General features: G+C 44.7%; 4 protein-coding genes and 1 long non-coding RNA gene across 5 annotated transcripts; 1 reads left to right on the forward strand and 4 right to left on the reverse strand.

Moving 5' to 3' along the window:
- Positions 1 to 803: 803 nt before the first annotated feature.
- Positions 804 to 22,720, reverse strand: ASRGL1 (asparaginase and isoaspartyl peptidase 1). The gene is made up of 7 exons (XM_019414664.2): positions 22,585 to 22,720; positions 21,255 to 21,455; positions 12,190 to 12,332; positions 11,196 to 11,353; positions 3,523 to 3,641; positions 2,782 to 2,892; positions 804 to 2,097 (listed from the first exon to the last, which is right to left on the reverse strand). Exons 2-7 carry the CDS (start codon positions 21,442 to 21,444, stop codon positions 1,892 to 1,894), a joined length of 927 nt encoding a protein of 308 aa, XP_019270209.2. The 5' UTR covers positions 21,445 to 21,455; positions 22,585 to 22,720; the 3' UTR covers positions 804 to 1,891.
- Positions 22,721 to 22,821: 101 nt separating this feature from the next.
- LOC109246577 (uncharacterized) lies at positions 22,822 to 32,491 on the forward strand. Its single transcript, XR_002071404.2, has 3 exons — positions 22,822 to 23,069; positions 24,776 to 26,084; positions 32,374 to 32,491. It is a non-coding gene; the product is annotated as an uncharacterized LOC109246577 (long non-coding RNA).
- SCGB2A2 (secretoglobin family 2A member 2) lies at positions 29,971 to 33,290 on the reverse strand. Its single transcript, XM_019414665.2, has 3 exons — positions 33,149 to 33,290; positions 32,578 to 32,765; positions 29,971 to 30,182 (listed from the first exon to the last, which is right to left on the reverse strand). The coding sequence occupies exons 1-3, from the start codon at positions 33,201 to 33,203 to the stop codon at positions 30,144 to 30,146; spliced, it is 282 nt and encodes a 93-aa protein (XP_019270210.2). The 5' UTR covers positions 33,204 to 33,290; the 3' UTR covers positions 29,971 to 30,143.
- An 8,266-nt stretch (positions 33,291 to 41,556) lies between these two features.
- On the reverse strand, positions 41,557 to 43,064 carry LOC109246571 (ubiquitin-conjugating enzyme E2 N-like). The gene has a single exon (XM_019414656.2). It carries the CDS (start codon positions 42,984 to 42,986, stop codon positions 42,528 to 42,530), a length of 459 nt encoding a protein of 152 aa, XP_019270201.2. The 5' UTR covers positions 42,987 to 43,064; the 3' UTR covers positions 41,557 to 42,527.
- Positions 43,065 to 49,987: 6,923 nt separating this feature from the next.
- On the reverse strand, positions 49,988 to 53,381 carry LOC109247029 (secretoglobin family 1D member 2-like). The gene is made up of 3 exons (XM_019415369.2): positions 53,233 to 53,381; positions 51,294 to 51,481; positions 49,988 to 50,115 (listed from the first exon to the last, which is right to left on the reverse strand). Exons 1-3 carry the CDS (start codon positions 53,285 to 53,287, stop codon positions 50,086 to 50,088), a joined length of 273 nt encoding a protein of 90 aa, XP_019270914.2. The 5' UTR covers positions 53,288 to 53,381; the 3' UTR covers positions 49,988 to 50,085.
- Between the last annotated feature and the right edge of the window lie 17,312 nt (positions 53,382 to 70,693).

Below are 70,693 nucleotides of genomic sequence, written 5' to 3' on the forward strand. Positions count from 1 at the left end.
CACTTCCCCTGTGCTGTCTTGAATAACTTGCATTGGTGGGCGGGGCCGCAGTCAGACCCGATGTCTGCCCCCAGCCCACCTTTGGGGCCACAGTCAGACTGGTGTGTGCCTTCTTTTCCCCTCTCCTAGGGGCGTGGGGTGGCGTGGCCCGTCTGGGCTACTTGCACACTGCCAGGCTTGTGGTGCTGGGGATCTGGCGTATTAGCTGGGGCGGATCGGCAAGGTGCACGGGTTGGGAGGGGCAGGCTCAGCTCGCTTTTCCTTCAGAGATCCGCTTCCGGAGGGGCCCCTCTTCCATGGGCCTCTCATCTGCGCTTGGCTCCAGAGACTCCGTTCTGCTAGTCTTCTGGTGGTTTTCTGGGTTATTTAGGCAGGTGTAGGTGGAATATAAGTGATCAGCAGGTCGTGCGGTGAGCCCAGCATCCTCCTATGCCGCCATCTTCCCAGGATCCCCCTCTTTTAATTTTTAAATTTTATTTTTTAAAATTTACATCCGAATTAGTTAGCATATAGTGCAACAATGATTTCAGGAGATTCCTTAGTGCCCCTGACCCAGTTAGCCCACCCCTGCCAGTAACCCTGTTTGTTCTCCATATTTATGAGTCTCTTCCCACCGGGAGCTGGAAGCTGGCGGCTGTCTGGCAAACCGTGAGAATGCTGATCATTAGCCCTGCTGATCCCCGTGAGCGGCGGTCGGGTCTCTCCCTTACCTGTTCAGAAAAGGCTCCTTTCCTCTGAACACCCTCCAACATGCCCAATATGGACATTCTGGTCTCTGTCAACAGTGACTCCTAACCACACTGTTATTCTTTCAAAATAGATTTTATTAGTGGCACATGGAATTTTAAGTTAAGCAGTTTCTTTCCAGAGAGAAGACCTGACAAGACTAAAAAATTATCACAGCAGAAATACCATTTCCAGTGTAAAGAGAGATTAACAGAAGTAGCCTCCACTGAGGAAATTACTGTTTTCCCCGTGCCGACCACGTTGTGCACACGCCCGCCAGACAGCGCGAGGACGCAGGAGGCCCCCATGCAGCCCTGTGGGCTGGGCGCCCCCGACATGGCCGAGGCGGGGAGGTCCGGGGCCCCGTTACCCAGCACGAGGACCCGGAGGGCCTCCAGCGGGCGGAGGCTGGTGGCAAATGCCAGGTGGGCGGACTCCCGTGGGAGTCCCGGAGGGCCCTCAGGCTGGCAGGAGCTCCGCAGAGCGCCCACCCCCCCCCCCCAGACCCCTCACCTCCAGGGGGCACTTTTGAAGTGTCTGCAAACAGCTCTACATTAGTAAGTCAGAGGAGACCCGAACTTTCTTAGAAAACTCAGTTTATCCTCTTCCAGGTTCTTTCCCCTGACATTCTTCTGACTCAAAGTGAACTCCGCAGCATTCTGCGGTTCTCTGGGACTTGGCCCACGAGCTCTGCTGCTTCTGTGTACTTTCAGATATGCCGCTGGGTCCTTTCCTTCCCGCCTCGCCCTTCACTGGGTCCCGTGGAGAGCCTGCAACCGTGGGAACCCCGGGAGCATCTGGCTGGGCCCCCCCGCTCCGCTGGGGGTCTCCCACTACCAGACAACGCTCCCTGCACGCAGGCGGCTGCTGTCCCATCAGATGATGTCATTTCTTTCTAACCTAAGACGCTGGGGCCGATTCAGGAGGAAGACTCAGGACTTGGTCATGTGGACTAGTCTTACTTTGACCTTAATAGGGGGATTTCTCTGAGCACTTTCAGATCTGCCCCTCAACCAAACACTCAGATACTCATTGATCAAGGCGACAAAACAGTGACAGACTGCAGAATTTTCCATTTCTAGATCTAATTAATTAAGCTAAATCTCCACACCAGGAAGCTGGACTTTCCTTCCAGGATAGCACCTAGAATACAATCTTCACGGCCCTAGGGCAGGTCAGTGACATTGGTCTCATCAAGGTCAATTCCAGAGTGCAGCTGGCAGTCCTTGGCGGCCGCCCAGGGCATGGAGGCAGAGGTCCACTTCACTGCCCAGTCTCCTGCTTTGCTGACCAAGATGACGCCGCCTAAACCCTTCAGCTTTGACTTCATATAACCCAACGACATGTCGGCAGCCTCTTCCAGTGTTTTTCCTGAAAACAAGGAGAGGCTGTGAAACAACCTTTCAATAAAAAGAAATCTGATGGGAAAATCATTTGTAGTATGAAAAACCAAAGTGAGTTAACAAAGATTCTGGGCAAATGATTTCTTTTTTCTTTTTTTTAAATGCTTATTTATCGCGAGAGCGAGTGAGCGAGTGTGGGAGCACATGTGCCTGTGCGAGTGGGAGAGGGGCAGAGACAGAGGGAGAGAGAGAATCCCAAGCAGGCTCCATGCTGTCAGCATGCAGCCCGACGTGGGGCTCAATCTCACGAACCGTGCGCTCATGACCTGAGCCAAAATCAAGAGTTGGATGCTCAACCGACTGAGCCACCCAGGTGCCCCCAAACGATTTCTATGTGAATGCTTCTTAGAAGGGTCCTCACCGTAAAAGACCCTCTGTGCACTGAGGCAGAACCTGACTTCAGCCTAAGCAGACCTGCTTTTCTCCCACACCCAGGCTCAAAGTCTCTCTACTGCCCAAGATGCCCAACGCAGACAATATTCTAAACGCACTTCTTTCCAAATCCTAACAGAAGGTGGGAAGAAGTCAAAGTAGGTAACAGCCTGAAAGGAACATCTAAAGCAAATTAAAAAGGGTTTCATCTACTTTCCCTCCTATTTACGAAGACCTTCCGTTCACTCGTCTTCAGACAGTATGCATTTGTTCTATGTACCTTGTTCTACGTGGAAGAGAGTGAGTCTGGCCAGATTCACCTTCAGGATGCTCTCCCCGTGCCCCGTTGTTGAAATGGCACCAATGTTATTGTCAGCATAACCTCCAGATCCTGCCCCAAAAAAGTGACAACAGTGAAGAAAGTCAAACACAGATCAAGTCTAAGGCTACGTAAATACTGAATCCCAAAGAGTGCCAAAGTGTGGACAAAGGTCAGTAGCTGTGACGCTTTAGTGTGAACAAAGCGCCAGGTGATGACCCTGAAACCAGGGGGATGAAGGGAGCCCCGGGAGGGAGGGCAGGACTGACCCTTCCTGGAACAGCTCCCCGAGGGCACGCGGGTGGTCTGCACAGGGCGAGGCATATACAGCCACGCCTACCCCCGCCCCTCACCCCGCTTCCAGAATGAGGCCATGTGCTTCGGTGTCCACGCAAACACTTCCACTCGTAACGTCGCTGTATCAGCAACGTGTGGCTTTCATGCCACTCAGATCCAGTAACTGCCCACTGAAATTCTCAGCTTTTTCTGTTTGTTAATTTGAGCCCAGGACTGGGAAGAGGGTTCGTGTATGTAACCCTCTGGGACGAAGTCTGCAGATCCCGAAAACGGGGCTAGAGGGAAGAGGCCCTCGGGGGCTCATGGGGGACAACTGGAGCCTCCCCCGTCTCCCTCTCCAAGTCCTCCCCAAAGCCAGGTGGGTGACTGTGGATGGGAAGGGGCAGAGCCATCGGTGAGGCCCACCTATGCATGGCGTGTCCCCAACCCGGCCGACCATTTTATTCACGATGCCCCCCGTCGAGGTCGCGTAGGCCACGTTTCCGTTGCAGTCCAAGGCCACGGCGCCCACGGTTCCTAGGTTTCTGCCAAAAATAGAGAAGTGACAGGCTGAGACGAGAAACACTCCCACAGGTAACAACGTAACTTAACAGCACTTACATTCCCACATTACAGGTTAATGGCAAACGGGCCACACTTTGATCCCAATATTCCTGACTCACGGAAATGGCAAAGAAAGCCCGTTTGCTTTTTATTCTGCAGGTCGGGTAGATTACTAGACACTCTTCTAGACCTCGGCTTCAAGAGCACATCTGATCCCAGCACCTCTGACCTCTAGCTGTGACTTACTTGCTAAGTTTTCTTCTCTGGGTCTCATTTTCCCCACCTATAAAATGGGGACAAAGCAACTGGGTGCTGGGGCACCAGGGTGGCTCAGTCGATTGAGCGTCTGACTCTTGATTTCGGCTCAGGTCATCATCCCAGGGTCATGGGATCGAGCCCCTCATCTGGCTCTGCGCTGAGCATGGAGCCTGCTTGGGATTCTCTCTCCCTCAGCCCTTCTCCCTTGCTCAGGATTCTCTCTCCCTCTGCCCTTCTCCCCTGCTCAGGATTCTCTCTCTCTCCCTCTGCCCTTCTCCCCTGCTCAGGATTCTCTCTCTCTCCCTCTGCCCTTCTCCCCTGCTCATGCGCATGCTCCCTCAAAACAAAAGGCGCATCTCAAACTTCAGTGTGCATGAAAACCCCTTGGATCCCCGGGCCCACCCCAGAGATCCCGAGTTGGTGGGTACAGGGCGGGACCGAAGACCCTGCATTTCTCACAACCTCCCAGGTGAGGCTGATGCTGCCCGTCAGACCCCACTTTGCCTCTTTCATGGCACTTGCTGCAAAGACGAGATAGGTTATTGTTTTCTCTAACATTTTATTATACATTTTCAAGTAAAAAAGTGAGAAGAATGTAATACAGTACAATCACAGCTCTATACCTGCCACCCAGGTTCTATAATGAACTGTACTTGAGGCACAAAGTGCCGGGCACAGCAGGGAGCTGAATCGACCACGTCCCTTCTCCTGTGCAGCTTGCGTTTGGGGGGCAGAGGGCAGCAGAGCAATACAAATTTGCTTTATGGAACGACAGGAAAAACTACCACGAGTCCAGAAGCATGGAGACACCTCGACACAGGGCCTCTCTGAAGGAGGTGAGGGCAAGCTGTGCCGATCGCTGGGGAGAACGCTCCTGAAGCAGCAACATGATTGCTAAACTCATGGAATCTGGAGGGCACTGTGGCTGGAGAGAATAAAGTGAGGGAGAGTGAGGAGGGACGGCCAGCAGCCAGACCATGAAGGCTCTGATGGGCGGGGTGACCGTGCACCCCGGTTACCTACGACAGTCCTGACTTATGCCTTTTGTCCCTGCTTGTTTCACCTTCGCTCTCAAAATCAAGTTCCAATTTGAATACTAAATCACCTGGTTCTCCTACGCAAAGGCCGTCGTCAGGGCTTTCACTCGGGAGGCGGGGAGACACTGGAGCACTTGAGCCAAGGCTCATCTTGTCACAAGAGGAGTTAAGCTTTAAAAATACTATTCTCACCACGACGCGCGTCCACCAGGGTGGCTAAAATGAGGAAGACTTGGTACCAGGTGTGGCCAGGACGTGCAGGGCTGGGATGCCCCGTCATTCCTGCTGGAAACGTAAACTGGTGCCCACACCCCTTTGGAAAACCATCTGGTGGAATCCACTGAAGCTGACTTAGCAACAACGCTCCAGCGTTTCTACAGTCTTCCGGCAGAAATGTGGAGTGTTCACCAAAAGAGGACACCCAGATGTTCGCAGCAGGACGGTTCGTAGTAATGGAAAACGGAAAACGACACAAATGTCCAGCAGAGGTGGAGTAAATGAGTGGGGACACAGCCACGAAACAGAATGATGCCGGCGGGGGGTGGGGGGGGGCGGTAAGCTGCCGCTGCAAACAATACATGGATGAATCCGAGAAACCGGACGATGAAGAAAAGGAATGGCGATACGCTGTTTCCTGATCTGGGGGCCGATTGCATGGGTGTGTCCACCCTGTGAAAACTCACTAGGGGTACATAAGATTTATGCACGTCTGGGGTGCCTGGTGGCTCAGTCGGTGCAGTGTCCGACTTCGGCTCAGGTCATGATCTCATAGTTCGTGGGTGTGAGCCCCGCGTCGGGCTCTCTGCTGTCAGCTCAGAGCCCGGAGCTTGCTTTGGATTCTGTGTCTCCCTCTCTCTCTGCCCCTCCCTGGCTCGTGCACTCTCTCTCTCAAAAAGAAAAAAAAAATTAAAAAATTACATGAGTTATTAAAAAAGATTTATGCACCTCTGTATGTATGCCACATTTGTACACAAAGTCTCTCTTAACACGATTATTCTAGCAAATGTATGTTGGCAGAGGGAGATGAGACTGGAACTAGAGAGTGGTCAGGGGGTTTGAAGAGTCGGTGGTCTGTGTGAGGGTGGTGCTGTGGTGTGGGAGAAGCAGGCTGGGCTGGAAACATTTTTTTAACAGAGAAGACAGCCTTAACACTGAGGAGGAGGGACGCCAACGGCAAGGAAGAAAAAATGATCACAGGACACAGGCACATTCACAGAAACGAATGAACCACAGACAAATGCCAAATGCTCAAACTTGTTAATAGTCCAGGAACAGCAAATTAAAGCAACAAGTTTAGGGCGACTGGGTGGCTCAGTCGGTTGAGCATCCGGCTTTGGCTCAGGTCATGATCTCACAGTTGGTGGGTTCGAGCCCCGCGTGGGGCTCTGTGCTGACAGCTCAGAGGCTGGAGCCTGTTTCAGATTCTGTGTCTCCCTCTCTCTCTCTCACCTTCCCCTGCTCGTGCTCGGTCACTCACTCTCTCAAAAATGGATGAACAAACATTAAAAATACCCTACTAAATAAAAAAAAAATTAAAGTGACAAGGTTACCCTTCTCATGTCAGAGGAAGAGAGGCAGTCCCAGTCTCAGCTGGTGGCAGACCCACGTTGAGGCAAGATTACAAATACAAATGGAGGTCCATACCCCATGTTTACTTCTTGGAAGTTGTAAATACATTCTATTCTCTTAGAGCGATGCATAGGCTTTTAAAAATATTGTAAAGCTATGGCTCTTATGTGGCTGAAATTTGGCAAACTACCAGCGGTGACTTAATTTCATTATGATCATGCCCATCTGGGTTCTCCGTTGATGGCTGGCCCGGTAAGTGATTGAGTGTCTACTCCACAAGACTGGCTCTCCTGCTTTGCTTTCAGTTTGGGAAGCCGCCGCTCTTGTAGCTGTATGTCCGTACAACATTCTGTTCTGTTGACCGACTGCCAGATAAGACAGATCTTTTTGAGTCGGTGTAGTTCTTGGCAGGTTTTTAGTTAATTTTAATTTGGCGAAGCTTCACTCTGCTGAGGCAGTAGCAGCTGGAATGACCGACAAAATTCCTCAAGCAATCCTTGGATTTGGAAGTGCCTCCTGATTCGAACACTGGCACGCTCACATGCTCGAGGGCAGCATGTGGTAAAATGCTGTAACAGAAGACTCTACTAAATGTTTTAATCTGATCAAATAAATCACAATCGCTTGCTGTAGTCGTTTCTGTCACCTTAAACAGGAATCTAGATCCACGCAGGGTACCTTCGGCGTATTATACAAAATCTTAAAGCACAAGTATGTTCTTTGTACGCAAATCTCTCTTCAAATGATACTCTGATACGTAATAAACAGAAAAACAGCCTCTATGGGAGCTGGTCTGGGGGTTATTTGTACACGAATCTTCTCCTTCAAGTCGCACAAGTATTTTTGCTTCCTTCTTTCGGTTTCCTTTTATTGGAATGTCATTTTTCTCGCTTACTTCACATCCAGTTTGATTTTGTTTCCCTAAACTTCACGTTTTCAATCCTTTTAGATGTAAAATAGCCAAAAAGATTTTTAAAGGTTTTATTAAGCTTATCAATAGAAATGAACAGTTCCTACTAAGTGACTATAGAGAGCATAAATTCAAAATTAATTTCACTGTTAAAGTCCATAATTTTCTCCTTGAGGATCTTGTGTGGTTTCACGGAACTCTTTTTATCAATGTGATTCTCGGATCGGACCCTCTCCTGTCCCACAACATTGATGCTGTCGGCACAGCAGGGGCACACCTTCTAGAAAGAGATTTAAACTGTGAGCCTACCTGTCACATGGAATACTTCTGGATTCTTGGCCAAACTTCACGGTATCTTTTATTTTGCTTTTGACAGTCTCTAAAAAAAATTTTTTTTTTAATGTTTATTTGTTCTTGAGAGAGAGAGAGAGAGAGAGACAGAATGTGAGCAGGGGAGGGGCAGAGAGAGAGGGAGACACAGAATCCGAAGCAGGCTCCAGGCTCCGAGCCATCAGCCCAGAGCCTGACTCGGGGCTCGAACTCACCGACCGCGAGATCGTGACCTGGATGAAGTCGGACGCTTAACCGACTGCGCCACCCAGGCGCCCCGAGAGTCTTTTAAATTCACGACCAAGATGGAAAGTTTTCCACTTCTTCTCTTAATCCAAAACACCTACTTCAAAAAGCAGGTATAAAGCCAATAAAATGTCCACTGACTTTGACTTGTTTTTCTTCGCTGGCTCGCATAGTGATACATATAAATGTTAGCTGCTCCAGAGGTCTTCTGACCATGGTACATTCTAGCTGAACAGAGTATTTTGTTAAAAAAAATTTATGTATTTGATTTCATCTCTTATTACCCATTAAATTAATCCGTCTGAGCTCAGAGGCTGGAGCCTGCTTTGGATTCTGCATCCCTCTCTCACTCTGCCCCTCCCTCGCTCATGCTCTGTCTCTCTCTCTCAAGAATACAAAAACAAAAAAACTAAAAAAAAAAATACAAAAAAAATCTGTCTGAATTCTCTATCCTAGACAGTGACCATATTAGTTTCGTTATTTTTTGTCTTAATTACATGTTCGGTGTTTTATCAACTTTTGAAATAATTTTTACTAAGCCCGGAAATTTTCTACTGGGTTCTGTCAACACTGTGCTGACAGAGTGCCATGCAAAGCATCATCCGCCCTCGCTAAATATCGGACACGCGGTATTACTCTTCCAAGAACCTCACGTCCATGCTCCATGTCGTCTTTTCCTTTTTCCGCTCTCATCTATCGCCTGTTTCCTCCAATCCTAGCAATTGCGTCCTTTCGGTGTGTGAATCTTCATGATGAGCAATGACGTCATCTTCCTTTAGTCCAGAATGTGCACTGCTGGGATTTCATCTGAACTACTCAAATGGAGGATGTAGCAAGAATGCTATGCTCGTTAATTTTCACTGTTTTGATGGGTAATTCAATCTTCACTGAACCAAGAAGCTGGAATGTCCTGCTTATGAACTTTCAGTGGATTGTCCTGGAAGGAGGCCGCTTACTTTACTGTTTTGTTTTTTAAAATGCACACGGAGTGTGTCCTGGAAGATTGTTTTCCTTTTTTTTCCTTTCAGCTTTTTGTTTTCCTTTGTGAGTTCCACTTTTGTATTCTTTTTCGTATCAAAATCTTGACTTAACACGCATTTTCAATTGTCTAGGGATTAAAAAAGATGCGATTGTCTTGAAAGTGTACAAAATTAGGATGTATTTTCATCAAACACGAAGAGCAAATAAAACCGAATCAATATAAATGAACTGCAGATACACTTTCAAGTGTATCTTGAAATATGCCAAATTATCTATTTATAGTAAATATCAACATTAAAGTCAGACATGAATTACACTTAGCAAATACAAGATTTTGAAACAAAACTACTCAAATGTTGAAAATGTTAACATATTATAAAAATAAAACCATTCCGAATTCTAACATTCAGCGTCCATTCAGCTGCCAACATAAAGAGCTGGTTCCTCACGCAGGTTCTGTCCAGACCCTCACTGTCCAACGCGGCAGGTGCGAGCTACCTGTGCCCCTGGCCTCTGGAAGCGTGGGCAGCCCCCAGGGAGATGGGCCGCAGGCACAGCATATGGGGCAGGTTTTGAAGATTTAGTATGAAAGAAGAATGTAAAATATCTCAAATAATTTCTTATATTGATTACAGGCTGATATGGCACTTTGGATATACTGGGTTAAACAATATTAAGTTCACCTGTTTCTTTTTAGGATTTTTAATGTGGCTTCAAACGTAGCTCTTGTCTTTCTACTGGACCGTGCTGGTCTAGGCCTACATACCCGCGAATTTGAGAGTCACGGCAATCGGTCCTCACGTGTGAGTCTCACAGACATTGTACTAATTCACGAATCGTGAATCCCGCCAGAACCGCAGCATAAAACATGTAAGGAGGTCGGAAACTGAATATCTGGCACTATTGGGAAACAATACTTTGTTGCTTAAGAATTTATTTGACAAGCTATTCATTTGTCTTTTTCTCTTACCTAAGTCCTTCTGCTGCTCCATTCTTCCCCCACTCCGAAGCAGTGTCCATTTCTGGTATCAGCAGTGGCACAGTCCACAAATCTTTAGATTTAGGTGCTCTTTGGTTCCAAGACACAGAGCAAGATGCAGAGAAGCATTTCCCTGGGGGCTGAATGGTGTTAATCACAAGAGTGGATGATGAGGGTTATGGGTCATGCAGGCCACTGCTGAGTGACAGAGGCGCCCCAGGTGACTGTAATAAGCCAACTGTTTTGTGTATTTGTGACATGGGGGTCCTCTGAAGTGTAGAACCCGGGGCAGGGTCTCTCTTGCTTACATCTAGGGGCAATGATGGCTGGTGGAGAGGTGTGCTATTGCAGAATTTTTGGAAAGCGATGTGGCAACATGTATTAAAACACCCACGGACCATCAATAAAGCAACCCCATTCCTGTGACTCCAGCTTACAGGTACGTACAACCTTATCAACAGCTACCAATATATGGCCAATCGTGTAAAATAGATTCTTAAGCTGGGGACACATCAGGATTACCTGGACACTTTTTCCTAACACACCTGCCTGGCCTCTTCACTTCTGACCTCTTGGGTTAGATTCTTTGCGGAGGCGGGCCAGACGTGCGTACTGTGAAAAAGCTCCCTAGGCGATATTAAAGTATACCGCTGGTTAAAAATGATAAATCTTCAAGAGTACGCAGGGTTAATAGATTATATCCCATTATAAACTGCCAGGCCATATTCAAATTTTACTTTTCAAATGTTGCTTTGAATAAGGGGGCTTTTATTTGGGATTTTGAAATCTAATATAGAAAACCGTAATTCAGAACATACGACTAATTCAAACTTGTAAGAGCTGTCCTGATTTCTCTGTACTAGGACAGAGTGTTTAAGTAACTTCAGAGGATAGATCGTACAGAGCCTGCCCGGTCTGCTTTCAATAAGAGACTGATCAGGAAGCATCCGGGAGTTAACACATTAACACAAGGCACTCTTCCATTCAGTCATCTTGGAGAAGGAGGTCTCGGCCTAATTTGAGTGGTTATTCACAGAAGTAATAAATGAGGTCAAGTTTAAGAGTCAGAAGAGCAGTGTTTCCATTCTGTACTATGAATTATTTTGTACAAACACTGAAACTACCAAGTGATTCTTGACTTATTTAAGAACTGTAGGTGATCAGAGATTTGTCAAACTTCCACAGTCGAGTAACTCCCCAGACTGTGAGCCGCAGATACACTTACTTTTCACAGTCTGGCTTTGGAGCACCTTTCTCATGCTTCTCTTTCTCTAGGCGTCTTATGTTTCTCTCTGTCACCAGCTGCTCTTTAGGAACTGTGGGAATCCCCATGGCTGTCGCAAATTTTGCTGCACCTTGGTCAGTCAGAAAGCAATGAGTGGTCTTCAGCCAGAAAGAAATGGGAAATGGTTAGATTTCTGAAACAGTTAAAATCTTCTTAACTGCTTCAATTGTATGGCTATAATTAGTTCTCTCTGGGTACAAAACCTCAAAAGTGCAAATTCCACTGGCTTGCTTCTCTAAATGCTGAGCAGCCTGGCGCTCTCGAGATTTTGTATTTTCAAAAAAACCCCCAAATGATGGAATATTACTAGGATCTTAAGTTTAGAGAACAGAATTCATTTTTATTTAACACATGCTATTTTTTTTTGAATTTTTAAAAAAAATGTTTATTTATTTTTGAGACAATGCGAGAGACAGGGTGCAAGCAGTGGAAGGGCAGACAGAGGGAGACACAGAATCCGAAGCAGGCTCCAGGCTCTGAGTTGTCAGCACAGAGCCCGACGCGGGGCTTGAATTTACGGACTGTGAGATCATGACCTGAGCCAAAGTCGGACGCTTAACTGACTGAGCGACCCAGGCGCCCCAATTTAACGCATGCTATTAAACAAGGTCTGTTCCGTTTGTATGTGTTAAGTCATATGCATTGAGAGAAAACTGAAGAAAATACAGGAAGACAACATGAAGACAGTAATTACTGTCAAGGGATTACTAGTCAAACTACACTGTCAACAGAGTTGGAGTCTTGGCTTATTTGACAAATTTAAATAGATTGCTTCTGTTCTTTTATATGACTTTAGGAGAACAGTGCTTGCAAGCATTTCCCTAGAGTAGGAAATTTTAGTCACTGAAGTACTAAAGTACTTAAAAAGTCCTATTTAGTCACTGAAGTATGGCGGTAGCAATTTCTTGCAAAAAAGGATGCTTCAGTCACATACCTTTTCCATAACAAGCCGTGCAAGTTTAATGGGATTTGCTATGCCCTGGACTGCAGAGACAGCTCCTGCAGACAGGTCTTTTCCATTCATGATACTAGCATCCATTTCCACGTCACCATTTACATTCAAGACAGATCCACAACCTAAAACCAAAGAGAAGTTGAAAAGCAAGAATTAAGAACTTAGAAATGGCTCCCAGGTTTCTTCTATGCTGCTGACTTTGTTTATTTTTTATTTTTTAAAATGTTTTATTTTTGAGAGAGAGAGGGTAAAAACGGGGAAGGGGCAGAGGGAGAAGGGGACAGAGGATCCAAAGTGGGCTCTGTGCTGACAGCAACAAGCCTGACACGTGGCTTGAACTTATGAACCGTGAGATCATGACCTGAGCCGAAGTCGGATGCTCAACCGACTGAGCCACCCAGGCGTCCCTAAGCTGCCAACTTCAATTCATCTTCTACTTGCTGCCAGAGAAGCATGTTTGAAAACACAAATCTGGCTTGGTGCCCCATTACCTACAAAATAAAAAGGACGAAACCCTGATCTGGTCTCTGATCTCCTTTGCTGGTTTTATCTCCCCTCCTTGGCTAATTTTACTGAAACACTAGGTTTCCCTGAAAGTATCGTAAGTTCTCACTACTCTGGGCTCTTGTGCATGCTCTTCTCCTTACCACCAGCATGCTTTCTCCAACTTTTTTTTGCCTAGATAATGCCTATGAGTCTAGCTATGCTTAACCTCTTGTGCCTGTTTCCTCATCTGTAAAATGGGATAAGAACAAAGCTCAAGAATATTTAAAGGATTACAAAACTATCCAGTACCTAAAAGGTAAAATTCACAATGTCTGGTATCCAATAAGAAATTTCTAGGCACACAGGGAAGTAAGAAAATATGACCCATAATAGGGAGGAAAAAGAACCCACTTAATGGTAATGGATCATAAATGACATAAATGACAGAATTAGTAGACAAAGATGTTAATAAAACAGTTGTTATAACTATATTCTATATGTACCAGGACATGGAGGAAAACATAAAAAGGACCCAAACAGAACTTCTAGAGATGAAAAAAAAAGTCTGAAGTGGAAAATACACTGGATGGGATTAAAACAAAGTAAGACACAACAGCAGAAAATAGTAATGACTATGAAGAGATAGCAATAGAAACTATCCAAAATGAAAAAGAAGAAAGGATAAAAACCCACCAAACAGAGGATCAATGAGCTTGTGGACAATTTCAAGCAACCCACTCTATGTATATAATTGGAGTCCCTAAAAGGAGAGGGGAGACAGAGGGACAAGAAAATATTTAAGAAAAAAAAATATACAAAAATATCAAATTTGATTAATACTATAAATTCACAGATCTGAGCAGCTCAATAAACTCCAAGCAAAAGAAACATGAAGAAAACTACATGCAGGCACATTATGATCAAACACCTTGGTCTAATCAGATAGAAAATCTTAAAAAAAAATTTTTTTTTTTCATGTTTACTTATTTTTGAGAAAGAGAGAGAGAGAGACAGAGCATGGGCAGGGGAGGGGCAGAGAGAGAGAGGGAGACACAGAATCTGAAGCAGGCTCCAGGCTCTGAGCTGCCAGCACAGAGCCTGACATGGGGCTGGAACTCACAAACGGCGAGACCATGACCTGAGCCAAGGTTGGACACTTAACCAACTGAGCCACCCAAGAGCCCGGAGATAGAAACTCTTAGAAGTAGATAGAGCGAGACACATTCGGAAGTGAGAAAAAGATGAGAATGAGAATACATTTCTTGTCAGAAATGATGCAAACCAGAAGACAGTGGAGCAACATCTTTAAAGTCCTGAAATTAAAAGCAACAACCCCCCCCCCCCAAAAAAAACCTGTCAAGTTGGAATTTAATACCTAGTGAAAGTATCTTTCAAAAACTGAAAACAAAGACTTTTTCAGATACACAACAGCTGAAAGAATTCACCCGTAGAAGACGTGCAATACAGGAAATGTTAAAGCAAGTCTTTCAGGAAAAAGGAAAAGGACAGTGGACAACAGTCATGATCCACACCAAGGAAGGAAAAGCACTGGAAATGGCTAGTATGTGGCTAAGCAGAAATACTTTTCCCCTTTATTTTAACAATATCTTTAAAATATAACCATTTAAAGGAAAAATAATAACAACGTATTAGGCAATTTATAACATACACAGAAGTAAAATACATGACAATGATGGCACGAAGGCTAGCAGAGGGAAAACAAGTATGCCGTTATAAGGTTCTTACATTATGCGTGAAGTATGGTATTACTTGAAGGCAAACTGTGACAAATGAGAGATGTATAGTATAAACTCTAAAACACCCTTAAAAAACTATCTAGCTACTAGGCCAACAAAAGAAGACAGAATCATAAACAACACTCAATTGTCCCAAAAGATGACAGAAGAGGAAAAAAAGGAACAATGAATGGATTGGACAAATAAAAAACATATAACAAGATTGACAGATTTATACCTGATCGTATCAATAATCACATTAAATGTAAATGGTGTAAACACCCTGATAAAAAGAAGAGATGGTCAAATTGCATAAAAAGGTAAGATACAACTATGTCCTCCTGAAAAAAATCCACTTTAAATATAAAGATACAAATAGGTTAAAAGTAAAAGAACAGAAAAAGCTATGCAATGCTAAAACGAATTAAATGAAAGTGTGAGCAGCTAGATTAGTATCAGGCAAAGTAGACTCTAGGACAAGGAATGTTAAATAATAATGACATTACATAGTGATGAAGGGATCAGTTCACACAGAAGACAGCAGTCTGTGTACCTAACAACAATTTCTAAGCATATGAAGCAAAACTGATGAAGTCAAAGGAGAAGAGAAATCGCGAAATCCACAATTACAATTAAAGACCTCCTCATCCCTCTCTCAAGAATCAACAGAAATAGAAAATCAAGGTGTAGAAGATCCAAATAACGTTATCAACCAACTTGACCTTACTGAAATTTATATAACTTTCAATAAACAATAGCAGAGTACATATTCTTATAAATGCAAATGGAATATTTACCAAGACAGACCATATTCTGGGCCAAAAACCAAACCTTACAAAGTTCAAAAGAATGTACATTACACAAAATATGCTTTGATTGTCCCATGATTAAAATAAAAATGAGAAGGATATTTGGAAAATCCACAAATACATTGAAATTATCACACTTGTAAATAAACCATGCTTCAATGAGGAAGTCACAAGGGAAATTATAACATGTTTTGAACAGAATGAAAATGAAGAGACATGTGAAAACTTGTAGGATGCAATCAGAGCAGGACTTAGAGGAAAATTTAAAGCATTAAGTGCTTGTATTAGAAAAGACTGGTCTCAAGTTATGATCTAAAAAGAACAGTAAATTATTTCCAAAGTAAGCTGAAGAAAGGAAATAACAGAGATAAATCATTTAAATTCCGAAGAGAAAAAGAATAAGAGAAAAAACAATTCAAAATCTGCAAACCCTCCTAAAACCACAAGCTACTGTTCTTTGAAAAAGAAACCAAACAAAAGAAAAACTTGATAAACTCTAGCTAGACTGACCAAGAAGAAAAGACAGAAATTCAAATAATCAAGAATGACAGAGAGGACCTCTCTACAAACCTTACAGACGTTAAAAAATAAAGACATATTGCAAACAACTCTTAAGCCTATAAATTCAACATCTTATTCAAAATAGCAATATTCCTTGAAAAACATAAAAAGCTCAAAGAAGAAACATAACTTGAATAGTCCCACACCTAATGAAGAAATTGATTTCTTAGCAAAAAACTTTCCATTAAAGCAAAACAAAAAGCCAAAAGAAATTCCAGGCCCAGATGGCTTCACTACCAAACTTTTACAAAGAAATAATACTGATTTTATACAAACTCTTCAAGCAAAACAGAAGAGGAGGGGTACTTTCCAATTCATCATTTGAAGCCAACATTACCCTCCTATCAAAGCCAGATGGATGTTAGAAGAAAATAAAACCACAGATCACTATCTTTCTTGGACATAGATGCAAAATCCTTAAGAAAACACTATCAAATCTAATCAAGCAATAAATAAAAAAGATAACACATAATGACAGAGGGGTGTTAACCCTAGGGATGCAAGCCTGGTTCAAAATTCGAAAACCAATCAATCGATATCCACCATATCAACAGACAAAAGAAAAACCATATGGTCATTTCAATAATGCAGAAAGAGGATGTGATAAGCTTCAACATTCATACCTGATAGAAAGTCTTGGGAAACTAAGAATAAGGAAACCTCCCCAACCTGATAAAGGGAACCCATAAAATCCTACAACCAACGTTCTATTTAATGGTGAAAGACTTTCCCTTTAAAATTGGGACTAGCACAGGATGTTTGCTCTCACCACTCCTATTCAACCTAATATTGGATGGTCTAGCCAGAGGAATATGCAAGGAAAATAAATAAAAGTCATAAAGCCTGTAAAAGAAGAAACAAAATGGTCTCTATTTGCAGATGACATTTACTATAAAGCAATGGTAATCAAGAAAGTGTGGTATTGGTGAAGAACAAATAGATCAATGGGCCAGAACAGAGAGCCCAGAAACAGACCCACATACATATATGGTAAAATAATCTGTGACAAAGGAGCTGTGACATCGTGATTTATAACAAACACATGTTTTGGTCTTTGCCCATGGTTCCCGGCTCTCAGCTCCCAGAACCCTTGGAATTTCCTAGGGGTTGAGTGCCATGGGAGCATCTTTTATTACGACTTTTGGTCTTTCGTCCTCAGTTCCATAAATCACTTCAGTGTCACAAAGGTGAAATGGATATCTTGTCGCATGACAAACTGCTTTCACCCATAACTCAGTTTATGTTAATGAGGTGACTTTTAGAAACCCCCTAAAGATGGGGGGGGGGGCTGGTTGCCAAGGGAACCAACCATAGCTGGAGGGTTAGAACTTTCAGTCCAGTCCCCGATTTCCAGGGAGGGGAGAAAGACTAGAGGCTGAATCGGTCACCAGTGGCCAAGAACTTAATTAACCATGTCTATGTAATGGAGGTGGCATGAAAACCCAAAAGGATATGGTCTGAACAGTTTCCAGGTTAGAACCAGAATGCTTCCATGTGCCACTGTACTAGGCCCCAAACTCCAAGGAGACAGAAGTTCCTTTGTTGGGCACCTGTCTCTGTACCCCTTCATCTTGCTTTTGATTTGTATCTTTTGTAATAAACTGGTGATCTAATGAGTAAACTGGTTTCTTGAGTTCTCTGAGCCTCTCTGGCAACTGATTGAACCCAAGGAGGGGGTCGTGGGAACCTCTGATTTATAGCCAGTAGGTCAGAAGCACAAGGAACAACCTGAATTTACACTTGGCGTCTGAAGTGGAGCACAGTCTGGTGGGACTGAGCCCTCGACCTGTGGAATCTGATGCTATGTCTAGGTAGATAGTGTCAGAAATGAGCTGAATTGTAGGATACCCAGCTGGTGTAGGAAAAGTGCTTGGTGTGGGAAAACTCATACACACTGGAATTGGGTTCAGAGTCTTCAGACAAAGGCAATCCAATGCAGCAAAAAAGATAAGTCTTTGAACAATAGTGCTGGGCACTCATATGCAAAAAAGCCGAATCTAGACATAGACCTTACACCCTTCATGAAAACCATTCAAAATGGGTCACAGATCTAAATGTAAAATGCAGAACTATAAAACTCCTAGAAGATAACACAGGAGAAGGTTTAGATGACCTTGGGTTTGGCTTTTTAGATACCACACCAAAATCGCCATCCATGAAAGAAAAGAAATTAAGCTGGACTTCATTAAAACAAAAAATTTCTGCCATATGAAGGACACTATCAAGAGAATGAGAAGACAAGCCATAGACTGGGAAAAAAGTATTTGTAAAAGGCACATCTCATAAAGACCTGTTATCCAAAATACACAAAGAACTCTTAAAACTCAATAATAAGAAAACAAACACCCTGATTAAAAAATCAGACAAGGATCTTAACAGACACCTCACCAAAGAAAATCTACAGATGGCAAGTATGAAAAAAACTCAACTGTATTTTCATATATTAGCAACACATACTGCTAACTGTAATCTTAAAAAGTAGCATTTACAGGGGCACCTGGGTGGTTCAGCCAGTTGAGCAGTTGAGCGGCCGACCGACTCTTGATTTTGGCTCAGGTCATGATCTCATAGTTCATAAGATCTGCATGGGGCTCTGCACTGACAGCACTGACCCTGCCTGAGATTCTCTCTCACCCTCTACCCCTTTCCCCCGCTTGATGAAAGAAATAAAAGATTTACTTTTTTTATTTTTATTTTTTAAATGTTTAATTTACTTTGAGAGACAGCATGAAAGTGTGGGGCAGGGGGGCAGAGAAAGAGGGAGAGAGAATCCCAAGGAGCGTTCTCACTCTCAGCATGGAGCCTGCCTCGGGGCTTGATCTCACGAAGTGTTAGATCATGACCTGACCTGAAACCAAGAGTCAGATGCTTAACTGACTGAACCACTCAGGTGCCACAGAAATCAAAGATTTAAATAAATGGAAGTTTATACTGTGGTTTGGAAGTATTGGATTGAAAGGCTCAGTCTTGTTAAGATTTCAGTTTGTCCTAAACTGATCTATAGAGTCAACACAGTCCTACCGAAAATCCTAGCAAGTTTTTTTTTTTTTTTTTTTTTTTGGTAAAAACTTGACAAGGTAATTCTCAAATTTGTGGGAAAGACAAAGGGACGAGAATAGTCCAAACAATCTCTCTCTCTCTCTCTCTCTGTCTCTCTCTCTCTCTCTCACACACACACACACACACACACACACACGACTCTTACTACCTGATTTTAAGACTTAATATAAAACTATAGTAATCAAGACAGTGTCGTATTGGTGAAAGGCTACACATACAGACCAAGGGAATAGAATCCACCAATAGACCCATACATAGAAAGTCAACTGATTTTGACAAGGGAGGAAGGGCAATTCTATGGAGAAAGGTTGATTTTTCAACAACTGGTACTGGAACAATCATGCAGAAACAACCTTGACATAGAACTCATACCTTATCCCAAAAAATTATTAAAAATGGACCTGAGGCCTAAATATAAAACCTAAAACTATAGAATTTCTAGAAGACACGTAAGAGAAAACATTTGTGACCCTGGGTTAGGCAGATATTTCTTAAGGTATGACACAAAAAGCACAACCCATTAAAAAATGGGACTCCTCCAGGGGCGCCTAGGTGGCTCAACTGGTTGAGTGTCCAACTTTGGCTCAAGTCACGATCTTGGAGTTTGTGGGTTCGAGCCCTGCATCGGGCTCTGCGCTGACAGCTCAGAGTCTGGAGTCTGCTTCGGATTCTGTGTCTCCCTCTCTCTCTGCCTCTCCCTTGCTCACGCTCTCTCTCAAAAATAAATAAACATTAAAAAAAATTATTAAAAAAAATGGGATTCCTACAAAATAAGGAACTTCTGTTCTTTGAAAGACACTGCTAAGAGAAAGAAAAGACGAACCACAGACTGGAAGAAAATATTTGCAAATCACATATCTAATAAAAGACCAGCATCTAGACTATATAAAGAACTCTTAAAACTCAATAATAATAAAAAACACAATAAAGAAATTCACAAAATACTTGAAAAGATGTTAAAATAAACATCGTTTGCCAGAAATTACCACCAGAACGAGGTCCCACCACACCTCTACGACAATGGCTAAAATAAAAAATACTGACACCACCAAGTGCTTGTGGGGATGTGGGGTCATTAGAGCCTTCATACGCTGCCGGCGGGAATGGAAGTGGGAGTCACTCTGGAAAACAGTTTGGCAGTTTCAAATAGTTAAATATATACTTGCCACATGACCAACTTCAATATTAACCCAAGAGAAACAAAAACTTACATTCACACAAAAACCTGTATGTAACTGTTTATAGCGATTTGTAATGGCCCCAAATCGACCATGTCCTTCAGCTGGTGAATGACTGACACTGTGGTATATCCATACAATGGAATACTACTCAACAGTAAAAACAGATGGACTATTCACACTTGTGTCAACGCGGATGGCCCTCCAACGCATTATGCTAAATGAAGAATCCAGACTCCAAAAGCTACGTGTTGTCAGACTCAAAAGGCCACGTATTGCATGATTCTACTCTCTTTTCCCTTAATGTGCTGCAGAGCAGACACCTGGGACAGTGGAAGCAAGTCACTTAGAATGGCAGGCTCTGGTACAGGGCAAAGAGATGAGAACTAGCCACTCCAATTCTGAATTCATACTTCCCAGTTCATGCAGATGACTGATCCCAGTAGTTTAGAGAGGGTGGGAGACCAGAAGACCTGTTCCAACACAGTCCTTTGTGAATAAGTGGGTGTTCTGTCAGCCAGAGGGCCCTGACTGCTAACTGTATGTAATTTAACAAGCCTCCCTCTGAAACAGCAAGCCACTCCTCCTGCTGGCAAGGAGTAGCATCTGGTAAATTCTGGCTCAACCAACAGAGCCATAACGATGCACTTATGCCTCATCTATGGTCAGGCAGACTTCAGAAATTTTGTGTAAGTGTTCAAGAGCGCAGAAGCAAGGGGATGAACAAGACTCAGGAAGTATTTGATGACTAACTGGTTCAGATTTCCTGAAATTCTTTTCTTTGACAGATGTTGGGCAGGTGGGTATCATCCCCCAAAGTATTTTAATCCCTAGATTTCAGGTTCTCTATTTTACTTTTATGTATGTATGTATGTTTATTTATTTTTGAGAGAGAGAGAGAGTCAGAGTATGAGCGGGAGAGAGGCAGACACAGAATCTGAAGCAGGCTCCAGGCTCTGAGTTGTCAGCACAGAGCCCGATGCGGCACTGGAACCCACAAACCTGGAGACCACGACCTCAGTGAAGTTGGACGCTTAACTGACTGAGCCACCCAGGCAACCCTGAATTTAAAAAATTCTTAAAGCAACTTGGTCAACTTAAAATATGAAGTTATACTGAAAAGCTTCTTAGATTGACACTTCAGATTCGATGTATTTAGGGGGGAGAAGATTAACTTGATTTGGCATCATTTACTAACTGCAGTGCAAGTTTACCTGCGTTGAACTCAGGATCATCTTCCAGGACGGTCACAGCTCCTTCCACAGCGTCAACTGCGCTCCCTCCGTCCTTCAGGATTTTGTAACCCTCGGTAGCAGCTCTGATGATGCCCTGACGCACCCGCTCTTTCCTGTCCTTAGAGATATTACTGGCTCCGCCACCGTGGACCACGATGACGGGATTCATGTCGACAGATCCTAGGGATCAGGAAAATGAAAGTGTCATTTTGAACAGGCCCAAGAAAACTACCCTGGATGTAAGCTCCTGGGGGAGATTCCACTGGAGACTATGTCCAGTTTCTACCTCTGGAAGGGAAGCAAGGTTTACAGCCTCAAGCAATTTCCTGGACCGAGAGAATGGGGGATGGGGGCGGGGGACAGAGACAACTTGCTTTGAACTTTACACAAAATGTCCAGAGTGCCCCATGGTCTCCCTCCCCCTTCCCCTCCAACCCGCACCTCCAACACCTTCAGGCTTCGGGCCAGGGCTTTGGGACCCCCTCCCACAGGCTGCCATCTGGCCTCAGGAGAACTCCAGCCCCGTGACCTGTGCCGGGGGCCTAGCCTCCAGGGCCAGAGCTCCAGCCCTACCAATGGGCTCTTTCCGGTCTCGGTTTCCCCTGGGATGGTCCCTTTTCCGGGACTGTAAGTCCTGCATATCTGCAGACAGGCACCACACTGTGGGCCATGTAGGGATAGCCCGGGGCACAGGTGGGGCCTCTGGGAAAGACACCGGGCTGTCAGGGTCCAACCAGTTTCAAAGCAAAGTTACTAGAGCAGCCAAATCTTGCTGGATATCAGAAGCCATCTTGGGACTGTTAGAGCTTAGGACTGGGAGACTGCTGGCAGCCATGATCGCCAGACAGGCCTCAAAGAAAAAGGGTCTGAGGGCAACCACAATTCCAACCTCCTCATCACTACTGCAGTGGGGGGGAAACGCTGGTCTCAGGATAATTCCTGGTGGGGTAAGACAGGCCCTATCTAACAGGTCTGGAGGGCTGCGGACCCAGGGCAGGTGCGCTGGTGTGAACTGCGCATGCCCTTGCCAGCGAAACTGAGCATCCAGGCTCCCCGGGGCCATCCCTGGTCCAGGCCGTGTAGGGACAAACTGGGCTACAGGCACGGACTTCTAGGGGATACACCGCGTTGCTGAAGCCCAGTCCTCCCAGCCCCCCCCCCCCCCCAAAAGAGATGCGCCACATCTCACTGGAATCCCTTAGCCTTGACATTCCCGTGTGGTGCCAACTCGTCGGTCCCACCTGCCACGTCCCGGACCCCGGCACCGCGCAGGGCGCTTTCCCGGACTCCGGCAGGGCCGTCGACTTACCGAGGACACCGCGGGCGGCGGACGCAGACGCAGGGGCTTCAGGCTGGGCCGAGCCGCCCGGCCGGCCTCCGAACCTGCGCGGCCCACCGCCTCCGCGAGCTCTTCCGGGAGACCGCTGGGTTCGCAACCGCTCCGCCACAACGGCCCCGCGCTTGCGCACGAGGGCGGGGCCGGCGCGCCGCGCAATTACCGTAAAGCCCCGACCCGGGGCCGCCGCGCAAGCGCCTGGCAACTGTGCCCTCGTCTGGGCTCCCGGCAGGACCCCAGCAGGGTGGCTCCCGGCTCGGGTACCACGCTCGCCCTCCACCCACCTGAGCTTCCTGGTGCGCTTCGGGGAACCTCCTCTAACTCCTTTGGGGCTGGAGGCGGGGTGTTGGTGGCAAAATGCGCGAAGTGAGGTGCCAAGGTTTTGCCACCGGAGATTGAAAAGCAGTGCTGCGCGCGCGGAGATCCTTCCTCTCGGCCCGAGGTGTTTCTCAGGCTTGGTAGTTATTCGTTTCAGTTGAAATCTCTTCTTTTTCATCGTCTTTCTTTTTAACCTTTCGTAAAGAACAGAAAGAAAATAAACTATAATTGGTCCGGTTCCGTGCCAGGGGCGCACCGAAGCGTCTGAAACCCCCAGCGAACTCCCTCGGAGCTTCCAGGAGCCCAGTGCTACATTCCTTGCTTAAACCACCCGTGCCCTTATCTTTTTGCGGTTGTTGACACATTTTCTCCAGCCTGCCCCAGAGAGTTCCTTTAAGGCTCTGACCAATCCCCCCACCACCCCCCCATTCCTAATACCAGCGTCCTTCCAATAGGAGTTTACATTTTTTAAACTTTAAATTACTTAATTAACACGGGGCTGCTGTTATGCCATTATTTATTATTATTATTATGTTTATTATGTTTATTATGTTTATCATTCCCTTACCTCCACTTCCCCAGGAAAGAAGAGTGATTAGTTCTGTGTCTTCCATCATTAGAAGTTCCTTAGTAAGGCATCTGGGTGGCTCAGTTAGTTAAGCCTGCAACTCTTGATTTTGGCTCAGGTCATCATCTCACGGTTGGTGGACAGGCTCGCGTTGAACTCCGTGCTGGCAGTGCTGAGCCTGCTTGGGATTCTCTCTCTCTCCCCTTGTCTCTGCCCCTCCCCAGATTGTTCTCTCTCTCTCTCTCTAAAATAAATAAACTAAAAAAAAAAAAAAAAAGATTGAAAAACAGTGTAGAGGAAATGAATGCACAAGGCAGAGCTGTGTCAAAAGCAATTTGCTACTATTGAAGATTAGGAATACAAGCTCCCTGGCTTGTATTTTCTGGCTGGCTCAGTTGGGAAGCATGCGGCCCTTGATCCTGGGGTCGTGAGTTCGAGGCCCATGTTGGGTGCGGAGCTTACATTAAAAAAAACCAAAAAACACAATACAAGCTTTTCTTAAAAATTACAGCAGATTCAGCCACCCCTATAGCAAAGTTACTGTCAAACACTCACATTCTGATTTTATGTTCCTCAGAGGAAGAGAAAGAGGTGACGTTGTCACTGGCTGAAAGGAACTGCACGTGGCTGCGGACAGGTGGGTAGGCAGGCACCAGAGACAAAAGCCCGAGGTAAAGGTTTGGTGTGATGCTCTGATTCCCAGAGCTGAAGAAGGCCAGCCTCTGCTCCAGGGTCCGTTTTATTTTTTTTTTTATTTTTTATTTTTTTTTTTCAACGTTTATTTATTTTTGGGACAGAGAGAGACAGAGCATGAACGGGGGAGGGACAGAGAGAGAGGGAGACACAGAATCAGAAACAGGCTCCAGGCTCTGAGCCATCAGCCCAGAGCCTGACGCGGGGCTCGAACTCACGGACCGTGAGATCGTGACCTGGCTGAAGTCGGACGCTTAACCGACTGCGCCACCCAGGCGCCCCCCAGGGTCCGTTTTAATTCAGAGCTTGCTATAGCCGAGGAATCAGCTACCATTGCTTGTGTTTGGCAGGGACTCAATGACAGGCAGGGAGAAAATGTCAGGTGTGCTCTGACTGGAAGTTATTGGTGGGGGGAAGCTGGAGGCGGGCTGGCCGGAAGTAGGCATCCTATTTGATTGCTTAGGGGAACATGTTTGGCCCTCTCTGGTTGGTCTTAAGTTGGCAGTGGGGACAAAGACCGGGGAAGCTGGTATTTATTGACCAAGTCCTGACCGTATTCATTCCCTTTTTTTCCCCTGGTTATAGACCTTGAATCCACAGCCATTGGCATGGACCCATAAACCCAATCTGGGCAATCATGATACTCCATGATTGTTTGGCAACAGTAATTGGCTCAAAAGGTGACCGTGTGATCCAAGCAGGGCCAAACTATGTAACTTCTCTAGAACTGAAGTTTGGACATTAGAAGAAAGAAGTTTTGTCCACTGCAGCCGCTAAATAGAGAGACTGTCGATTTGGGGCTGCTGGCGGTCATCTTTTCCACCACGTGGAGAGTCTGTGTACAGAGTGAAGTTTGTGTAGTAAAGGACTAACCTTACCCAAAGAAAGATGTGGCCTTTGCCCTTTGCTCCTGGGAGAAGCTCTTTAAACCCCTGGCAAGTCCTACCTGACAAGAGTGTGTCTGTGTACCCTGGGGACTTGGGCCTCACCAGGTGGCCTAACAATGTGATGATAAGATGGAAACTGGGACACAGAGAGGGAGAAGACCATGGGAAGGTGGAGGCAGAGATTAGAGTGATGCGTCTGCAAGCCAGAAAACCCAAGGATTGTCAGCAGTGTCCAGCAGCTAGGGAGAGGCAAGGGAGGGTCCGGCCTAGAGTTTTCAGGGAGAGCCTGGCCCGACCAACATCTCCATCTTGGACTTCTAACTTCCACAACTGTGAGGCAATATACCTCATTTTTTAAGGTTCCCTGGGTGGTTTTATGGAGGCGCTCCTTACAATCACAACAAGAACTGCAGGGTTGGACTAGTTACCACATAAGCTCCAGTTAGAATGTGTCTGTGAACCATCAAGCAAGTGGCCCTGGGCCCAGTGAGTGCCCCAGGCACTCCTAGTCGATAGCGGCACTATCGATAACAGGCTTTGACCATCACAAAGCAGACTGAAAGGAAAAGGCCTCACTGAGGACGTAATGTTTCAGCCCATATCTGAAGGAGGTGAGGGAGAGAGTGTGAAGTGTCTGAAAAACGAGCATTCCTGGTGGAAGCACTTTCTAGAGTCTGGTCAGACAGTTCTCTTAGTTTTTCCATAAACACGTACGGTCTTCAGTTATTTCAGGGAACACATTCCAGAAAATAACACACTTAGGTTCTGTTGCCCAACGTGCGGAGCAGCTATCACAAGACCCTGGACGATGCGCGTTCGCTTTTTAACCTTCCATTCACTCCTCATCCCCATGCGATCTGGCTTCTGGACATGTGATGTTGCAACGTTTAAGACCGAAGCAACTAAGTAAAACCAGCTGTCTTCTATTGAGCCCGACATGGGGAGACGCGGAAAAATCCAAAGATTTTTCTCACCGAGAGAGAGACGTCTGAGTAAAGACCAAAGAGGTGAGAGAAACTGAAAAGAGAGTAAAACAGGATTTATGGATTGCTGCACACTGCATATTCGTATGTGTTAAAAATGCAATTAAAAGTAATTCTTTAGGGGCACCTGGGTGGCGCAGGTGGTTAAACATCTGACTCTTGGTTTTGACTCAGGTCATTATCTCACCATTTGTGAGTTTGAGCCCCATGACGGGCTCCGCACTGACAGCGCGGGGCCTGCTTGGGATTCTTTCTTTGCCTCTCCCTCTGCCCCTCCCCTGCTCACTTGGACTCTCTCTTCTCTCTCTCTCTCACAATAAGTAAATAAACTTAAAACAAAAAGTCAGTTTTTCGGGTTGTGTATTTTTGGAAAATACACTGTTCAGAGATAGTGCAAAGTGGCAATCTATTCCATTTGGTTGCAGAGGTCATTTTAGAGTCTCTGATCTTTTTCCTTTACCTCCAAAATGCATATATATCTTCAATTTTTTACTTACTTTTTACGATCTCAGTGGGTTAAAACATGGTGGTTTATTATTAGTGCAGCTCAGTACAAGGCACTTGGCCAGGACGGGGAAGATGCTGTGTGCTCCCACAGCGAACCAAAGAATGGGTGCACTGTCTGTGGAGAATTGAAAAAAAAATTTAATGTTTTTTTATTTATTTTGAGGGAGAGAGAGACACAGTAAAAGTAGGGAAGGGGCAGAGAGAGGAGAGAGAAACCCCAGGCAGGCTCCAGGCTGTAAGCACCGAGCCCGATGTGGGGCTACAACTCACGAAATCGTGAGATCATGACCTGAGCTGAGATCAACAGTCAGACGCGTAACCGACTGAGCTACCCAGGTGCCCCTGCGAATTTAAAACTGACTCTGGGGTGCCTAGGTGGCTCAGTTGGTTACGCGTCTGACTCTTGATCTTGGCTCAAGTCATGATTTCATGGTTTCGTGAGTTCAAGCCCCGCGTGGGGCTCTGCACTGACGGTGCGGAGCCTGTGTGGGATTCTCTCTCTCTCCTTCTTTGTCTGCCCCTCTCCCACTTGCGTAAGCATGCTCTCTCTAAAAATAAATAAATAAACTGAAAAAATATGACCATGAAATGGAATAAAAGTCAACTGCTTTTAGTGATCACCATGAGGTAGTGTTTCTAGACAATGTCATAGACAACTTGCTCCACCTTGCTGGACGTTCTAAATAATTGTTACATTGACCTAGAGCAGGGTGCTCCCAGTGGCTTGTCCATGATGCACCATGACCACATCCAGTCATTCAGGAACCCAGACTTCTCCCATTGAGTGGCTCCAGTGTCTCTAAGGGACATGGGGCTTTACTGGATCTCTGCATTCAGTGGCAGACATTCTGGAAGTGTCAAGACTATGGGGACATTGAGAAGAGCAGTGGTTCTCAGGGGTTGGGGAGAGGAAGGAACGAACAGGCAGAGCTCAGATGGTTTTAAGGGCAATGAAATTCTTCTGTACTGTAATGGGGGGGGGTGCACATCACATACATTTCACAAAAGGCATAGAGTGTACGACACCAAGAATGAACCCGAATGTACACCATGGACTTTGGGTGATAAGGACGTGTCCATAGAGGCCCATCAGTTGTAACCAACGTACCATCTGGTGGGGATGTTGACTGTAGGAGAGGCTGTGCATATGCATGAGTAGGAGATCTATGGGAACTCTGTGTGCATTCGGCTCAACTTTGCTGTGAATCTCAAACTCCTCTCAGAAAAAGCTCTATTAAAGACCAAAAAAAAGGAGGAAAGTACATTGTTGAGAATATTCTCTTCGGCACCACAAAAACCAAATAATCTTATTTATTTATCTATCTATCTATCTATTTATTTATTTATTTATTTATTTGAGAGAGACAGAAAATGCAAGTAAGCAAGGGTAGAAAGAGAGAGAATCCCAGGATGGGGCGGGGTGGGGGGTGTGGGGGGGTGGAGAGAGAAGCAGGGCACACCCAAACAGAACTTGAACCCACGGACCGTGAGATGATGACCTGAGCCAAAGTCAGATGCCTAATGACTGAACCACCTAGGCACCCACAAATAATCCCATTTGTCAATGGGCAGAAGATATCCAGATGGCCAACAGATACATGAAAAGATGCTCAACATCGTTCATCATCAGGGAAAGAATGAAGAGTCTGTGCTCATCACAATACGTTTTTGCCTCAGGAATGCAGTTTTTAACTTTGTCCTTGGAAATAACTTCAGAGTTACACAAATGGTGTAATGGTGTAATGCAGGAGGAGAACATCCATATACCTTTACCCTTAAGCACATTCGTCGATGTACTACTGGATTTATTTTTCTATACAATCTTCTTTTTTCTTTTTCCTGTTCTAGTTCTAGATTTAGTACTATCTTTTCCAACGATTAATCATCGGGCATCCTTCCTCTTCCCGTTCTGCTGCCCCAGTCCTTCAATCATCTTCATTATCAATTCTTGCATGAAATTTGCTCTGTTCCCTGGGTAGACTCATTCATGAAATGGGCCAGGGTCCTTCTGGACAGAAGCAAATTTCTGCATATCTATGTGTCCATCTCCAGTTCCTATGGCCAAATGTCTTCCTTTTCCTCTCCTCTTATGGTCCAAAACAGAAAGAGAGGGTGGACTGAGGTTCCCAGTATTGAGAGGCAGAGAGAGGGGTGGGCTTTCTTCCCCACTGAGGACACACCCAAAGCACTGAGAACTGAGTATGGCCCATGAGTTCTTAATAAATGTGTGTGTGTGTGTGTGTGTGTGTGTGTGTGTGTGTGTGTAATGGGGGGATCTTTTAAGATGTGGAAATGGACAAGGGTCCATTAGCCTGGGCCTAATGGAGTCACTGACCTTGAGGTGTGTGGGAGAAGGTAGATGGCAGGGATCCATTATGACTTTTGTAGGTCTTAGGTCCTTTTGGCCAGTTTCCATAAAAACCGTATTAAATACCATACCTTACAACTGCACTGGTATAAAGAGGAGTATGCTCCACTCTGGTTCATGGGTCTATATTCATTATGATGACAGTCACTTTTGGTTAATTGTTTTAAAGAAATTCTAACATTTTGGTGGGGGGGCCTGGGTGACTCAGTCAGTTAAGTGTCTGACTCTTGATTCAGCTCAGGTCATGATCTCAGGGTTGGTGGGATTGAGCCCGACATCAGGCTCTGTGTTGACAGCTCCAAACCTGCTTGGGCTTCTCTCTCTCTCCCTTTCTCTGCCCTTCTCCTGCTCGTGCTCTCTCTCTCTTCAAATAAATAAATAAACATTACAAGAAAAATAAATTCTATGGGGCGCCTGGGTGGCTCAGTCAGTCAGGCATCTGACTTCAGCTGAGGTCATGATCTCATGGTTCATGGGTTGGAGCCCCCGGTCAGGCTCTGTGCTGACAGCTGGGAGCCTGTGGCCTGCTTCAGATTCTTTGTCTCCCTCTCTCTCTGCCCCTCCTCTGCTCATGCCCCCCCCCTCTCTCTCACTGTCTCTCAAAAATTAAAATTAAAAAAATTAAATAAATAAAATCAAGCCAGGATTCACCCCTGCTTTGGATAAGTCACATCTCTCCCTGGCTCTACTCCTGACCCCACTCACTCGGGTCAGGTGCAGAGGGCTGAGAGGAGGGCCTTGCCGCACCAGTGGATCAGGGGTACTGCATGCAGCCCGATCAGCAGAGCCTAGGTCTTGAGGACTTCAGAGATAGTCCCAGGGAAAATGGGGGCCACGAGGATGGAAAAGCACATTTCCGGAGTGAGGACCCCTGTTGTGCTACACGTGGGAAGGAACAGAGCGTTTTTCAGGTTCCTCAGTCCTTCACCCATGTGCTCTCCAAGGAACAGTTCCCTATGAGCGTGTGTGTGGGCGTGAGCTCAGGCACGGGAGGCTCTCCACAGCCTCCATTTTGATCACATCACATGAAAAGAATTTTCCATTTGCAGATGCTTTATTGAAATGAAAATGTATTTGAGGTTTCAACAGTTGTCTTGCAGTTTATAGATGAAAAGAGAAAGAAGGAAGAAAAGTCGTGGTTTATATTCACCGGCTGTCAGTTGCTGACCATTCTCTGTAGTCCTCGGGGTCTCCGGTCTTGGGGAAAGTTAAAAAATGGCACACCACATACTGGAATACATTATTTGCTGGAAAACAAACACAGAGACATCACTCCGATGTTCAGCTCTCTGTTCCAAAGTCGAGAGTTGAAAAACGCGCATTTCTTCTTGGCTTCTAGGATTTGTCCACACACATCTGGTATCCAAGAAGGATTGTGCTCGAGTCAAGATCAGAGTGATCTCGTCTCTCATGGTAACGATCAGGAGACTTTACTGATGCCAAACAGGTGCTGGTGTTTCCAGATCTCTTCCCCATCAGGGATCCCTATATTTATCAGGGTGTATTTATTTCAACAAAGAATCGTTAAGTCTCAGCCCAAATACAAGAAAATGGGTAGTTTTTGAGTTCTGGCGTGGCTTTACGTGTTAGAAATACCGAAAACGGTCTGACACCGAGACCTTTACCTTTGACACCTACAAAACAGTGGAGATGTGCACTCCAAGCGATCGGTCTAATCGACATTTTCAAAGAAAACATTCCAGGGGCACCTGGGTGGCTCAGTCAGTTAAGCGTCCGACTTAGGCTCAGGTCATGATCTCACGGTTCGGTTCGTGGTTTCGAGCCCCATGGGCTCTGAGCTGCCGTCTCGGAGCTTGGAGCCTGCTTCAGATTCTGTGTCTCCCTCTCTCTCTGCCCTCCCTCCCCTGCTCACACTCTGTCTCTCTCTCTCTCTCTCTCTCTCTCTCTCTCTCTCTCTCCGAAGTGAATAAACTTCAAAACAAACATCAACATAAAACCCCAACCCATTATCCTTGATTGAAGGGAATTTCACTTTTTAAAGTGGTTAGTTATGCTAAATACACATAAGATGAAATTGACCATTTTCATCATTGTAAGTATAGAGTTCTGCAGCGTTAAGTCTATGTATGTTGTGGTGTAACCAATCTCCAGAACATTTTCGTCTTGCTATTGTTGAACTCTATACCCACTGAACAACCCCCATTTTCCATACCAGCCCAACCCCTAGAAGCCACCATTCTACCCTCTGTTTCTAGGAGACTGGCTACTCTAGAAAACTGATATGAATGAACTCATGCAACATATTTGTCTTTTTTTTTGCTGGCTTATTTCCTTTGTCATAAGGTCCTCAAGGTTCATCCATGTTGGCTCTTCTGAGTGATAAACACTTTTAGCTTTAGCTTTGGCAGTATTTCTAAATTGTCTACCCTGGAATGTTTCCATAGGAGTATCAAGATAGGGAATACATTATGGAGATCGAAACACTGCTTGTTGTTTTCAACAATTCCATCCCCCAAGGCAGATTCATACCCATGATCTGTCCTTGTCATCTATGGGGTCTTTAATTAATAGTCAAGGAATCCCATCATTTATACTGACAAATTTTGATTGCTTGAAAGCACGCTTTAAATTCTTTTAGTAAGAGGTACAGAATCCTCTTCATAATGGGTTCTTCTGGACTCTATTAAAACATTCTCATGAACATTTTATTATTTGTTCCTACGAAGAAGGGGATCATTGTTGCTGGTCACTTCTACAAGTAAGGGACTTCTTGAGAATCAGATGTGTTTTACCTTGATAGAAAATGAGTGTGGAGATGCCTGGCTTGCTCAGCGGGGAGAGCCTGTGGCTCTTGATCTCAGTGTTGTGAGTTCGAGCCCACGTTGGGTGGAGAGTGTACTTAATAAAAAGCAAGAAAAAAAATTTCAAAATAAAGAAAAAAAATGAGGGGTGCCTGCGTGGCTCAGTCGGTTAAGCATCCGACTTTGACTCAGGTCATGATCTCGTGGTTCATGAGTTCGAGCCCCACGTTGGGCTCTGTGCTGACAGCTCAGAGCCTGGAGCCTGCTTTGTATTCTGTGTGTGTCTCTCTCTGATCCTTCCCCCACTCGCACTCTGTCTCTCTGTCTCTTTCTCAAAAATAAATAAAGAATAAAAAAAAAAAAAGAAAAATATTGTGGCTCCTGGGTGGCTCAGTTGGCAGGTCATGATCTCCCAGTTCCTGAGATTGAGGCACGTCTGTCTCTGCACTGATAGGGCAGAGCCTGCTTAAGATTCTCTCTCTCTCCCTGTGTCCGCTCCTCCTCTATGCGTGCTCTCTCCCCCTGCCCCTTAAAGTAAATAAATGAACTTAAAAAAAGACAAAAAGAGAAAGTTTGTGTGTGGACGTGTGAGTGTGTACTAGGATACTGAAGGGTAGTTCAGCCTTTATGTGAATATTGTCCCTCATTTGCCTTTTTCATTTATCATTCACTAAAGATTCCAAGAAGCGCAGAGGCAAATCGGCACTGGGACCTTGGCTGGCTTTCTTGATGTCAGAGTACTCACATGCAGCCACAATTACATTCACTGAAATAAAATAAAGCACGTTGAACACCTGCTTTGGCATCATTAGTGACAAACGTAGAGCCTACTAGTCCCTGCCCCGTGGTTTGAAAGCACATCAGAAGAAACTGTAATTACCATCATCTCTGCATAGTTGTGCAGAGTTTCGTTTGACTGGTTGAGAAAACACTGCTTCAAATCAGCCAAGGCCTCTTTTTTATCAGTAGTCTGAGCAAAATCCTGAAGAAAATTTTGGTATTCACTAACGCTCACTTCAGGACTGATTGCTTTGTTAACCACTTCCTCTAGAAATGGGCATCCAGAACCTGAAAGAAAACACATAAAAGCGATCTCAGTTCCGTAGCCCTGAAGCCCCTTTTTGGGAGCGCCTAGGATGTTGGTCATCCAATCTGCGTCCCAGTAGACTCATACTTTCAGAAAGATGATGGTGAATGGTCTTGAGTTCTCAGTTCTCAGAGAGTAAACTCAGGACCTAGGGTTTCCTTAAGCCTGAAAATATCTGTGCTCCCTTTCCACCCCTGCACTACCTCCACAGCCCAGAGAAGCCAACACTACATAACCATGAAAAACAAAGACACTGAAGAAATGAGGTGGAGCCTGTTGGCCTGAATTTGGGGAACAGGAGGTCTTCCAGAGGGCCCTGACACCACCTTTAGCCCCGAACCTGTCCTTGCTGCACAGAACTCACCAGCCAAGCAGTAAAGGGGGAGGGCAATCAGCACAAGGACTCTCAGCAGCTTCATGGTTGAGGGCAGCTGGCGTTAGCCGGTCAGTCCGACGTGGCAGGGAAGAAAGAACTCACTTGGGAGCTGAGCACCTAGAACTCCTCCTTTTATTCTCCCGGCCATCACCTTAAGCCCTCCCCGAAGTGAGGGACTGAGTCACACAGTAAACGTGGCACTGGGCCAGGAAATGACAGCAAGAATCAGCCCAGCCAGCCTGTGCCCTGTTTGTAGAAACCAAGGAGACAGCTTGTTGGACTCAAAACTATTTTGGAACTGCCATAATGATAACACGGCTTTAGATGAAATCAATGCAAAAGTGCTTGCTAGCTAATGAAACGACGACAGAGTGCGCCTGTGTGGTCATCCTTGTTGTTTTATTACTGTTGCGGTCTTTATTAGTCTCCTTCCACCTGTCCTCCTTCTTCAACAGATGGAAAGCTTCATATCCTGTGTTCCTGTGGGCTCACCACGCAGCTGGGCTCGGTGCAATACCAGACAGCTCCTCGGGAGGGCAGACTTCCCGTGTCCATAGACACTTTTGACAAGGGCCTGGACCTTTAGCAAATCCTAACAATGTCTAACTTTCTCTAAAGGCTGTTTGTACAAAGACTATCTCAATTCATTAACTAAATTTCATAAATTCATTCTATTCTCAATCTATGAATAATCTTTCTTTTAGTTGTTTGGGATTTTTTTTTTTTTTCCCCATTGGTTCAAAGGATGAAGAAAGCAAAGCACCTGATCGCTCAGCAGAGGCAGTGCTGAATGGAGGAATGGTGGTAAGGACTGGGCTCAAGCAGATGTGGATTTATTGTATTTTTTCAGTGTTTATTTTTGAGAAAGGGAGAGAGGGATTGAGAGAGAGAGAGAGAGCGAGCTCGCATGAGCGGGAGGAGGGGCAGGGGGAGAGGGGGCAGAGGAACCTAGCAGGCTCTGAGCTGACAGCAGCCAGCCCAACATGACACGGGGCTCAAACTCACAAACTGTGACACCATGACCTGAGCTGAAGTTGGACGCCCAACTGACTGAGCCACCCAGGCGCCCCAAGATGTGGATTTAAATCTTGGATGCAGGACCTAGTCATGAAGTGTCTTAGGGCAAGTTAAATTGCTGGTTATTTCAAGCTTCTTTTGCCTCATTTCTAAAATGCGCATAAATCAGACCACACCTGGTTTTGCAAGGATAACAGACACTCTGTAAAGAACTTACTGCGGGGCTTAGAACAAGGTAATCATGCATAAATGGGAGGTACCATCCATCCATCCATCCATCCATCCACGCAAGCATCCATCCATCCAAACATCCATTGTTTTGTATGGAAACCAATTTGACAATAAATTTTTATATATTAAAAAAAAACAACAATAAAAAAACCCCAAAACATCCATTGTTCAAAGGTAACCATGAGCTTCCCCCATGAGTGGATTCTGTGCTGCATGCCCCAGATTCAGCTGTCAGACCAGGACCTTGCTCCTGTGGAGCTTACCTCTTACAAGGGAGGCAACAAAAAGCCCCTAACTGGGGCGCCTGGATGGCTTAGTCGGTCAAGTGCCTGACTTAGGCTGAGGGCACGATCTCACAGTTCATGGGTTTGAGCCCTGCGTCAGGCTCAAAAAATGTTCACAAAACCATAAATAAAAAGCCCATAACTGAATGAGTGACTTCAGAAAGTGATTTGTAGGGAACAACAAAACAGCCATGAGGGGCAGCATCCTGTACAGAGGGCCAGGCCAGCTATAGCTAGATGAGTGGACAATGATTATCAAGGGGAAGATCTTGGGATGGGTGTTCTAGGCAGAGAGCACAGCAGGTACAGAGGTTCTCTCTAGAGCAGTTGGTACTGGGCAAGAGAATGACAGTGAGGGTGGTGTGCCTCTTGGTGTCAAGAGAGAGACAGGACAGCCTCATAGTCTAGAAAAGCCATATCAGTTTATGTGGAGATGATATGAAGGTGAAAGGAACAAGAGAAACTAGGTTGGCTCAAGTAAAAAAAAAAAAAAAAAGAAAGAAAGAAAGAAAAGAAACTTGATGAGTGAGCCAGACAGATGAGTTGATTATTTGTGAATGCCGTGTTTGCTGTTTAGATGATCTGGGACTCGTTTCTTCCCATCGTTCAGCCTGAACATAAGTTGCCAAGAAAAATACTCCTTTAGGCACAGGCTAGCAATAGGGAAGAAGGTTATGTTCTTCTGTGTGTACTTTCTCGCCCAGTTGACCATTGCTGCCAATCTCCATTCCAAACGACAATGTTCAAATGAAGGACTTTACTGATGAAATGGGAGACATTTTGGTTAGGACAAAATGGGGACTCTCCCTGGTGCCCCAGTTGTTAGGGACTTGCCCTGTTACCTGCTGGGATGCCGGTCTCTTCAGAGGTTTCATACCCAGCTCAGCGAGGCTACAATCCCACCTCGCGTGCTTGGTGCCCACAAGAAAGAGGTGTATTTTTTTGTTTTACCTCGATGTTTCCTCCACAGCAGATGATGATCATTCTTAGGTGAATCAAATAACAATAACTCAGCCCACAAACGACTCATTTGCGAGCCAGTGGTTACAAGGAGAAATAGAAGAAACCACAATGCTTGGGTAGGCAGCCTGACTTTTTTTCTCTTCCCCGAAGGAGCTTTCACTCAAGTCCCCAAGTGAAGTTCAGAAATTAGCCTTCAGCTTCGGTGTTTGGGTGACACTTACTGATCACCTATTATGACAAACCATGGTATGTGGGTGAATTTGCACAGGTACCTATTTCACTGTGAATACCTTGTGTTGTGGGAGAGAGAGAGAAAGTACGTGGCACGACACAATTATGTTTGGCCTGTCCTTGGGCTCATGCAAGACCTGAGATGTACTCACACCAAGTTGATCATTTGAGGCTTTGGCATCCTTAATAAAAGTGACAACAGTCTGTGAGAGCCATTTTATCCCCAGTGATTCCCGCATTGGCACCAAAGCCTAGGAAGGAGTTATTTTGACATTTAGATGGTCTTTAGGCATTTTTAAATTGTAGGTTTCTGATACTGATACACTTGACAGTATTTAGGGACATGATAACCCATATGTTTTTGCCCATTGATTCTGTAACACTGGTTCTGCCCCTCCCCTCCAAGGCTGCTGGGACATTAACCTCCGGCATGTTTTTTGAAAGTGAAGCTCTTCTTCGGTAAGATCATGCCAAAGTCTAAGACTTGGATGGGAAGGTACTTCCATGGGCCAGAAACTTTCAGAAAGGTGCTGGCCTTGGAGCCATCTGGATGGCAGTGCAAGGTGGGTTGCTCACATTACCTGGGCCTTTCCAGGTACGCCTCTCGCCTTGGGCCAATCCTGGTCTGGAGATTTCCCAGCTGTGTCTCTTTGTACAATGGGAACATCCTGGGGTTGTCATATGTCCTCAGAACGGGTTTGGGCACAGAGCTGGTGCCATGTACCTATCAGCCGCCAGTGATTAATTTCATAAAAAGGTGAAAGGCCTTATGCTAACCTTTGGATGTCTAGGACCATTGGAGACCCCTGGAAACTTCCTTCAACTTCACATTCTCTGAAAGATCTGGAGAAGATCATGTTCAGAGCGCAGGCAAAATCCTACGTTTGAGCCTAGAGCACGGTATTTTGATCCATGCTTACTGGATACTGTCCTGACTTCCTGGAAGAGTTTCATTGAGACATAACTTACACGTAGTCTCTGTCAAACATATTCTACATCCAGTTGGTTTATTAATCTTCTCAAGGCCCAAGGCAATGAACAATTACCCGTTTTTAAAATTCAAGAAAACGTAAGAGTAAAAAAAAATTTTTTTTTAAAAAGTGGGGGCAGGCGCCTGGGTGGCTCAGTGGGTTAAGTGTCCGACTTCGGCTCAGGTCACGATTTTGAGTTTCGTGAGTTTAAGCTCCGCATCGGGCTCTTTGCTGACAGCTCAGAGCTTGGATCCCACTTCGGATTCTGTGTCTCCCTCTCTCTCTCTGTTCCTCCCTCACTTGCACTCTGTCTCGCTGTCTCTCTCTCAAAAATAGATAAAGAATGAAAAAAATTAAGAAAACATGAATAGCAAACCATGGTGAACACTCACTGGATGCAAGGCCCTGGTACAAACCTCCTTTAATCGGATGACAACACAATGCGTCGGGTGATGATGAAATTTTTTGGCCAAATGGGGATGCTTTGGAGTGTGAAAGAGGTCACAAAATGGATGGAGTGCCAGGACAACAGCATAAACCAGGATTCTCCTGAGGAAACTGAGATGTGTGGTCACCCTCCATTGGTGGCAATCTCTTCTCCGGTTTCGCGGGTATAATCGGAAACCAGTCCCTGTATGCAGAGGGCAGGGAGAGACAGAAGAAAAGGTGGCCACTCCAGGTTTAATGAACAAAGGAACCGACACAGGAGGGCACCTGGGTGGCTCAGTTGGTTAAGCGTCTAATTTCAACTCAGGTCATGATCTCACAGTTTGTGAGTTCAAGCCCCACGTTGGGTTCTCTGCGGGTTCTCTGCTGTCAGCACAGAGCCCGCTTTGGCTCCTCTGTGCCCCCCACTCTGTCAGCCCCTCCCCCGCCGGTGCTCTCTCTCCCCCTGTCTCTATCTCAAAATAAATAAATAAACTGAACATGAGGGGCACCTGGCTAGCTCAGTCGGTGAAGCGTCCGACTTCAGCTCAGGTCTTCTGCGGCTCAGGGCATAATCTCATGGTTCGTGAGTTTGAGCCCCACGTGGGGCTCTGTGCTGACAGCTGGGAGCCTGGAGTCTGCTTCAGGTTCTGGGTCTCCCTCTCTCTCTGCCCCACTCCTGCTTGTGCTCTGTGTCTGAAAAATGAATAAACGTTAAAATAAATTAGAAAAACTAAAGTAAAGACAAAAAAGATGGGTAGATCTCCACACCTATGGTCCAGAGTCAGAAACTTTGTACAGAGGCAGTAAGTGGGTTCAGTCACACTGAACACAGTTCAGATGGTCTCAACATGACATCATAGTGTCTCAAGGCATTGTCACTGGAGCAGCTTCTGGGGTGGAATAGGGCTAAGTGGAACCCACATTCCAAGAACAGGGCAGGTGAGTGAGGAGCCCCCAGTTTCCAGGGTCCAGCTCATGGGTCAACTGGAGGTCACATCCTGTCCCCCAACCCTTCCCCATGAGGAGCGCGTGTCATTTCTCCTTATATGTAGATAATGGGACAAGAGAGGTCACGTAACTTGACCAACGGCACACCGCTTATGGTTGGCAGAGCTCCTTAGGGAAGGAGCCTGGTGTTTCTGACTGAGAGATAGCTCCTGACACGACCTCCTTGGTTTGACCCTTGTGGACGTCCACTTTAGGGCTCCAATGGCTTCTGGTGATCTTGACTCACACTACTGCCCTATGTGAACTCCAGGTTGAATTCTGTGTGCACCGCCCCCCTCCGCCATCCACCCAGTTTTCTGCTGGAGGCCTTTGCTCCCTGTGGACTCCCCTCCCCACTGTCCTTGCCTCAGTCCTACAGGGTTGAAACTCCTCATTCACTCCTGATGCCACATCCAAGACAGCCCGCGCACTTCTGCCCTTCCCTGGGCCCTGAATCTCTAGGGATCTCCCTTGTCGACACCCCTTGGCACTCTGGGAGCAGCTCTCCCCTGACATCTTCAGAATCCCGATCCCATGGTCCCTCCTCTCTGTTAGGCTCCCCGAGGGCACTGCCTGTGCATTGCTGGCCATTGTGTGATGGCAGCGATAGAGTGGTGCTTAATTAATTGTTGTGTAACTGCTTTTCAGGGCAGATGTTGAATTTATACAAAGATTCTACTGATGATATTACATGTTTTATCATTAGGTCTATTTCGAGAGAGAAGCACGTTTACATTTGACTCTTTAGTAAAGTCAGGGATCAAACCCAACACTAAAACCAGTCATCCACCTGTCATTCTGGTGCTACCTCCACTTTCTTTGTGTTCCTGAACGAAGACTCCTTTCTCCTCTCTCCTTTTTTAAGCATTATTTTTTAATTGATTTGTTTAAAAAAATTTTTTTTACGTTTTATTTATTTTTGAGACAGGGAGAGACAGAGCATGAATGGGGGAGGGTCAGAGAGAGAGGGAGACACAGAATCTGAAACAGGCTCCAGGCTCTGAGCTGTCAGCAGAGAGCCCGACGCGGGGCTCGAACTCACGGACAGTGAGATCGTGACCTAGGCTGAAGTCGGATGCTTAACCGACTGAGCCACCCAGGCGCCCCTAATTGATTTGTTTTAAATTTACATTCAATTTAGTGATCATATAGTGCAACAATGATTTCAGGAGCAGATTCCTTAATGCCCCTTCCCCATTTAGCCCATGCCCCCTCCCACAACCCCTCCAGTAACCCTCTGTTTGTTCTCCCTATTTAAGAGTCTCTTATGTTTTGTCCCCCTCCCTGTTTTTATATTATTTTTGCTTCCCTTCCCTTATATTCGTCTGTTTTGTATATTAAGTCCTCGTATGAGTGAAGGCATGTGATATTTGTCTTTCTCTGAATGACTAGTTTTGCTTAGCATAACACCCTCTAGATCCATTCACATAGTTGCAAATGGCAAGATTTAATTCTCTTTGACTGCCGAGCAAAATCCATTGGGTTTATATATATTATACACACACAATATATATATCTTCTTTGTATATATATACACAATATAGATCTTCTTTATCCATTCATCCATCGATGGACATTTGGGCTCTTTCCATACTTTGGCTATTGTCAATAGTGCTGCTGTGAACATTGGGGTGCATGTGTCCCTTTGAAACAATATACCTGTATCCCTTGGATAAATACCTAGTAGTGCAATTGCTGGGTCGTAGGGTGGTTCTGTTTTTAACTTTTTGAGGGACCTCCATACTGACTTCCAAAGTGGCGGCACCAGCTTGCATTCCCACCAACAATACAAAAGATATCCTCTTTCTCCGCATCCTCGCCAATATCTGTTGTTGCCTGAGTTGTTAATGTTAGCCATTCTGACATGGGTGAGGTGGTACCTCACTGTGGTTTTGATTTGTATTTCCCTGATGATGAATGCTGCTGTGCAGTTTTTCACGTGTCGGCCATCTGGATGTCTTCTTTGGAGAAATGTCTATTCATGTCTTTTGCCCATTTGTTCACTGGATGATTTGTTTTTGGGGTGTTGAGTTTGAGAAGTTCTTTATAGATTTTGGATACTAACCCTTTATCTGTTACGTTGTTTGCAAATATCTTCTCCCATTCCGTCGGTTGCCTTTTAGTTTTGCTGATCGTTTCCTTCACCGTGCAGAAGCTTTTTATTTTGATGAAATCCCAATAGTTCATTTTTGCTTGTTTCCCTTGCTTCCGGAGATGTCTTGAGTAAGAAGTTGCTGCGGCCAAGGTCAAAGAGGTTGGCTTGCTTTCCCCTCGAGGATTTTGACAGCTTCAGCCTTAAATATAGGTCTTTCATCCATTTTGGGTTTATTTTTGTGTCTGGTGTAAGAAAGTGGTCCAGGTTTATTTTTCTGCATGTCGCTGTCCGGCTTTCCCAGCACCACTTGCTGAAGAGACTGTCTTTATTCCTTTGGATATTCTTTCCTGCTGAGTCAAAGATTAGTTGGCCATACGTTTGTGGGTCCATTACTGGGTTTTCCATTCTGTTCCATTGATTTGAGGGTCTGTTTTTGTGCCAGTACCAGACTGTCTTGATGAGTACAGCTTTGTTTTTTTTTTATGTTGAAATGTAATTTTAATAGATAATTCTTCATCTTACATAGGAGCTCAATAAAATACACCACATTCTGAAGAAACTCCAGAAGTTATGAGAATAAAGAGTAGGGGAAATTCAGATGGGCTACAATATCCATTACCTTAAATTGCAAGAGACAAAGGTTCCAACCCGCAGGTTAACATTTACATACTTAGGACTGGCTACACTGATGGCTTAAAAATAATAAGGATCAGAAATTAGATATGGAAACGGGTGGGAAAGAACAGTTTTTCTGAGGGGAGGAACTCTGTCAATGCAGAAAAAATTACTTAATATCAAACAATAGCTCCCAGAGCAAATACTGAAGGATGAAAGTAAGAATCATGAACTGAGGATTTGATGCTCACAAAGGAAGAAACCTTTCGGATGACACTTACGCAAGCTGTTGCTTGAGATCTGCTCGTCAGGTCTACAAGGAAGACCCATAAATGCCTCAGCAAACCCCAAATGATTATCAGATTGGTGTTTCCTAATAGTATCATACACCAGTGGTTACACATGAAGTTTTCAGACAAAAACTAAGAAAAAGGTCATAACCGAAATGCCAGACAAACAAATGTGGCACATGTGAGTCCTACACAAAGCCAGTCACAACGGCTGCTTTGCTGTGACTCTCCTGTACAGTAATTTTCAAACATCATGGCAAGACACCAATGATCATCTAACTAATCAGACAACACAAACACATTTATTTCAAATTTCTAGGAGGTAAAAAAAATATCAGATACCAATGCTTTATGCATGCTCAGGGCCAGCTTATAAATACTCCATTCAGTGATATCTTAACACAAGTTTGTATTAGTGAAAAGAAACTGGCAAAATCCACCTCTTGTCATTCGACTTGTCAGATGGTGAAGACCAAAACAGAATGTTCCATCAGTTTTAATTTTTAAATACGATTGTCACATTGGGAAAATGAAACACAGTAAAATAAACTGTACAAAGGCAAAGTAGAATAACAAAAAATATTTTACTAAAACATAAGATTTACAGAAGTTTCCAGACAAGCCATACAAAATGGCCACAAGCTTTTTTTGAAGGAAGGATTCTACACTTGACAGCAAAGTCACAATGTTATTAGTGAGGGCTGTGATGTCTGTTTAATGTTCCCATTTTGGTTCAAACAATCAAGCTTGTCCATCTACAGCGTCTAAATAAAGTTAGACTTGGCTAGAGAGCATATTCTAAAGAACTGGTTAGCTGCTTTTACCCAATGCAATTAGATCACCATAAAAAGGGGGAAAGGAGCCCATAAAATTAAAACTACCTCTCACCCCCTCAAAAAAAATAATAAAGAGAAAACACCCACACCCCTGCAGCTAACCCTGACAACTACCTTCATTCACAGTGCTTTATACTTTAACCATCATTGGGGAAATGAATAAAAGCAGAGAGGGACCACTGCCTTTAAACGTTTCACAACAATCCAGATGGTACTTCTAGCCTCTGCTCATGCTTTACAACAGTGAATCAGGACAAGACATAGATTTGCTAACGTGCATTTAATCACCAAAGGACTGAAGATGTCTGGGCTTTTATTCTGTAATGTTTCTAAGACTGTGTCCATTAAATGCAAACAAAAAAGGAAGAAGTCTTGGCAGAACAGGAGAAGTGATGCACACTTGATGATCAGATCGATTTTAAATATTATTCATGGCATATAGCCTAGTCCATGCTCTAGCTGTTTCTATGGCTTGGGCTTCGTTGGTCTTCCACTGCTCCGCTACATCATTTGCTAATGGATCATCTGGATTGGGAGCACTTAACAATGCCTGGATCGATAGCAGAACTGTGCGGATCTGCAGTGCTGGGGACCACTTATCTTTCAAAATATCTAAACATATTCTTCCCAACTTGTCTACATTAGGATGATAAATTTTGGTCATGAAACGTACTTTAGGGGCTGCCATCGGGTATTCTTCTGGAAGGAATAGTTCAAGTTTAAAAGTCCCTCCCTCAAAGGGGGAATCCTGGGGGCCAGCAATGACCACATGAAAATAACAGGCGTTGCTCTCATCTGGTTCTGCTTTAATGCCAGGAACTGGTTCCGCCAGCAAACGCTGGGTTTCCTTGATAATCCTGCGGGGCAGCCCGGCCATCTTGTCAGATCCCGAGTTCGGCCTCTGGTCTCGACTCTGGCTCCGCTCGCCTCACGCACGAGTGGAAGTCCAGGGCTCCACTTCGATAAGTACAGCTTTGTAATACAGCTTGAAGTCTGGGATTGTGACGCCTCCTGCCTTGGTTAAAGTTTCAAGATCGCTTTGGCTATTCGGGGTCTTTTCTGGTGCCATACAAATTTGACGGTTGCTTGTTTTAGCTCTGTGAAGAGTGCTGGTGGTACTTTGATAGATATTGCATTGAATATGTAGATTGCTTTGGGTAGCATTGACATTTTAGCAATATTTGTCCTTCCTCTCCAAGAGTATGGAATATTTTTCCATTTTTTGTGTCTTCTTCATTTTCTTTCATAAGGTTTCTATAGTTTTCAGTGTATAGATTTTTCACCTTGGTTAGATTTATTGGTAGGTATTTTATGATTTTTGGTGCAATTATAAACGGGATCGATTCCTTGATTTCTCTTTCTGTTGCTTCATTGTTGTGTATAGGAATGCAACCGATTTCTGTGCATTGATTTGTATCCTGAAACTTTGCTGAAATCATGGATCAGTTCTAACAGTTGTTTTGCTGGAATCTTTTGGGTTTTCAATATAGAGTATCATGTCATCTGCACAGTGTGAAAGTTGGACCACTTGTCCTGGATGAGGACTTTGATGTCACAATAGGGAGAGGGATGTGGAGTGCAGGAGGAAGTGTGAGCCCCTGCCCTCCATGGACTGGGCCACCTCAGTCTCCCTGTTCCTTAGAAGTAACCATTACCTTGATCCAACTGAACTTTGATCCAACGTAACCCGGATCTATCCCATGACTTGAGGCTACACACCGGATTTGGAAGCCACGCCAGGATCAGGTGTTGCCTGCAGTTAATTCTCCTTGGCTCATTCACCAAAACCCTGAACTTTACACAACTTGACATTTCCAAGAGACTTGTGGTTAGCCATTTACTCCCGACACACGTGGGACAGTTCATACAGCTCATTAGATATCTACACCATTATCTTCTAGATTGCCTTAGTAATTTTCCCTCCACTATGTGCCAAGATTTTCTTGCCAACCATAAGCAAGCACAACTGTGAACCTCTGGTTCTCAGGGGGCATGACAAGAGGGACATGGGAGAACTGATATAAAGCTTTTCCACTGGGAAGACAGGGATTTTCAACTGAAGCTGACTGACTCCCTCCTTCCACCCAAACCTGTGGACATTTGTCAATGTCGGGAGATGTCTTGGGTGTCCCCACAGGGTGAGGGGGATGCCACTGGCATCAAGTGGTAGAGACTAGCCGATGCTCAGGTGGTCTACTCAAAACAAGAAGTTTTCAGCCTCAGTTGACAATAAGGCCTTGATTCAAAAATCTAGTGCTAGAAAAATATCTAAAAACAGTTGTCTTTGTAGTGAAAGATCAGTAGTGCTAGGTAGCGTCACGTTAGGTGGACAGTGAGCAGAGCCCCAGTGCAGACAGGTGCCAGTGGGAGCGTCAGCATCTGTGTTGTTTGGTGAGCAGAGCTCAGTCTCATGTCATGTCCAGGGCTTTGCCCAAGTTTGTTCTTGGTCACGGAGGACCTTGGCTTCATTCTGTCATCCACATCCTCGTTTTCCTTCAAAATCCAACTCAGTCATCGACCTCCTCCTATAGTCTGCCTTCAGGGAGAATGCGTAGCTCATAAGGGTCTAGTTCTTTGGTGAATGTCTACAGGCCTTTGATTTCTATGATAGAATCTCCCTCCCAGGAATATACTTGATATCTTTTTTTCACTCCTCTTTTGTCTTGTCTTTTGACCTGATCATGAGTTCCTTAAGGAAATCCATTAATTCTTTCCATAAAAGACACAAGTTGCTCCTAAGTTTGGTACAGTGTACATTCCAAGTTGACCTGAGATAATTTGCCACGTCACAACCTATTTCTTGCCAAATTTCCACCTGACCATTTCTTTGGCCCCTCTTTTTCTAGCCTGTCCTTTCTTTTCATGTCTAACAACGTCCTGTGTTTTTCCAAATTTGCATTTTAAAATAGGGATAAGGAAGCACTGTTCAAAAACGAGAACAGTGAGAAACGGCTTCCACTGAGAAGCATTGGAGCCATGTCTCTCCGTATCCACACCATGTAGCCTCATACTCAGCTACCACTTCTTTCACTGCGTCTCCTGGTTTTGACGTGTTCGCAATTTTGTTAACTGTTCTCTATTGATTCATTCATTAAAACCCGTGTTACAGCCTGTGTTGACTGGATCCCCTGCCTTATCTTTCCTCATCTACTCTTTTTTGGTAAATCATATCCTCCCATGCCCTTTGAGAAAAAGCTCAATGGAGATAAAACTTTTGAAGATTTGCACTTCGGAAATCTCCAGTCATCTTCATGCTTAAATGACATTTGGCTGCACAGAGAACTCCATTCATATACAATGAAAGGTTTAAGCCTGTGAATTTTTACTATTACTCCTGTGTCTTCCAGTCTCTTGTTGAATGGATTTTTATTCCCCATCCTTGGATATGACCTAGTATTTCCTTCAGAAAGAAATACCTTTCTTTGAGTGATGTCCAAAAAAAAAAAAAAAAAAAAAAAAAAAATCACAGAAATGTGTTTCGATGTGAGGAGTGAGTGAGATACTCAATTTCATATTTTTCATTTATAGGAAATTTTCTTGTAGTCTTTCTTTGATTTTCTTCCCACCATGATCTGTGTCATTCTGGAAACCTGATAGCTGGGTCTCATGGACTTATGCTTTCACATGCTTTTCTTTTCTCCAACATTTGTGTTCTCTATTTGTTTCCGTAATACATACATTATTTTTGTTCCAAGATTCTGCTTTGTCCTTCAACTCGTTATTTTTTTCCAGCTGTCATATTTTTAATTTTTCCAGAGCTCTTTGTTTTACTCTGAATGTTTTTTTAAGCCATAAAGAGATGAAGAGATCTTGGTAATCTGGGTTTTCTGAAGATCCATGAAAGAATCCATGGGAGAAAGAGCTGCCTGGCCCAGAAACTATGGACTAATTGCAAAAGAGTATGAGTCAGTTAAGAACTTTCTTGTCTTCTTGTCTCTCCTCATTTTAGGCCCCAGCTCTGTCAGAAACTATGGTTAGCTGCTGGGGGGCAGAGAAAGTAGTAGTAAAGGAGAGAGAAAAAGGAGAAATCTCCATTTTGGAACCATAGGAGGTTTTGATTATTATACAGGCCTGAATACGCTAATTGCAGAAGAGAGACATTAAACTTCATATCCTATAAAATGGAGAACCTTCGAACGTTTGCTCGAAGTAAGCAATGGCAAAAGCAGAGTTTTGTGTTCAGAGTGTTGACCTTGTCATAGAGAGGAAGATGGATGTAGGGAGAAGCCTAGGAGGAGGGGGTCCCTGGGCAGAGAGTGGTCATCTGTGTTCAGGGGGACAATGAGAAGCCTCAAGGACAAAGTCAAAAGACTCTGTGCACATCAATCCTTCCTACTTAGTGTACCTCAGTTGTGAGTTCGAGTCAGAGTTTCTGGAAAATTAGATGTATCTCAACCAAGAAGAATCTAGGAGGCAAATCCAGCAGAGAGTTGACCCCAGACATAATTTGAGTGTGAGGCTCAGCCCCTCTGGGGAAGTATGTCCAGTGGAGATTGCATTACAGGCCTGCTCCCATTTAGTTATCTTTCTCCTGCCTCAGAGAGCTATAGCTTCTGGAGTCTGTGTGTGCACACACACATGTGTGTATACATGCGTGGGTGCGTGTGGGTGTTTGGTAAAGTAGACATAACATAAGAGTTACCATTTGAACCACGTTTAAACGTACGATTCAGCCGCATTAAGTGCATTCACAATGTTGTCATGGCTACCCATTTCCAGAACCCATGTCAGACAGAAACTCTGCCCTCAGTAAACATGAATTCTTTCAACTTCTCTTCTCCCAGCCCCAGCCTTTACAGTCTTTCCTGATCTAACTTCACACTCTTGATCAGCAGCTCATGTAGGAAAATGTTCCCATATGAGACCCTGAGTTTATTAGTTTTGTAACAATGTAACCGATGAATACACCTGAAATTACTGGGCTTGAAGGGCCACAGAAGTAGCTAAGGAAAGGTCTTAAGGGAGACGGTGGCTGGCTGACTCAGTGGGAAGAGCACGGGACTCTTGATCTTGGAGTCATGAGTTTGAGCCCCCTGTAGCGGGGAGAGACTACTTCGATAAAAATAAAACTTAAAAAAGGAAAAGAAGGTTCTCAAGGTGAGCACTGTGGTGATGCTAGGGTCATCGGAGTCTCATGGAGGTCCTGCCCTTCTTCCCGGTCAACAGGTGGCACCTGCTTCCCTAGTCACTGAGCAGCTGGCACCCGAAGGAGTTGGAGATGAGGAAATGAGGGCTGCATGGGTTTTACCTGCAGAGATATCTACATGTGTGTATAGCAGCTGGGAGGAAGTCTGGGCATCATTTTGCTTTTTAGGTCTTCCTGGGTGATTCTAACACAGAGCCAGGGGTGAGGAACGCTTGAGTAAGACATTCTTCCTCCTCTCATTCAATGGTGGTAATCATCTTTTCCCTTCCCAGATACTAGCAGGGACTGACACAGAACATGTAAACCTTCTGGGATAATGACCCACCCATAAGAGTGCTCGGTAGATGTAAGTGCTCACTATTTGATCAACAACAATAATGATTGATACAATTTGTTGTTCTGAATTATTGATTTCTCTCACTCTCAGTTCGAACCCACAAACCGTGAGATCAGGAGCTGAGTCGACATCAAAAGCTGGACGTTTCTCAGAGTTTGCAAGAGCTCCATGATCCTTGTGTCCACCGAGCATAGTTCGTAGGCTGACTATGGAATGCGTTTCACACAATGGGGACCTATTTCAGTGTGCATGTTTCCTGATGTGTTAAAAATACACACCTACTCTAAAGGCGTTGCTAATAACTGATGATACTAGATAGCTGTTAGCTTCTATTTCTCGGCCAGAGGTAGCATCAACTACCTACTATGATTTGAGAGCTAGGTTTAGGATTCACAAAGCCTTCTTACTCATATCATAGCATTTGGAAGCCCATGCCCTCTAGTAGTTCATGGTTATAGTAGTGAGATGAGATTCACAGCTTGAGAGGAGGGTCACTGTGGCATCGATGAGGAGGATGTACTACAGGAAGGGTATCGCAGAGCCCAGAGAACCATGTAGGAGACTTAAACCAAGCTGGACAGGACTGGATCTGGACTGTGATGACAGCCCTGGGGATGGCAAGGAGGGGAAGCTCAGAAGTGAGGATGTGGGAGTGGAGGGGGCAGAACTCAGTGAAGTTTTGTATGTCGGGGTGGGGGGAGATGAATGCAGTAAGCTACCAAAAAGATACACACATCTTTTTTTTTTTTTTTGAGAGTGAGAGAGAGAAAGATAGAAAGTGGGGGGAGGGGCAGAGAGGGAGGGAGACAAAAGTCCCAAGCAGGCTTTGCATTCTTGATGCACAGACCAGCACAAGACTTGAACTCACAAACCGTGAGATCATGTCCTGAGCTGAAATCACGAGTCGGATTCTTCACCAGCTGAGCCACCCAGGAACCCCAAACCATACCCACATCTTATTCTCGGCAGCTTGCAATTATGCCCCTCATGGTTAAAAAAAAAAGGGGGGCGCCTGGGTGGCTTAGTCGGTTAAGCGTCCGACTTCAGCTCAGGTCACCATCTCGCGGTCCGTGAGTTCGAGCCCCGCGTCGGGCTCTGGGCTGATGGCTCAGAGCCTGGAGCCTGCTTCCGATTCTGTGTCTCCCTCTCTCTCTGCTCCTCCCCCGTTCATGTTCTGTCCCTCTCTGTCTCAAAAATAAAGAAACGTTAAAAACAATTAAAAAAAAGAAGAGGACTTTGTAGATGCAATAAAAACTAGATTCTGACATGGGCAGCTTGTCCTGAATTTTCTAGATTTCTAGGATATATGCAACCCTATATATTTTATATGAGGGAGACAGAGGCAGATTAAGAGACACAGAAGAGGAGAAGGCTCTGTGACGTCTGAGGGCAGAGATCAGAATGATGGGGGCAAGACAGGGAATGCTGGTTTCCAGCCATCAAAGCTGGAAGCAGCCATGAACAGATTTTCGCCTCAATCTTCCAGAGGGATGTGGCCCTGCTGACACGCGACTTCTGCCAAGTGTTACAGAATGAGGACCTCTGTCACCCAAAATCTGAGAAAATAATTGATGTAAACCACCAAGTGTGTGGTAGTATTTTTCAACAGCCACTGGAAACGAATCCAGGAGCCTAGGATGTACCCACATTTTCTGCATTGGGTACCTCTTTGTTCGGGGCATTAGCCAGAAAGGGGGTTCGGGGAAGGGAGAGTTGGTTGTAGGCAGACAGGGTGTACAGTTTTATATATTTCTTCGGAAGTAACTGTGGCGCTTTGAATGCGGATGCTTCGATGGCCGCTGGATGCCGTTTCTGGAGCTCTTGGGGGAACGTGTGGGAAAAAGCATCAGCTCCAGGTGTCGGTGAGTGGTCTAGTCCTGATGAGCAACGTGTGTGTGCAAAGTGGAAAAAGACGTAACTGAAGGAGGAACTCTGGAGAGTCACTAACAATTCAGAAGTGGACATAAGACAAATTGCACGGGACAGTTCATAGGATGGAAACCACAGCGAAGGTGCGAGGACCAAGCAGTTTGGTTGTGCTTGTGATGAGGACAAAACATTAGTGATGCTGCTGGTTGGGAAGCATATGACTGGCCACCCAGCTGGGCTGTGGGTATCCTTCAATACAAAACCGTAGCAGGAATGTTTTCATTGGTCCTTGACCTGGAACTCAGTTTTCACTCAAGGCCATGTGAATGGGAGATGTATAAAGTGATGCAGGATGATTTCTGAGCGAACATTTCCTCCTGGGGTCCTCGTCCTCAGGCCGCCATGGGTAAGTGGACATTAGGGCTCTGAACTTTACTATTGACAACACCCAATGGCCACTTTGCGGCAAGAGCCATCCCAACTCAAGGCCGGAATGTGTCGTTTAATAACAAGACAAGTAGAGAAATGCAGGGCAAATGATTTATTGAAGCAAGATGTTGAAACCTTTACATTTTCCAGAAGATCAGGTGATCACTGCAAGACAGAGGTACTACGATGTAAGATTTAATTTGCACACTTTTCCGTGATTTTCCCCTGAAATAGATAAAGAAAGAGAGAGAAGGTTATTCATACTGCCCCTGGGGATGACACGTGAGCATAGACTGTCAGTCACAAGAAGTTGTCAGTAAAGTTTTAACGGACAAAAGGCAAGGAGAATGGGCACAAGACAGGAAACCGGGGAGGCCGGTCAACTAAATATACCTGAGGTGATTACAACAAACCATGCAAGTCGTGAGAAAACCGTTCCCACAGTCTGGCAGATAAACCCAGAGGTGACTGCGTGCGAGGCTGAGGTTTCTAGTGGAAGGAGGAGCCTCCCGGAATCTTTCCTCTGATATCCCAGGGCAGAGGACTCTACCTTTTCACTGCAAAGGGGATACAGGGGTGAAAGACTGGAAAAGGGGTGGGAGGGGACTTTGGGGGTACTGGCTGGAGACTCCCAGGCTCGTGGTGTGGCAATTCAACCCGATGGCACATCTCCTGGGTACTGAAAACTCGGTCCCTGCGGGCATTTGTGACGGAAACTCGTGACCTCAATCCAGCAGTCGATGTGCTGAGAGTCTCCTTTAAGTATCTTATTTTTTGACAAAGATGTAATTTAGGCGTGTCACCTTCACACGTGGACACAGGAGGCACAGCGAGCAAGGCGTGTGGTTGCGGGCTCCATAAGGGACGGAATGGGAGGTGGGGAGTGGCAGAGTGGGCCGAGTTGTGGTGGGGAGAGGCCTTGGCTCTGCAGGAGCTGGCTCGGTGTCGCCCTTCTGCCCGCACCAGCTGCCCTCCATGCAGTCAGGGCACCGAGCTGATTCCCTCCCTCCAGCTGTCTCCCTATTCAACATCCCAACACCCGACACGAGATTCCCCAGTGACTGTGTCCACTGGGCGAGGGGAGCTCGGCCTCAGAAAAGCTCCCAGGCAGGGGGGCAGCCACACTTTGACCCTTTAACACCACTGCGTGGGGTCCCAGTTGTCCTCCTCCTCAGGGCACTATGGGGCACCTGGCGCCCAGGGAAGTGACCTGAACAGGAATGTGCCCAGACTTAGTGTAGCTGCCACATGTAACGCCATCCACCCTGTGGCCACCTGTCACCCTCTCAGGAGCAAGCTGTGAGGCTCCGCCACCTGCGCCCCCGACAGAGCGGCACCCTGACTGCCTTCCTGGCTAAGGAAGCTGAGCAGAAGCCTCTGTGCACAAAGAAGAAAGAAGTTACCAATATTTCTGTAAGTATCGTTTTTCTGGGTATGGAGATGTTATCTGTGCAACTCTTCACATGCAAAACGGCCTCAACGGCTTCTTCAGGTGCATTATATTTTGCAAGTGATGGCTCGAAGAGACCTGGAGTTTTCCAGAGGAAGCCTGAGAGATCTGCAACAAAGGCTGGACAGGCCGACGCATTGGCTAGCGAAGAAAAAGAAATGCAATCGATATAAGGAAAATCACGCATTTCCTGGGTTCCCTGAGGTTAGAATTAGACAGGAACCCCAGGGGTTTTATGATCTCATCGCACAGCCGTTCCGACACGGCACAGCAGTTCCGACACGGCAGCTGGGGCTTCCTCACATCTCAAAGGAAGTATAGAAGAGCCAGGACTAGAATACAGGCTTACTAATCCCTAGTTCAGTTTTTATCCTTTTTAAAGCACATCCTTTTTCCCAGGACGCTCTTGGTTTGCTGACATTCACTTTCTTTATAATTCAAACAATTAAGGTTTGCCTGCACAGGATGACACCTTGTTTTTGCCTTGAATATCAGAGAAGAGGAGGTTTGAGTATCAATTTTTTATTTTTTTAATGTTTTAATGTTCATTTATTTTTGAAAGAGAGAGAGAGAGAGCACAAGAAGTGTGTGTGTGGGGGGGGGGGAGGTACAGAGAGAGAGAGGGAGACACAGATTCTTTTTTTTTTTTTAATTTTTTTTTTAACGTTTATTTATTTTTGGGACAGAGAGAGACAGAGCATGAACGGGGGAGGGGCAGAGAGAGAGGGAGACACAGAATCGGAAACAGGCTCCAGGCTCCGAGCCATCAGCCCAGAGCCCGATGCGGGGCTCGAACTCACAAACTGCGAGATCGTGACCTGAGCTGAAGTCGGACGCTTAACCGACTGAGCCACCCAGGCGTCCCAGAGACACAGATTCTGAAGCAGGCTCCAGGCTCTGAGCTGTGAGCACAGAGCCGGGCGTGGGGCCTGAACCCTGCAGACAGTGAGAACATGACCTGAGCCAAGGTCTGACACTTCACCGACTGAGCCACCCAAGGGCCCCTGAGTATCAAGATTGTAAGTGAATAGTAGAGTCAGACCTTACCAGAGAGCAGAGGAGGGTGGGTATTTGGATAAGAGTAGATCAAACTATATATATGTTGGAAGATGCTAGTTTGAGACTAAATGAAAGAATAAGATTGTTATTGGATGCAGACACGGTAATAAAGTTGAACACATGCATACAAAACAACTCCCCAGGTCACCAGTCTGAACAACTTTAAAGCTTATACACAAAGTTATTTATGATTGTTTTTTTCTCCCTGCAGTGATGTTCAGAATTCCTTAGAGAGGGTGAGAGACAGGAACTGAGGCTCTTTCCTGACCCCACTGAAATGGTGCGGATGCCTGAAAGTGACCATTGTTTCTGGTGTGGGCTCTCTATTCCCCCCCCCCCGCCCCCCTGTCTTTGTAATCACGCTGCAGCCGGGAAGTGCCCTACTAGGCTCTGATCTGAGCCCTGATCATAGAAGTTGAGAGGTTCAATCAGAGGCAACACGGGGAAAGAGGAGGGTGTTTAAAAAGTCAGATGAACTAGAACAACTCAGGAAGACGTGGGTCCGTATCACGGGTAAGAAGACGTACAAAAATATTGTTGAATAGATGGCTGGAATTGATCTAGATGAACAGAAATCCCACGATTGCACTAACTGGTAGTACTCGTGGAAAAGCAGGGGACTGGCAGATACAGTGAGATCTACTCACTAGTAGATATAGTGAGTGCTGCTGCTTCCCAGAGCCCCCTTGAAGACTTATTATTTAGAGACTCAGAGAACACTAGCTCTTCTGCCCCTTCTTCTTCTTTTTTTAAAGAAAGCCACTTAGGTTGACCTAGTTCAGAGAAGGGTACTCACCAGGGCTGGTGCTGGTCTGATTAGAAATGATACTCACCCTCATAGCAGCAAAGAGCCAGAGCGACCAGCAGGACACTCAGGAACAGCCTCATGGTTTATTTTGCTTTGAGTTTTCAGCTTTAGTGAAGGGTGAGCAGTTAGTGGCTGAACTCAGGAGCCTGAGGAGCCCAGGACTATTTATAGCTAGAGGGCCTCCCTCGTGCTGCCCAAATAAACATGTGGTCACGTCACGGGCCTGGCTTTCAGCCCTCCCTTCCTTACTCAGGGCTCATGCCGTCCATTGGTGTCACAGACCTCAGTGACTTGGTGAATGTTCCCATATACAGGCCTTGCTGGCACCAGGCACCTCTCCTTTATAGCAAAAACTGAGCTTGTAGTTTTACAAGCGTATAGTCAGTTAGTTGATGCACACCCCCCTGGACATTAACTCCTTGACTGAAGACGCAGCCTCTGGTTTTGCTCATCGTTACTTAAGTATAGTGCCTGGCACACAGGGGAGGAAAAGCAAATATTCTTCCAATAAGTGAAGGACTATGAATCAAGAAACCACTACTCTTGTTTAGAGTATATCTTCAATGTGAAATGATGCTTGCCAGGCCGGGTTTTCCTTTGGGCAGGTGAGTTGCAGAAAGGTCAATAGCATCAGAGTCAGAGTAAGAGCAATGAGTGGTTTTCGGTATCCCAAGATGCCACGGGGAAGACTCCCTCCCCAACTACTAATTTGCTATTCTAAGCTCAGATGTTTAAAAGTATCCAAAGATATTTCAAATCAAGTCAGGCTCTCCATTGACCAAAAGAAGCTCCTCGTTAGCTTTTCTTGTCCACTGGAAGGGTCAGATCTTCTGAGTCATCAGGGTCCAGGCAATAGAGCTACCCAAGGGGCTCGTCCTTGGCCTCTCCCCAGCTATGAGCAGCGTGCTCTCTGGGAGCACAGGGGAGGTGTGGAAACTTCCTACTGAAGGTATTAGGATGTCAGTCTTGTTATACAGAGGGAGCCCCTGTGAGAGCCATTGCAGGGTATATAGAATTCTGACATGAAGGAATAGCTGGAGAGGGGCTCCTGAGGAAAGAGCTTGAGACAAGACAAGATGGCATAAACCACGTGGCTGGGGAATAACAGGTACCTAGGTTACCCCAAAACATGTAATACTTGCCACAGTATACGGTGGGACAGGGAAGGCTTTGTGACTGGAGAGACAGGATGGGCCAAATCAAGGGGAGTTTCCATTTGACTGTGTGAGATGTGGGAGCAGAATGAGTGGGTGAGGTGAGACGCTTCTGGGCTCATTTGCACCAGTACACGCATGCTGGGCCTCAGATCTCAAGTCAAAATCACACGGGCTTTTCATATCCATTATTGTGATTATCATTAAAAGAAAAAAAAGAAAGGTAATAATAAGAGTGGGCCAGGGTGTGGAGCAAAAGGAAGTGTTGTGCATTTTGGGGGGAATGTAAAATGATGCAGCTTCTGAGGATAAGGGCCGGACGTCGCTCAAAAAATTAAAAGTAGAGTTACGATACGGTCAGTCAGTCAAGTTCACTTCTGAGGACATAGGCAAAAGAATTGAAAGCAGGCTCTCAAAGACATATTTGCATACCCATGTCTATACTAGTGTTATTCAATAGCCAAGAGGTGCAAACCACCCGGTGGTCATGGGTAGGCGAATCAATCAATGAAATATGGTACGTGCGTGTAATATTCTTCACATTCACCCTTCTAAAGCAAGGAAACCCTGTCACGTGCTACGACATGAGTGAACCTTGAGGACAGTACATTAAGGGAAAATAGCCACTAGAAAAGACAAATACCGCATGATCCCACTGATAGGAGGTACTTCGAGTAGTCCGATTCATAGAAATAGAGAACAGAATGGTGCTTGGCAGGGGCTGAGGGATGGAAAATATCATGTTCCATTAAAGTCCAGTCCTCGAAGTCATAGTGAGCTGATTCTGCCTGAAATGTACGAGTGTAGTCCTCCATGCAGGTGGTTTGGGTTGCAAAGCCTCTTGTGGCCAATAACAGTGGTAATGAAAAGAGCAGCACTATTTTTTGCCTGCTAGCTATGGCCGGACAACGCGCAGACATAATTGATCATCTCCGATGATCGCTACAAATTTACGTGCGATTACAGTTCCTCTTTTAAGTTGAGTCAACTAACTTGCAGAAGGCAAGGACCTTGCTCAAACTCATTCAGTTTAGAAGACAGTAGGTCTCGCCCAGGCACGGTGGCTTGTGAATGATAAAGTAACAAAGTGGTACCTTCCGTTGGGGTGGGTGGGGGTGGTGACATGTCAGATGGAACGGAGGTGGAGGGCTTTGAAATTCTCTGCTTGCATCTCAGTTTCTGACTCCGTTGACTTCTTCTGGGCGATGATCCTCAAGCTAGTTTCTTCCTGTCTCTCTGTCTCCAGTTCTCTTCTTCTTCTACTACTCTTTAAAAAGGATAATTTACTGACAACGCCAAATGCTGGTTGGGATGTGGAGCAACAGGAACCCTCATTCATTGCGGGTGGGAACGCAAAATGGTACAGCCACTTTGGGAAACAGTTTGGGAGTTTCCTGTGAAAGTGAACATACTCTTGTGTTTCTTGGTATTCACACAAAGGAGCTGAAGACACGTCTGCACAAAACCTGCACATGACGTTTTTGGCACTTGTATTCATCGTTGCCAAAATTCGGAAGCAATTAAGATGTCCTTCGGTAGGTCAATGGCTGAAGAAACAGTGATCCCTTCGGACTTGGAATATAGTTCTAAAACTCTATGGCATTGAGCTCTTAAAGCTGGGTTGTGAGCCATGAAAAGGCATGGAAGACCCTTCAATACATATTACCGAAGAAGCCAACCTGAAGAGCTGTGTACTATATGATTACAGCTAGATGACATCCTGGAAAGGCACAATTATCAAGGCAGTAAACAATCAGAGGGGTCTGTGGGTTGGGATGGAAAGAAGGATGAGTATACACAGACTGCAGAGGATTTGCAGGCTGGTGACACTGCTCTGTATGAGACTATGATGCTGGATACATGTCATTATGGATCTGTCAAAAGCCATCAAACATGTAAAACCTGAGTGAAATCTACTGCAAACTACTGACTGTGAGTGTTGATGATGTGTCCGTATGGGTTCACCGGTGGTAACAATCATACCGTCCGGTGTGGCAAGTTGATGGTGGGGGAGGCTGCGCATGTGTGGGGGTGAGGAGCACATTGGAACTCCGCGGGCTCTGCTCGAGTTTTCTGTGAACTTAAAACTTCTCTAAAACAATAAACGCGATTTGAAAAAGGGAAACATCTTGTTAAAAAAATTCCCTTCAAGCAAGAAAACAATCAGAAAAAAAAAATGAACCAATGGAACTGTCACCACATACAGATCGTTGATCACCTGTCAGGAAAAATCTAAGCTGATCAACTGAAAAAAAGTATTGGAACTGATAAAAGTTCTTAATGTGGCTGAAAATAAGATTAGCATGTAAAGATCAATCACTTTCTGATCAGCCTGCTCTCCTCATGACATGACATCATGAAAAACAAGGATGCCATTGGGAACAGAACAATAGCAGCAACAAAAATATGTTGAAATGTATGTAAGTGGGAATATGCAAAACTGTAAGGATACAATCAAGAAATTTTACTTACAGAGATATGAAAGGAATCACAACATCAGAGGCATACACTTTCCTCCTGAAGGAAATATTAGAACACTTAAGGAAGCCCATTATTCTCGAATTATTTTATAAATCCAATCCAGCCCCACACTGGGGGCAGTTTTACCCTTTATTTTGAATTCTCAGGAGCTGTTTGGATCTTTCAGAGCAGAATGTGTTCATCTTTTGAGCGGTGTGAGCAGTGCGGAAGGGCCCAACTTTAGGGCCAGACCACTGGTTCAGCTCAGCTCTGGCACTTTCTACCTGCGGGGACATCAGCAAGTTAATAACCCTCTTGTCCTGGTGCCTCATCTGTCAAATAAGGCGAGAATAATAGTGCCTACCTCATCGGATTGATGTTAGGGTGAACGAAGTATTAAAGGAAAATGCTCAGCACAGGGTCTGGCAGTAAATGTCAGCTACTTCAGTATGGAACAGAAAGGAAAATGTGGAACTAGAATATCAAGCCCAATAAACCAGCTCACTCCCAAGTAGATCTCGAACTGACTCGAACTGACTCTTCCAACGAGGAATGTTTATTTATCCTAAAGGCTAACAAAGTGTGCTTCAGAGTTTGGCTTCGGTTCCGTTGGGATGTCTCTCCGGTAACGTGGGATTTCTCTCAGTTAACATTTCCCCCACATTACCTTTCGGTCACTTGATGTATTGTTTTATGACCACATTGAAATTGCCGTTGTGATTTTCAATTCCTAAACACCAAATACTGGAACTAAAGGCATAGGAGAGTGGTGGGTGGCGATAGATATCAGGTATCTCCAAGGCACACAGGGTCTCGGGGCCCCTCTTCACAGAAGGATGTGCTGGGCACACGTGTCCTTTGGTTGAGGTTGAGATCCCAGGGATTCTCTAGAGTTTGTCCATAAGTCGTTAACATATACATGCGAGGGGGCATGTATGAGAGGGGCCAGAGGGCCAGAGAGGGAGAGACTGAGAATCCCAAGCAGACTTTCCACGGTCAGTGCAGAGCCCAATGCGGAGCTTGAATTCATGAGCCATGAGATCATGCCTGAGCCAAATCAGATGCTTAAGCGATTGAGCCACCCAGGTGCCCCCAGGCGCCCCTTCAGATACAATCTGGAGTTTGAGGACCCTTCCTCCAACTTCACATTGACTTCATACATTACCACCTGTTACTGGGGTCCTCCTCTTACCCAGCTGTGTCATGCACTCTCCCTGGATGGCATGACCCTTCCTTCCTTCCTTCCTTCCTTCCTTCCTTCCTTCTTTCCTTCCTTCCTTCCTTCCTGGGGAGGCAGAGTTTTGTTCATCCCATTCTGCTTCAGCAATAAAGTGTTAACTTTGTATTTGAAAATTGCCACCAACTCATAGATGATGATGCTTTGCTATGTACCCAAGAAGAACAGATACACATTTACCCAGCTCCATGGGTTGTGGATGAGTTAGTCCCTTTGCTCCATATACACCTTCTCTGTGGCAATACTGTTCGAAATAAGACTAAGACGAAGAGTGTTAACTCATGAGACAAAATTTTCCGCAGATTTGCAAAGTCTTGAACATCAACTCACTACCTTATATCATACCCCATTCTTGGAGTCAGGCAAATTCATACACAAATCCACTGGCAATTACACACTAAACCGATTACATGTAACAAGCGTACAGTGGTCCCATGCCCCCCCCCCATGACACAAGAAACATACAGCCTTCAATTAAATGAGCTGTGAAGCACTTCACACATGAAATTGTCATGGGCCCATGAGATTTCCAGGGAGAAGGCCAGCATTTTTCTTCCGCCAACAGAAGACTCTTGAATGTCAAGGACTCTCCCTTCATCCTGATCTCCTTTTAAGTTGGAGTCAAGGCTACCAGACCAAGGTGAGACTCTGTTAGAATATACGTGTTCTATATGAGCGACTGGTGTTACAGAGAGCAATCCCAGAGGGGAGGTCTTGCAGCATTCAAGGACAAGTGCTCCCCACTCTTCATGACCATCCCCACAGTCAGTCAGGTGTGCTGGTCCATCCCTGACGTACATGCTCTTCATTGTAAGTCGGGCCCCACATGTGAATGAGAAACTTGAAGACAGCAGGTCACAACCTCATCAAATGTACCGTTGAATAAGGGGGAACTTGAGTCTTCTGCCAACACTTAAGTAAATGGCACTCAGATGCCATTTAGGATGATGAAAATAAACAGATATTCTCCACCTTTAGCCTAGGGACTATAGCAGCTTCCCTGTGGCATGACTAACAGGTTGAGTGAAGTTGGTTATAAATTTTGGAAGAGCTGCATGAAGAAGGGGGCCAAATCACCTCAGGACTTGTGAGGTGTGCCAGGAAACCAATGAATTAATACTCACTGTACACATCTCAAGATTATCCTTTGCTTACGTTTATACTTTGCTTATCAGAAAGACCTTTCTTCTTGAGTAGTCTTTTGTAGTGAAGTGGATAGTAAAGGTAACTGGCTCCTTGTGAGTATTGATCTTCACAATATTATTAATTTTGTCATAATTATTATCATTATTTTAGACAGAGAGAAAGAGCACGAGCAGGGCAGAGGTGCGGGGGTGGGGCAGAGAGAGGGGAAGAGAGAGAGACAGAGACAGAGAGAGACAGAGACAGAGAGAGGGGGAGAGAGAGAGAATCTTAACCAGGCTCCATGCTGGACATGGGGCTCGATCCTATGACCCTGGGATCATGACTTGAACCGCAGTCAAGAGTCAGATACTCAATGGGCTGCACCCCAGTATTGATCCTCTTTAATCTCCATTATACTCTAATATTTATATACACATAGCTTGAGCATCTTCCCCAATCTCTCATTTGTAGATCTACCACCCTGAGTTTAAGACATCAGACCTCAAGGAAGTTTTCTTATGCCAGCATTAGCCAATACACAGATATTGACCAATAAAGCTTATGTGTTGATTAATTAATGTATTTATTATGATAATAAGTCATGTTATCATGTTGTAGGCAACAAACATACCAGCGATTCACTTTTCTATAGGTCAGGCAAGTGGTCTCCAGCAGGCTGGAGCTAAAACCAAGTCTCTGTAGATTAAATCATGGTGTGCCAGATAGGCTCTATATTTTCTTAGCTCTAGAGTTGCTTTGTCTACTCATCTCTCTGTCACTAGAACTGAAGGCCTGTGAGTTAAGTATCCCAGAGTCTCTTGCCAGTGCTGCCTTGTTAGGTTCTCCAGTGGAAGGCACTGATGGGACTCTGAAGGTGGGAAGAGAGCAAACGTCACGTTTTCTCAGCTTTTGACGTCACCTCTTGCAGTGGTTGTAGAAGCAGGGTCTACCTTACCCACAGAGGCCCAGCAAAGACCGTGCTTTACAAATTATGGGATCATGGAAAATGACTCCCTTACCAGGTGATATTCAGGGAGGCTTCTTGGCGGGTATGACAAGAAGATAAAGGAAGCGTCTATGTTAGAGTAACAGCCGACCTTCAACAACTTTGCACAGAGTCAAAACAGAAAGGCCTGGACTCACTGCATGCTTGGACCTGAACAACATGGACTTTTGGGGAAGCGGGCAAAACTGCAATCAGGTGAAACCCAGGTTGGCTGTAGCTATTTGCCGGTGCTCTGAATCAGTTCCTTCCACCCCAATGCCTGGGTTGCTTGAACCCACAAGCAGGAATCCTCTCTGGAAGCGAGCTCAAATTATCTTTGGGGATTTTTTATACTCCTCTGTGCCCATAGCCCTAAAACTAAGGAAAACACTTGTCTGTCTGTGTTCCCCTGAGTATGCTCACTTATGCGCAAACCGATGAACAGGACTCAGACACATCTGTTTCATCCCTTTAATACCCCGCACGTCTATCGCTTCTCCACCCATGTTGACTTTTAAGTGAAATTCCAGAATTCCTTCCTGTATCATAAGCCACTTAGGATCTCCATCCCCAGTGGGATACAAGTTCTTGGAGTGATATTGCTTTGCACTTCTGGCTCAGTGGGATTGTTAGGTCCCCTCACAGGGAAGGCTTTGCTGCCCCATTGAAGAGAATCATTCACAGGCTTCCGGCCCCCAGGGTTTCTGGTTTCAATCCCCCCACCCTCACATCTTGCAATAATCTCCACTAGCCCAGAGAGTAAACACATGATGCAATGCAAGTCAGACCATGCTGAGGCTCCCATATCTTTGCTGATGATTCTTGGGTTTTGTACCGTAGTCTGGAATTATCTTTTGTTCAATTCCATTGTCACTTCCTCACCATCAAGTCTCTGCCTGGGAAACCTTTTCTCTCATTGATAGTCCCTCCACTGGGTCCTCCCACTGACCAAGTTCTTACACTCATGTTCATAAATTTTTTACTGAACATGCATTTTGTAGGGCCCTAGGGTAGGTTGCACCCAAATTTGCCACTTTGACGTATTGATTATCTGAAATAAATTTAACTGAGAGACAATCGGTTCAAGAAAGACACTCAGACTGTCCTCTGTTGCCCTGAAAGCAGGAAATAAATCTCCCCATATAAGTTGTTTTCCCTGTATTGGGAAGTCAAGAGACATCCTTATTGCCAGAGATAGAAAATTGAGAGCCCAGAAGACTCTCCTTGTTACTTTTTACTGACTTATCACTGCAGCCCAAATTCTGTTTGGAACTTCCTAGTAATTATAGGTCTCAAAATTAAGTTTTCTTTCTCTTAACAATTCCTCACAGTTTTATGGTCTCTTTGTCTAAAATGTATAAAAGCTTCCTGCCTAGGCAAGGGAAATACAAGCAAAAATGAACTATTGGGACATCATCAAGATAAAAAGCTTCTGCACAGGAAAGGAAACAATCAACAAAACTAAAAGGCAACCTACGGAATGAGAGAAGATATTTGCAAATGACATATGTGATAAAGGATTAGTATCCAAAGTATAGAAACAACTTACTAAAGTCAACAGCAAAAACCAAATAATCCAGTGAAGAAATGTGCAGCAGACATGAATAGACACTTTTCCAAAGAAGACATACAGATGGCCAACAGACACATGGAAAGATGCTCAACATCACTCATCATCAGGGAAATACAGATCAAAACCACACTAAGATACCACCTGACACCGATCAGAGTGGCTAAAATGAACAACTCAGGAAACAACAGATGCTGGTGAGGAGTGGAGAAAAGGGATCCCTCTTGCACTGTTGGTGGGAATGCAAACTGGTGCAGCCACTCTGAAAACAGTGTGGAGGTTCCTCAAAAAATTAAAAATAGAATTACCCTACCACCCTGCCATAGCACTACTAGGAATTTATCCAAAGGATCCAGAAGTGCTGATTCATAAGGGCATGTACCCCAATGTTTATAGCAGTGCTATCAACAATAGGCAAATTATGGAAAGACCCTAAATGTCCATCAACTGATGAATGGATACAGCAGATGTGGTTTATATATACAATGGAATAATACCTGGCAATGAGAAAGAATGAAATCTTGCCATTTGCAACAACATGAATGGAACTGGAGGGTATTATGCTAAGTGAAATAAGTCATTCAGAGAAAGACAGATATCATATATTTTCACTCAAATATGGAATTTGAGAAACTTAACAGAAGAACACGGGGGAAGGGAAGGGAGGAAAATAGTATCAAACAGAGAGGGAGGCAAACCATAAGAGTCTCTTAAATACAGAGAACAAACTGAGGGTTGATGGGGGGAACAGGGCAGAAGGGAAATGGGTGATGGTCATTGAGGAGGTCACTTGTTGGGATGAGCACTGGTTGTTGTATGTAAGCGATGAATCATGGGAATCTACTCCTGAAACCCAGAGCACATAGTATGAAAGGACTCCCTGAAGAGATGACCTCTGAGCTCAGGTGAAGGAGGTGAGGGAGAGAGTGTGAGGTGTCTGGTGGGTGAGCATTCCTTGTGGAACACCTCCCCAAGGTCTGGCCAGACAGCTCTTAGTCCTTGTACAAACACATATTGTCCTTAATTAACCTAGGGAGCAGTATTCCAGGAGACAACATACCTGTTCCGCTCACCAACTTATGGACTAATAATGACAAGATCCTCGAGAGTGTTCATTTTTTCACTTTGGATTCACTCCTTATCCAGAAGCCATGTGGCTTCCACCCTAACAATTTAACGAAAGCTCCTGATGTCTTATATTTTAATCTTAAAGGCAGGTTCAATTTTTTATAGCATAAGGGGTAGAGGTCATGTTTTCTTTCTTCCAGACGGTTATTAGCAATGTCTGTCCTAAAGAGAGTTTGTAAAAAAAATTTTTTTTAACATTTATTCATTTTTGAGAGACAGAGCATGAGTGGGGGAGGGACCAAGAGAGAAGGAGGACACAGAATCCGAAGCAGGCTCCCAGGGTCTGAGCTGCCAGCACAGAGCCCAATGCGGGGCTTGACCTCACAGACCACGAGATCATGAGCTGAAGTCAGATGCCTAATCGACTGAGCTACCCAGGCACCCCTATATGGATCCATTTTTGAACGCTCTATTATGTTCTAGATATGGTTGTCTATTTCTGTGCCAACACTAGTGTGGATCAAGGCAAATTGCGTTTGTTTGTTTGTTTTTCAGTAAGTTTCAGTATCTTATACAGCAAGTCACCAGTCATGTTCATCCTAATCTTCTGGCCGTTGTCAGACACGTATTCTTCCATATGAATTTTAAAATAATTTTATCTAGTTCCTTGCTAAAGCTCCAATGGGAGCCAGATCCAAAGTATATTACATTTACGTATCCATTTTGGAACGATTGGCACTTTTATAATTAACATCCAAAGACATGGTGTGTATCTTACTTCTGATTTGTTCTTAGGTATTTTATGATTTTGTTCCTTTGGCAAATGGGATGCCTTTGGCCACGTACGATTCTCACCGGCTATCTCATACCGCACAGAAACTGTTGTATTTTTATACGTTGAGCACATATACAGCCACTTACACAGTATCTCATCTTATCATTTTAATACTTCCAGGAGAGTTTGTGACATGTCTCATGTCTCTTGGTGTAAGAATAGAACTGCCTGCAAAAGAAAGTATTTTATCTCATTTGGAAATATTTATGCTGATTTCCTCTTCTTATTTTAACATGACATTTAGAACTTACAAATCAACATTGACTAACAATGAATCTAACAGACATTCTGTTTCCCTGATTTTCATGGAAGTATTTTTAACACTCACTCTTTTGGAGTGAGGTTTGCTGTTGACTTTGAAAATGGATTTTTTTTTTCTTGGTTCTAAATAGTTTTCTTCTGTTTTTTCTTCACTTAGAAATTCTACTAAGAATGATAACAAGATTTGATCAAATTAACTTTACTCTTATAATTATGAGGTTTTCTCTATTCATTTGCTGAGGTAATAATAATAATGCTAATTATGAATTTTGAAGTTCTTTCTGGAATCCCGCACATGTGTTTAATCTTTCAAGTTAAGAGCCCTCTCTGGTTTTTGCTTTTTGGTACACAGAGGAGAAATGTTACAGAGGAGAAATACGTACACACACATTTACACACTTTAGTGGTTTCAGGGACTGCTGAGGGGAGCCCAAGACTCAGTGGGACTGAGAGGAATGTTATTTTAATAATAATATTAAGTTCCATTTTCCTGGGTTACTCTCATTCTTTCATAAATGGACAGTGGAATTTTTCAGAGGCTACGTGACATGTGATGTTGCAACATTTAAGACTGAAGCAAATAGGGGCGGCTGGGTGGCTCAGTCAGTTGAGCGTCCAACTTTGGCTCAGGTCATGATCTCGCGGTCTGTGAGTTCGAGCCCTGCATCGGGCTATGTGATGACAGTTCAGAGCCTGGAGCCTGCTTTGGATTCTGTGTCTCCCTCTCTCTCTCTGCCCCTCCCTCGCTCATGCTGTCTCTCACTCTCTCTGTCAAAAATAAATAAACATTAAAAAAAAAAGACTGAAGCAAATATATAAAATCAGCTGTCTTCTACTGAGCCCGACATGGAGACTTGGAAAAATCTAAAACTGCTACTCTTCTCACTGAGCAAGAGACATTTGAGTAAAGACCCAAGAGGTGAGAGAAACTGATTAAGAGTAAAACAGGATGTAAGAACTATTTCACACTGAATATTCCTATGTATTAAAAATACAATTACAAGTACTGTCGTTGTTTAGAAACCATTTTTCAGTGGTTGGATTGTGTATCTTTGGAAAAGACACTGCTCAGAGATAGGGCCAAGTGGCAATCTACTCTATTTGGTTGCAGAAGTCATTTCTGAGTCTCTGATATTCCTTTACCTCCAAAATAGCTACATATCTTTAATTTTCTACTTATTTTTTATTATATTGGTGGATTAAAAATGATGGTTTATTATTAGCACATCTCAGTGCAATGTACTTGGCCCGGACAGGGAAGATGCTCCGTGACGTGCTGGAGGTCCAAGAGTGGTGAGGGGGAAGGGTCCCCACAGGGTGTGGGCAAGGAATGGGCACACAATGTGTGGAGAACTTAAACATGACATTGAAATCGGGGCGCCTGGGTGGCTTGGTCGGTTAAGTGTCTAACTTCAGCTCAGGTCGTGGTCTCATGCCTCCTGAGTTCAAGCACCGTATCAGGCTCTGTACTGACAGCTTAGAGCCTGGAGCCTGCTTCAGATTCTGTGTCTCCTCTCTCTCTCTGCCCCTGCCCTGCTTGCACTCTGTCTCTCTCTGTCTCTGTCTCTCAAAACGAAATAAACATCAAAAAATTTAAAAAGAATGACCATGAAATGGAATAAAAGTCAATAGCTTGTCATGATCACCATGAGCTAGTGTTTCTAGACAATACCATAGATAACTTGCTCCACCTTGCTGGACGTTCTAAATAATTGTTACATTGACCTAGAGCAGGGTGCTCCGAGTAGCTTGTCCATGACGCATCCTGATCACATCCAGTCATTCAGGAGCCCAGACTCCTCCCATTGAGTGGCTCCAGCTTCTCCAAGGGACTTGGGGCCTTACTGGATCTCTGCATTCAGTGGAAGACATTCTGGAAGTGTCACGACTATGGGGACATTGAGAAGACAGTGGTTGGGGAGAGGAAGGAACGAATAGGCAGAGCTCAGATGGTTTTAAGGGCAGTGAAATTCTTCTGTAGTATAAAAAGGGGGGGTGCACATCACATACATTTCACAAAAGGCATAGAGTGTACGACACCAAGAATGAACCCCAATGTACGGCATGGGCTTTGGGCGATAAGGATGTGTCCATAGAGGCCCATCAGTTGTAACCAATGTACCATCTGGCGGGGATGTCGATGCTGGGGGAGGCTGTGTGTATGCGTGAGTAGGAGATCTATGGGAACTCTCTGTAGTTTCTGCTCAATTTTGCTGTGAAGCTAAAACTCTCCTCAAAATAAGCTCTATTAAAGACAAATAGGAGGAAAACACGTTGTGGAGAATATTCTCTTCAAACAAGGTAAAACATCCGTATAAGAAAAACAAATGAATGGATAGGTCACGTTTATAGACAGCTGATCAACTGTCAGTGTAGAGTCTGCTTTTAGGCAACAGGCTTGAGCAATGGCAACTTGGCCACTGAACTGGGTACAAACAGGCTCCTTAAGTGACTCACCTTGAAATAGCCAGAGGCCCTAACTAACCAATGGGCTACTTACAACGAAGCACAGGTACCAAAAGCTGGAAAATTCCAGACGTTCGCATACTCCATCACTCTGCCCTTTAACTACAGCCACCCCCCCACCCCACCGTTGCCTTGTGGCAGACAGTCTCTCCTTGGCTGTCCTGCCCACCCTCCCTTGCAGTGAACTCAACAAACTTGTATCTTTTCTGCTCTGCCTTGGGTGAATTCTTTCACTGCCCACACCAGTGGCTGCCACCCAATTGGGACACTGCACGTGTGGTGGCCTCCATCTGATCGGGAGAGACACCACATTGCATAGCCCACATGGGGAGCCTTCACAGCCCCCCCCCCCCGACAGGGAGGGAAATCTCAGAGAATCTACTGAGTAAAACTTTTAGAACTGGTGAGAATTCATAAAGTTAACTGAACATAGAGTCAGCTATAAAAACCTACTCCTTTCCTACAAAACAGCTATTAGGATTACATGACATTATGGAAAAAATGATGCCACTGGCAACAGGAACCATAATGGCAACGTGGACATGTAATGTACCTGTTGGAAATATGCAAACTCTGAAGGATAAAATCAGACTTGACTCACAGGTATAAAAGGTAGTCCTTAAATAAGCAGAAGCACATGGTGTTTGAAAGGAAATATTTAAAAAATGCAGAGATGTTGACCGCTTTCAAATTATTTTTAAAAATTCAGTGCTGTCCCAACCAGAATCATAACATGACAGCTTTACGCTCTGCTTTGAATCTGAAATACTGTTTCAATCTTTCAAAATTTGCATATTTTCATTTATTGTGTAGTGGGGAGGAGGTCCACTTTGGGCCCGGACTACCTGGGTTCAAGCTCAGATCTGGCACTTTCTACCTGTGGGGATATCAGAAAAGTTATCTGTGTTAGGATAAACAGATGAATGCAGGAAAAATGCCCAGCACGGTGTCTGGAAGTAAATGTCAGCTATTGTGATTGTGTAACAGAAAGGGGAAAATATAAGCAGCATGTCAAACAAACGAAACCACCTGATTCCCCAAATCAAAGTGAATGTCATGGACTCTGCCAACAAGGAATATTTATTTGTCCTAAGTGGGAACAGAGTGTTACTTCAGCATAAGACTCCAGTTCACCTGAAATGACTCTTAGCTAACACCATTGCTTTTCAGTCGCTTAATTCATTCACTGTTTTATGGTCATATCAAAGTGACTATTATTGGGATTTTAAAGTCCTAAACGGTGACTCTTAGAACAAATGGTACAGGAGGGTGATGGATGGGGTTAGACAGTAGTTATCCCCAAGGCCCACCGAGTCCCTGGGCTCCTGTCCTCATCCTCAGCAGGATGTGCTGGTCATACATGTCCCTTCTGGCCCAGGGTGAAGTCCCAGGGAGTCTCTAGAACTTTGATCTTCACTGGCAAACACATACCGGGGGGATGAAACTTGTAAGGGGTCACTTCTAGATCATAACATCCACATATACTGTTACCATACACCTACATGTGGTCACTTGAACCCTCCTCATGTTCATTTACATGATCCCTCCTGTTCCGATTACCAAAGACAGAAGACATATCTTCATCCATCAGACTCGCTCTCTGTTTTAAAAGATTTATTTATTTTTGAGAGAGAGAAAGAGAGCATGAGCAGGGGAGGGGCAGAGAGGGAGGGAGACAGAGCATCTGAAGCGGGTTCCAGGCTGATAGTAGAGATCCTGATGAGACAGCAGAGAGCCGGATGTGGGGTTCAAACTCACAAACCCTGAGATCATGACCTGAGCCACCAACTGAGCCACCCAGGCACGCCTCCATCAGACTCTTCACACAGAGCCTGGACTCTGCATGTGAAGATATGCAGACTTAAAAAAAAAAACAAAACCCTAACAACTTAAAGTAATTTGTGGACACAAAATGTTTAAGTGAAGTGGTTTCTAATTCTGTTTTTATAAAATCACACTAATTTAGCTGGGGCCGAAAAATCATCAAAAATAATTACAATGATAAACTGTATAAGTACAACGTGATAAATTACAATGGCGTCTTTAGCCTATAGCTCAAAAGAATTCAAAGAATAGAATGACATAGCTACCACGTACTCATTCTTTTCACATCTGTGAAAAGAGGGAAGTATCGTCAGAATTCACATCTATAAAGATGAAAAGCATGAATAAAATTGCCTCCATTTAGCAGTAAATGATATCTGTAGATACATAAAATCAAAGTAGGGCTTTTTCTGCTCATTAAGAGGACTTATTAATAATATTTCACATCATATATTTAAGAAGCATTAAACAATTGTGTTGGATCTTTATCCCAAGTTGTAAACATCTCTAATGGAACACAAAACACCAATGTACTCTATGTTGTAAACTTCTCAAAGCCATTTGTTACTTCTTGCCTCACAGTGGAGCCTACAGGATTGATGGGTTGAGGTTCATCAAAGAAATGTGTCACTTGATGTACCCCTACTGACTACATCCTGCAGACCACATACCCACGTACCCACGCATGCTCAGACACCCTGCTACAAGCTGGGAGCTACAAAGGGACCCCACACCCTGGGCATCAAAGGCCATGGACATCAGAGATTGTATTTTTTTCCCCCTTACTCACCAACTCTTGCCATGAAGTGATGGTCCTGTGATGTCTACATCTCTTTTCTGTATCCTTACCTAGAAGGAAGAAGGTAGGAAAACATCAGAAATGCTTGATATGCTCCTCAATTTTCCATAACACTTCCTCATTGTGTGCACTGCCCTACTCGCTCAGCTCATAGTGCTGGGAATCCGGTCCAGGGGCCATCTGGGACACACACCAGAGTTTGAAGACCCTATGTCCACCTGTAAATTGACTTCACGCATCAACTCCCAATCAGCAGGCACTCCCACGACCCAGCTAGATCATGTACACTCTGTGGATGGGCTAAGAAGCTGTGTTCAACACAATACGTTTTACCTCGGGAACACAGTTTTTCATTTTCAAACTTACAGAAACATTGCAATGATGCATCCACTAGAAGAAGACCTTACCCCTTTGTCCAGAGCCTCTTACTGTTATGTGTTACTCCATTTATTTTAGTATACAGTCTCTTCTGGAGAATTCTACTCAGCAATGACTCGGGTGGGTCTCAATTTATGGGACAAGTTTTCTAATAGATACACAAAGTCTTAAACATCCATTTACAACCATATGTTCCACCCGAACTCCAGAGCTCTGTCAAAGTCATCCGCAAATCAATGGCAAACAAAAGCTAAGACAACTGCTATGCACGGGCCCAGTGTGGCCTAAAGCCCTCTCAATGTCACAATGGCATGCAGGCTTCATTCGAGTGACTGCAGGGCTCTATCCATATGAAGTTGTCATGGGCTCACGAGACCTCCCTCCAGTGATTTTCTTCACCTGCAGTCGTGGGATCTGGGCAACACCATTTTTCTTTCTCTCTTCCAATTCCAGGGGTGGAAGTGTCTTCCTGCAATTTTCAATCAATGGGTACTTTTTGTATTCCCTACTTCCTTTTGTTAAAATTTTCAATTACGTTTTCAATTTTAATCCCGGTATAGTTAACATACAGCGTTATATTAGTTTCAGGTATGCAATATAGTGATTCGACAATTCTATACATTACTCAGTGCTCATTGCGTGAAGTGTGCTCTTTAATCCCCATCACCTATTTCACCCATCGCCCACCCCCCATCCACCTCCTCTCTGGCAGCCATCAGTTTGTTCTCTACAGTTAAGAGTCTGTTTTGTGGTTTCTCTTTCTCTTTCTCTCTTTTCCTTTGCTCATTTTTTTGGTTTCTTAAATTCCACACATGAGTGAGATCCTATGGTATTTGTCTTTCTCTGACTTACTTATTTCTTAGCATAATACTCTCTAGCTCCACCCACTTTGTTAAAAATGGCAAAATGTTTCTTTTTCATGGCTGAATAATATTCATATATATATATATGTACATATACATATATATATATGCCACATCTTCTTTCTCCATTCATCTATTGGTGGACGCTTAGGCTGCTTGCATAATTTGGCTATTGTAAATAATGTTTACATTATTTATGAATAATGAAATAATGTTTCAACAAACATAAGGGTGCATGTATCCCTTCAAGTTAGTGTTTTTGTATGTTTTGGGTAATGTATTCCCTACTTGCTGGCCCTTCAAGCAAACACCTTTATTACCAATTCCTGGATGAAATTCTCCCTGCCCAACATACTTAGAATGGTTTCTATTTCCTTTATTGGACACTGATCAACACTAGAAGAGACTACTTACTAAGTGATTGTATGTGTGAAAATGCACAACTTGCAGAATTACAAAAG

This window comes from Panthera pardus, unplaced genomic scaffold (genome assembly GCF_024362965.1).
Source record: "Panthera pardus isolate Hobbes unplaced genomic scaffold, ASM2436296v1 HiC_scaffold_12, whole genome shotgun sequence".
Classification (NCBI taxonomy): Eukaryota; Metazoa; Chordata; class Mammalia; order Carnivora; family Felidae; genus Panthera; species Panthera pardus.

Bases quoted from the DNA above. Each gene is read 5' to 3' on its own strand.
- ASRGL1 (XM_019414664.2), bottom strand. From the start codon at position 21,444: ATGAATCCCGTCATCGTGGTCCACGGTGGCGGAGCCAGTAATATCTCT. The intron at 12,333-21,254 runs GTAAACTTGCAC...CTTTGGTTTTAG, and splicing joins TGATCCTGAGTTCAACGCAG to GTTGTGGATCTGTCTTGAAT. The intron at 11,354-12,189 runs GTATGTGACTGA...TTCTGGCTGAAG, and splicing joins CACGGCTTGTTATGGAAAAG to ACCACTCATTGCTTTCTGAC.
- SCGB2A2 (XM_019414665.2), bottom strand. From the start codon at position 33,203: ATGAAGCTGCTGAGAGTCCTTGTGCTGATTGCCCTCCCCCTTTACTGC. The intron at 32,766-33,148 runs GTGAGTTCTGTG...GTTTTCTTTCAG, and splicing joins CCCCCTTTACTGCTTGGCTG to GTTCTGGATGCCCATTTCTA. The intron at 30,183-32,577 runs GTAATTACAGTT...TTTGTTTTCCAG, and splicing joins ACAACTATGCAGAGATGATG to CAAATAATGTATTCCAGTAT.
- LOC109246571 (XM_019414656.2), bottom strand. From the start codon at position 42,986: ATGGCCGGGCTGCCCCGCAGGATTATCAAGGAAACCCAGCGTTTGCTG.
- LOC109247029 (XM_019415369.2), bottom strand. From the start codon at position 53,287: ATGAGGCTGTTCCTGAGTGTCCTGCTGGTCGCTCTGGCTCTTTGCTGC. The intron at 51,482-53,232 runs GTGAGTATCATT...TTTCTTCGCTAG, and splicing joins GGCTCTTTGCTGCTATGAGG to CCAATGCGTCGGCCTGTCCA. The intron at 50,116-51,293 runs GTAACTTCTTTC...TATCTATTTCAG, and splicing joins CGATACTTACAGAAATATTG to GGGAAAATCACGGAAAAGTG.